The 57,726-nt window shown below is 30.2% G+C and overlaps 2 protein-coding genes across 2 annotated transcripts; one reads left to right on the top strand and one right to left on the bottom strand.

Annotated features, from left to right (window-relative positions):
• Nucleotides 1–14,622: 14,622 nt before the first annotated feature.
• Nucleotides 14,623–16,384, bottom strand: LOC123269219 (segmentation protein even-skipped). The gene is made up of 3 exons (XM_044734819.1): nt 16,205–16,384; nt 15,806–15,990; nt 14,623–15,533 (listed from the first exon to the last, which is right to left on the bottom strand). Exons 1-3 carry the CDS (start codon nt 16,344–16,346, stop codon nt 14,781–14,783), a joined length of 1,080 nt encoding a protein of 359 aa, XP_044590754.1. The 5' UTR covers nt 16,347–16,384; the 3' UTR covers nt 14,623–14,780.
• A 15,195-nt stretch (nt 16,385–31,579) lies between these two features.
• LOC123269732 lies at nt 31,580–32,077 on the top strand. The gene has a single exon (XM_044735568.1). The coding sequence runs from the start codon at nt 31,580–31,582 to the stop codon at nt 32,075–32,077; it is 498 nt and encodes a 165-aa protein (XP_044591503.1).
• Nucleotides 32,078–57,726: the final 25,649 nt, after the last annotated feature.

The following is a 57,726-nucleotide window of genomic DNA, read 5'->3' as shown; positions in this document are numbered from 1 at the left end:
TGCATTCAAGAAATATATAAATTATTCTGATTTTGAAGATAAAATTGCATCTTTGATAAAAAAAAAAAAAAAAATTGCAACACTATTTATTACACTTTTAAGAAACAAAATTTGGCATTGATAATTTTAGTTGTCATAAATTTGTTGTGTAAGTAACTGGTTATAGTTTTTGGGAAAAATTTTAAAACTGTAAAATTTCATTATAGGAAACTGACTTCGTAAATACATATAATGGATTTATAAATCTATTTCAGCGACAAAAGCACACCCATATAATTTTTTCATGGTTCGTTTAAAATAAATAATATTTATGATTATGAATGCATAAAGTGACTTTTTCTACGCAATAAGCACAATTGCATCAGTAATATTTTGTAGCCCCATATAATCAACCTTTAACTAACAGCTAAATATTTCTCTATTCGGCTATTTTTCGTTTAGTTTCTAACGCTACTAAGCTAATTTGCTGTGTTACGGTGCCAAACACAAATATTACCGGTAATTGTGACCTAAGTCTCCCTAAATGCCTTTTTTTCACTCATTTTACCTACTCTATGGTAGATAATAAACCAAAATAAAACCATCAAAAGATTTACAGCGACTAGAACTAGCCAACAGATCTTTTAAAATGCGAACAGGCTCTTGATGACCGTGGTACTGAACGTATTTGACACGACTTAAACGTTCGAGCTCGTTTTTACTCAACCTCTAACCAAAACCATTTTTTTTAACTTTAAGGAACCGGCGGGTAATAAGGCCTAGCTAAGGACTAGATAAGGGAGATTTTGAAAAAGTTTGAAAATATTGCATTTAATTATTGAAATGTATAATTAATCTCTACTTTAATTCACTAACCATAAAATGTAATGAAATAACGGTAATTTTCATCATAAACAAACACAAAATTGAACTTTTTCAAAAACTTTACGAATAGACCATATTTTACTACTGTAGGGTAAATCTGATACCTTTTATCCAATTTTTCAAAAAGCGATCGTAAAATTTTTTCATAGCCATCTGCATTATTTATCTTGGAAAAATAATATCATATACGATCCTATGTATATGTCGTAGTCTTTTCGCAAAATCCGTCATTTCATGAAATACCTAGGCACTTCCAGAACCGTCGGCGTTTAGTGAAAAATATTTAAATTGCATTATCAGCCTAGGTATTTCATGAAATGACCACTTTGTGCCGGCATCCCGTGTTTAAAGCCAAGATACATAATCAGACGCATAGAACAGTTGGGCTTTTCATGTAATACTTATTATACATTTTGGCACGTTGAATAAAGAAAAAAAAATTAATCATTAAGAAAAAGGAAAGAATCAAAGCAAATACAGATTAATTTCTAAAAGAATATAACAAATATTTTGGAAAACGACCGTATACTTCAGTTTACTTAAAAAAGGTAAATATTATACGGTCGTTTGTTAGGTTGTTTTTTATAACATTCATTATATTTTTCTACAAATAAATCTTTAATCGCTTTTATTTCTTCCATTTTTTAATATTATTAATTTTTAACTTCCCGCTAAAAAAATTGAAAATTTTCAAAAATCGGGAAGTTATTGGTTTTACCAATAATATTTACCTTTCTTAAGTAAACTGAAGTATACGGTCGTTTTCCAAAATATTCGTTATATTTTTCTACAAATTAATCTGTATTTGCTTTTATTCTTTCCTTTTTTTTAATGTTATTAATTTTTTTTTCTTCATTTAACGTGCCAAAATGTATAATAAGTATTACATGAAAATCCAAACTGTTCTATACGTCTGATTATGTATCTTGGCTTTAAATACGAGATGCCGGCACAAAGTGGTCATTTCATGAAATACCTAGGCTGATAATGCAATTTAAATATTTTTCACTAAACGCCGACGCTTCTGAAAGTGCCTAGGTATTTCATGGAATGACGGATTTTGCGAAAAGACTACGACATGTATATACTTAAAATGACGCAAAAATTAAATTTTTATTTTCATTTGTGTTTCATGTCAAAAATATGTGAGATTATCATGTTTTAGGAGCGATTTCCAAAAATCAACTGAATTGAAAAATTTGTTTTTACCATTTTTTACGTTAAAAATTTTGCACACTCCAAAATTTTCAATTTAATATTTTAATTTCTAAGTCTCACTTAAAATTTTTCTCAATCAAATTATCGACAATTGAAAAGCCTGGGTGTATTACAATAAAATATAAAAATTAAAAATAGTCCAAATTGAAAAAACATACACAACTATTGGTGTGCATTGGCTAGGATGAAGTTATGTGCTCTTAAACCTTATATAAAATTTACTAAAATGGGTAATTTATGATGAGATGACAAGAGTATCTGCGTAACGTTGAATACACATGTACACAATATTTTTGAACCGTCACGGTGGATGCTGTGCTATGTGTATTACTGTCACAAAAGTGTTTGTGTGTTATGTAGTAGTCGGCGACGGTCGAAAAGATTCGAAAATAGCTTTACAGTAGACAGCGGTATGGATAGATGCGTAGCAAATATTGAGCAAGGTCGAATATCTATGCACATTCAAGTGGTTTACCTCTGTTGGCCAGATTTGTGGTAGACCTCTAACAGTTGTTGTTAAAACACCAAATGTAGTTGTCTTTTTAGATTTTTTTAATCTACTGTGTTTCCGGGTTTTACATAAACGATATTCAAGGACAAGCTGTACAATTTACAAGATTTTACCTTCTGAATATCATAAATACAGTTTTTAACTTCATTAAAGAGCATATATTCTGATTTTACAGGCTTATTGTACTCAACTCTGTTGAATATATATAAATATATATATATATATATATGTAATTTAATTCAGTATATAATTGAAAAAATTTTTAAATCAATGGATACATCAGTAAATTATAAATATTTTTTTTTTCACGACCGTAATATTTTTAATAGTTTGATTTTTTTTTCTTTCGGCCTGCCTAGTGATATGTTATTCAAGTAAATGTGAATAAAAATATTTATATAAAGATCAATTCGTCTCTTCTCATAAGTTTGTGCAATTTGTCCATACTAATACGCTGGAAGTGTTGTAAATACTTGTTCAAATATTATATGAATAATTGTATTGATAATTCATTGAAAGTACAAAATAACTTTGCAAAATCGTTTGGTAGGTAATAAATAATCTTTTCGTGCTTGAAAAATTGCGTTGGATGTTGCAAAGTCCCATAGAAAACGATTGAGTCGATCGGAAGATATCGCAATAAAAAATTTTCAAAAAAGTATATATTTTCTATAACTACTAGATTTTCGAGCTCGAAAAGGTAGAGAATTTGTGTTTTTGAGCAAGAATTCGGAATAGATCATTTTTCGAATGTTCTGGACTTGTATTATACATAGCGGGAAGTTCCAGAAATAGCCTGTAGGGTCAATCGTTTTCCAGATTTTTTTTTTTTTTTTTTTTTTTAAATGAAGAAATATAAAGTTATGATAACAATACCGGCAAAATGGCGTGAGAGTGTTGAAATTGGTGTCAAAATTGATTCTGCAAAAACACCATTGTCATTGAATTACAAAATTAGTTTATCCTTAATAATAAACTTTTTCATCGGCTCATAATATAATCTACATACTACATAATATTTTCTCACAGTTAATAAGTTATGCTCAAATAATTTGAATTGATGGTATTGAATAGAAGTAACAGTCGATTTCATCTATATCTTCTACATAATATTAGTTATGGAGAATAATTTATTTCCAATCATAGATCGAAAATCGAAAACTCCCAAGCAATCAAATCGATGTTATTTTTGTGATATACATAAGTTTATGATGTTTATATGATACAAATAATTCAAGTGATATGATATGCGAGGGGGGTGAAAATATTTATATCGAGTGACGAGAAACTCGGGGCATCACTATAGTCAATAGTAATTCTATTTATATAATAACAGGGTGATTCGATATGGACTTGCGTTTACGAGGGAAATATTGTCCCATAGGAGATCAAACGACCGATTAATTTAACAGGGATGCATGTCTATGAAATTGATTTGAAATACTCACAGGTTTTATTGTCATCGATTCCAATCTACGATTTAATGGCTCCAAATTTTTCTCATCCTAAAATTTTTTCTGTTTTTTATTTATAACTCTCCTTTACAAATTTATAATTTTTACTGTTCTTAAAAATCTGAGTAAATGATTTGCTGCTAGAAGCTAGTGTCATATTTTTTACTCCTTCATATAACTTTACAAATTTATAATTTTTACCGTTACCGTTCTGAAAAAACTGAGTAAATTACTTGCTACTAGAAACGAGTGTCATATTTTTTACTGCTTGATATAACAAAAGGGTTAAAAAATTTTTGTAAAGAATGCGTTTTTTCTGAGAATATTGTATTAGTTTTTTATTTTTTGGAAAACATTTTTAACGCGAGTTTTTCAGGTATAAAATGCTGGTAACTGTTTTTTATCCTTTTGACACACCGAAAAAAAAGTTTAATTCCTATAGGTATACTCTTTTTTAATGAATTGGTATTGCGAATATGATATAAAAAAGTATCACCAAGTTTCTCTTTTACTACATCTGCAATAAAAAAATAAATAAATAATTCGATACATTAAAAAACACAATTATATAAAAATCATTTTCATACCTTCCATACAATTTCCAAATGTTAGGAGATGTCCTTCTTCTCTTAGTAGTAATAAAAGTTCAGCAATTACATTTAATTGAAGACTGTTTAAATTTTTTAAGGCCCACTGTCGAAGTTTTTCTTGAAAACTTTTATTTGAACCATTGGGAGAAAATTATTATAAACTATTATAATTATTTCCAGCTTGCATTTTTTCCGGATCAAAATTTTTGGCGAAAAAACAGCGAAAGGATGCATTTGTAAAATGGCATCTGCACTGATGACCAAAAATGTTGAAAAAAATTACTCTGGTACTGGGAAAAGAATAAAAGGCGTGGGAAAACTTAATTTTAGCGCAACAGAAACATTTGGAAATTGTATGGAAGGTATGAAAATGATTTTTATATAATTGTGTTTTTTAATGTATCGAATTATTTATTTATTTTTTTATTGCAGATGTAGTAAAAGAGAAACTTGGTGACTGTGAAGATTGCAATAATTTTGCCGGAAAAGTTGGCCGGTGGTTGTCAGGGTAAAGAGATCGAGAACAGGGTCGAAAACAAAGATCCTTATCTTTATAATCTATTTAATATAATAATCCTTATCTTTATAATCTATTTAATATAATAATATTACAATAACATTATTATTAAAATAATTAATATTAATATAATTATATTAATATAATTATAATTAATATAAAATTAATATTAAAATTAACATTAAAATTATTAACACATAATAATCCTTATAAAAATAATGAAGCAATAATAATAATAATTTCAAAGTGAAATATAAAGTGTAAGTGATTAATTATAATAATAACTGTTATTACAGCAATCAGCGATTGAAGAACAAACGATTAAAATCATAATTGGCGCAGAACAGCTTGAAATTAGTAGACCGATAGTAGAAAAAATATTTGGCGCATTACTGTTTGCCGTTAATGGGCTGATAATTCAAATTATGTCTGGCCCATTGCTGGTTGCCATCAATGGCCCAATAGTTTAATGCCATTAATGGGCCGTGATTATCATGTTCACTGTAAGCCGTTTATTGGCCATTGAAAATTGCCATTACTGTGCCATTAATCGACATTCTTGACCCAGCAATGGCTCAGTCTAGCTAGGGCCGATTTCCAAACTTTGTATGGGAATAACTCCAAATTTCCTAGTTTTATCAATTCAAACTTGAAGATTCTTCATGAAGCTGAAAAAATTTAAATTAGATTTTCTGTGAAATCTGTCAGAGGTGGTCACATATCAGCTGTCTCAAACATTTGACTAAAAATTTCTGAAATACAGACTGAAAAATTTTTTCTTACTTGTTTTACTCTTATCATTTTACGTCCCCAATACTTCCCTTACTCGTTGATCCTTATTTACCTCAGGCATGTCTAATTATTTTCAGTTGAATTGTCTTCATTATATGTTTTTTACAGGATTAAATGATTCATACATCACAAAATAACTAACAAAAGAATTAGTTTTTTAGTAATTTTGTTTAACGTGAATCATATATCTCAAATTTCTTAAATCTAAATGGCAAATTTGTTGACTTGAGTAAAAAAAAATTTTAATTTATGCTTTACCTGATATTCTCTGTCAAAATAAATATAAAAAACTGAAAAATATAAATATTTAATGAACAAATGAAAAAAATAAAGATCTGAAAAAAATCATCTTTAGATTTTTGAGAAATGAAAACAAAAAACTTCTTTTTTTGTGTTTCTCATCATTTTTGATTTTAATATTCCGGACCAAAATTTTCAAAAAAACAAAAAAATAAGGATATTCAATAAATAAATAAGAAAATAAAAAATCCGAGATAAATCATCTTTAGATTCTTGAAAAATTAAAACATGACATTTTTTTGATTTCGATTTTGATTATTTTTCACTTTGATATCTGGCTCCAAAATATTTAAAAAAATCAAAAATGAAGGATATCTAACGATCCGACTATCAAATTTAAAATAAAAAAAATATCTTTAGATTTTTCAAAGACAATAAGGTGACTTTTTTTTTTTAATAATAATCATTTTACTCGCAGATATACGTCCCAGAATGCCTTAAGCCAAAATTTAAAAAACTAACTAAAATCATCTTTTTAGAATCCAAAAATAAACTAAATTTGAAAATTTCATATTCATAAACCGATAGGATACACGGTGAGAGTTTCCCAAAATTATATGAAAAATATATAAAAATGCATGTGATGAGGTTGGCAATAGCCTAATCGGCTCGGTACCTGCATTTCGAAAGAGTGGGACCAGGGTTCGATTCCGGCGCGCACCAATATTTTTCAATGATTATAAACTAAGAATATGTGCGTTTCATTGCCAGCCTCTGTACCGGTCGGGTTTTCTGTGGTTTTCCCATATAGTTATGGAGGTAAAATGTCATTATAGAAGTACCTCCATACTATTTAAGACCGTAATGCAAATGCAGGTACTGATTATAACGCGTAAGTCGGCCACAGTCGCAGCACATGTGTGTCGGGCATGAAAGAAAAAATCCCGACATGCAGGGGGGTGGGGACGAAAAAGTGGTTGAGAGTTATGATGACGGGGTTGAGAGATTATATTGCGGAGAAAAAAGTGGAGAGACAATAATTCACCCTCCCTTGTAAAACACTCTATAGTGATACAAGTAAAACCATCCTCAATTATAAAAATGCATGTGGGTACTCAAATGAAAGGTCTCGATGAGTATAACATCAGGATGAGGTTATATCTTGAAAAATGTCAATAGTTAAGAAGAAACAAGCACATTTCTTTATTATTGACATTTTCAAAAATATAAGTTTATCCTAAAATTATACTCATCGAGACCTTTCATTAGAGTACCCACATGCATTATTGATATATTTGATATATATGACATATAAGTACATATATCAAGTAGATATATAGGACATATATCAAAAATGCATGTGTATACTCAAATGAAAGATCTCGATGAGCACAACATCAGTAGAGCTCATATTTTAGAAAATGTGAATAATAAAGAAATAATAGAGCAAGTAAACAAAATTCGAACGCTCTAGGGCTAGAGTCGATTTGCTGTCAGATGTTTTTTTGAAAAATAATTTCATTCAAAATTAATATCAACCAATTGGATATAATAATTTATCTTTTTATATTACATCGTTTTAATAATCAGTACATCTTAATCCGAATTTTCCTTATTCTTATATAAAATTGTTTCGAGTAAAAAAAATGGTTATGCGCTCGAGACAGGGAGTCCGAACACACTATTGCATTCAATTATGAATGACAATACTTTGATTAAAATTAAATCGAATGATCAATGGGAAAATTCACCATTAAAAAATAACTTTTAATGGGTAATGAGAATATTTATAATTAGAAAATTAAAATTAATGATTAATGAAAATATTTTTCATTAAAGAATTAAATTTAATGGTCAACGAAAATTATTTCTATTTAAAAACTAGATTTAATCCTTAATAAAAATATTTTTCATTAATAAATTAAATTTAATGACCAATGAAAATGCTAATGCATTAAGAAATTTAATGCATTATTTGCAACTCTGAAATAAAATAATTGACACATTAAAAACTATGTATAAAATATGGGTAGTATGTATTGTTATTAATACGTTTAACAGCGGACTGGCAGTATGTTGGGTAGACAAACGTCACAGGGGTTCTTATCGGTTATTGAAAGATGAGCACACCAAAAAAAGTAACCGTGGGCGGTCTGTTACTGTTGACTGCTGTGTTCCACGCTTTCACTAATATAATCTCTGAATGTCAGGCCATTTAGCTTCAGACTTTTATTATTCTTTCCCTTGTTCCAGTAAGTTTTGACTTTTCAATTAGCCACAGACTCGCCTTCACCTAAATATTGTGCCTCCTGTCATGCTTCGATACTACTAACACTCTCACTACTACTTCTCGCTACACCTTTTAGTATGCATGTATATTTTTATTTATTGTAGCTCTACGTCCACTCTATACTTAAATATTTTACTCTCTACCAACAACCAAATCTAATGCTACATTTTTTATATTCGACCATTTAAACTTCATTTTTTACACTTACTCCTACTTCCGATGTTCAATTTTTTTCCAGGTTTTAGTTTCAAATAAATAAATAAAAATACTAACTTCTTTTTTATTTTGGCTTCGAATGAAGATAAAATCTTGTCGATTATTTTTTTAAGTTTTGTAAATAATACAACGAATCATTTCATGTCATATTTTTTTTTTTTTCAGGTATACTTGCAGTAAAAAATTTTCAGGTAATTTTTTCATTGGTATAAGAAATTGTGTTTCAAGCTCTTATGATTTTATGAAGAAGAAGCATGAATGTGAAGTCCTTGAGCAAACTGTTTTTTAACAAAATTAAATAAATATTTTTTAGTTCCAAACAATTTCATTAATTATATTATATTTTTCTTACTCCAACCTTTACTTTCCCTCCACCCTTTTTGACAAAAAAATATCCGTAGATTAAATTTTCGGCTTACTTGTGTCAAAATAATGATTTATAACAATAATTATGATAATTCTCTTCAACAATTCAGGTATTCAACTCAATTACCTCGTACCAATCTTTAAAAAATTGAAAAATTTTTTTTCCTTTCTTTAACATACATTAGCATATGTAAAAATTAACATGATTTCCATATATTACGCATATAACCCTGGTCAAAATATCTAGCTTCAGTTAATTTTCATCATTGGACTCAAATAAACCTCAAACCCAGCTAAACCGAGTTCAAAAAGAATATCGTTTATAATAATGCTCAAAGAGCTTCAATAAACTCAATCGCGATTCCATGAATCTAAAATAATACTAATCGAGATTTCATTTTATCGAACTCGTAAAATTATTTGTTGACTTTCGAATGATTTTTACATGTTGATGAATGAGCCCATGATTATATAGGTAACCGTCTCTTTTTTTTATGCGAAAATTTCTCGCGACAAATTTGACGTGGGTAATTTTTGCAGATTAATAAAGGCGGGGAGCCGATTATATAAGAATTAGAGGGTGTTTTTCTATGCTCACGTACCCGAATCTATTATTTTTTTTTTCAATACATATAAAATCGATATATTTTTAATATATTTTCTGGCATGCTAACATTCACGATTTTTCCGTGAAGGCTGCAGTAACAGCTTCATCTTAGTTATCAAACTGAAACAAAATGAAAGAACAATTAGACTTTGAATTAACTTAAGAATCCAAAAGATAAAAGAAAAAGTGATTTAAGATTATAAATCGAAATCTCAACGACAATTTCTTACAACTTAAAAACTAATACAAGAGGTTCTCATAAGGGAAAAGCAAAAATGATTTTTGATCCGGATCATTTCCAACTGCTGTAAGCATAGCAGGGTATAACAACTACTCGATACTATACACGAATCGAACATACTGAATAATCCAGATCCAATTGTTTGGTTCGCAAAACAACGAGATATGTTATCTAAATTCTCTAACAGACTTTGGTTGATCGACCTCAAACATCGAACGCTATAAGCACTCTACTGCTTGTCAACTACTACTACCTCTTCCCCTTTTGCCTAAATGAGCCCAAGCTTGGTGTACCAAGCTTCGGTAAACCTTTGGTTATCGTGATTTCGTACTTGTTAGGCAATTCATGGCATGCCGAACTTAGGCAGTGCCAGAATATTACAAGATTACATCCGAATGTGAAATTCTTTTGGCATACTAGTTTTTGGATTTTGTAATTTAAAACAAATAAAATCTGAATTGGGCTAGTCTAAGTTCGGAAAGCCTAAGTAGCCTAAGTTCGGGCTAACCAAGTTCGCCTCGAACTGATTTTTTGAGGCATATCAAGCTAGCAGTGGCAGAGCCCATCTTGGACGGTCATTATTATTGATTTATCGGAATCTAAACAAGCAACAATATTCTAAATAGAGCAACTAATTAGAAACAAATTTAGCACCACAAATAAATTTTGTTGCTTGAATAATAAGTCAATGCCTGATAGACGAGTCCATGCTAGCTTGATAGACCTGATTTTTTGATATGCCTTACTAAAATTCTAGTCGGGTTTTACTGACTTCAAGAAAAAAACAAAACATTATCTATCTTTGACTCGTTGTTCGTTTCATCCAAACATCAGATTCTGATTTTGGGGTAAAAACATTCCATCCGAAGATCTATTAGAAGTGATACTAAGTACTCATCGTCTATCTGACTTGAAAAAAGTTTTCGATTATCTGAAATGGTGTAATAACTATAAAAACATTTATAATTTAAATATCGACCTGACTAGTCACTCCTAATGTTAACTATTACATTATTGCGACCTCTATTTATTTATTTGTTTGGTATAACAAACTCTAAAAACTCTAATTATAACATGGATTGTATCCAATTTAATTAATAAATAGTATATATATTTTTTTTGGAATAAAAATGTAAACTCGAGTTTTAATTCTCGGTTTGATATTTAAACTATGACAAAAGTTTGTGTTTAATTTAATCTTTAATTTCCATTAATGATTTATTTATCTTTTTTTAATGATTTAAATTTAAATCATTACGTACCTGATTGGCACACAAATTTTTTTTCCGAACAAAGACTCACCTGAGTCGAAATATCAGACCCGTTTAAGCTGTAAAAGTTTCCAAATCCTTTGTAGTTCAATTCGCCGCCTTAGAAGACGCCTGTTTTGGCAGTAAAAGTCGGAGTGAACTATGGATACAGTGAAAACAGGTCCACTGAGTTCCGTTTTCAATGTAAATTTTATCCAAAGAATAATAATAATAATGCAGAGTCGAAACATCAGACCCGTTTTAGCTGTAAAAGTCAGGGTGAACTAAGGACATAGTGAAAACAGCTCCACTGAGTTCCGTTTTCAATGTAAATTTTATCCAAAGCATAATAAATTATAATAATAATAATAATAATAATACTAATATCATTATTAGTAGATTTCATAATAATCTAACTATTGCAGTCGTCCTTATAGCGCAACTTTTAAAAAATTCACCCATTTTCTGAATCAGCTTGACAAACTGAGTCAGAAAATATCTTTCATTCAAAAGTTTATATGTCGCGTTCCAGATACCATAAATTCGTATTCCGGCAAAAGGCCCCGGTGAAAAGCTATCGGTGCGTATAAAATATTTTTTTTCGGGAATCGACGAATTTTCGTCTGAAATGTGCAGAAATGTAGAAAAAAAATTTTATACGCCCTTATGACTCCCGGGACCCACCTCGGATGCCATAAGGGCGTATAATAAAAACTTTTTTTTTCGGGAATCAACTCATTTTTACCTGAAACGTTGAGAAATACAAAAAAAATTTTTCTCGAAATTAAAATTTTTTTTGAAAATTTAATTTTTTTTTGTCCAAAAAAAATTTTTAGTTTGGAGAAAAAAATTTTTTTTTGCATTTCTGCACGTTTCATACAAAAATAAAATGATTCCCGAAAAAAATGAACCAATATATTTTTGTATAAAACGTTCAGAAAAGCAAAAAAATATTTTACTTCAAATTAAAAATTTATTTTGGACTTAAAAAAATAATTAATTTTCAAAAAAAAATTTTTATTTTGAGAAAGATTTTTTTTTGTATTTTTTGACGTTTCAGGTAAAGATACCTGATTCCCGAAAGAAAAAATTATTTTTATACGCCTTTATGGCTCCCGGGACCTACCTCGGATGTCATAAGGGCGTATGAAAAAAATTTTTTTTTGGGAAACGACGTATTTTTTCGTGAAAAGTGCAGAAATGGAAAAAAAAATATTTCACCAAAGTAAAAATTTTTTTTGGACAGAAAAAAAAAAATTAAATTTTTATTCTACGCCCTTATGGCATCTGTAACGCGATTGTTAGCGAATGCTAAAAATGAAAATTTATTTTTTAACCGAAAAATTGCATACCTTCAAAATTGATATGGTCTTAAAAAAATTACAATATAATAATTTACAGTTGAATTTTTAATATTCAGAATTTTAAACATTAAAATTTATAATAAAATATTAAAAAGGTACAGAACGATGTACAAATTCTAAAGTATTATAAGAACTTGACTTATGCATTTTTTTAATTAATAAACATTTTTAAAAAATAGTTAATATTTAGCAAAACACAATATTAAATAACATAAGTTAGATAAATAATGAACCGTCACACTTCGTCATTGCATAAATTTAGCTTATAAGAATGATGAGAGGTATGTTAACTCGTCGGTCGTACAGTGTAGGAGTTAGTTATCGGTCTGGCAAGCGCGCGTCTCGGGTTCGAGTCTTGGTTAGAACGAATGCGATTTTCACTTTATTTCTATAAGTAGCGAAAGTTAGGCCTAAATAAAGAGTCAAGCGGTCTAAACATGTGTTAGCTCTACATTAAAAATAATATAAAAAAAAAAACTCGAAAAATTTCTTTTTTTATCATTTTACTAATAACAAAATTATTATTATTATTATTATTAAAAAAACAAAAAAAATTCGGTCTCTAGTTGGGTTCGAACCTGCGTCCCCAGGCACGGTACAACAAAAGTAATTATTATAATTTAAATTGTTATTATTATTCAACGCCTGGTTAGACTGTAATCCTGTAAAAATGGGACAAAACTCCACTATTTACAGTCAAACCAGGCGTCGAGTTTATATAGTATTTAACGGAGCAGTCTTTCCTGACCACTCAATTTTCTAAGAATTGTTGGAAAAAAGTACAGCTTAAACGGGTCTGAATTTTCGACTCGGGCATTTACCTATCCAAAAAATTTATTTAAAGCAAATAAAAGTAACTGGTAAAAATGAAGAGGAAATTACTGTAATCAACACAATAAACCCTCGGTATACAAAGGCGTTTATCCGGAATAATCTTGTTCCGAGGTTTGGAAATACTTCGCCCATATTCTCTCGTGTGCGCGTACACCATTAAACACTAATAGGGTGAATATAATCCAGGGGTTCTCTTCACCCTTCAGCAAGCTGTATATCCTCAGAATGGTCCCCAACTTGGACACGTACATAGAAAAGAAAAAGAAGAAACCATACTGAGGGTTAATTGGTTGGGACAGTTGGCTTATTTGGAAATCTCTCAGTATCATCCCTATTACTCTTCCATTATTTACTATCCATAACATCGGCTGCCATAAATCCCAAACATTTTAAATTACTTAATTCTTACTGTCTGATAACTTATATACAATAACTTACTATGCTGAAATTTGTAAGATTAGGATTTCATTTACAACTTAATTGAAACAACATGATTCATTTTATAGATATATTATTATTTTATTATTTATAATGTCTTAAATTCTCTCATAATTATTTAGTTTATGATTTATAGAACTCTTATAGTTTTGATAATACTCGTTTATTTTTTCGGAGTATTTAATAAATTCAAATTAAGCCTAGTATTTTTAAAACTCTTAAGTTCATCTTATTTACCTAACAATAAATATTTATTTACAAGATTTAACTACTTTTAAATATTTAAATTAATAAAAAATAAATACATAAATTATATTAAATTACACGGATCAAAATTAATTTTACACTGATAAAAAAATTTAAATGATTGAAGAAAATAATTTTCTTTAACAATTTTTTAATCTTGAATGAAGCTAAAAAATTTCTAAGTGAAGCAAAATCTACATAAGCAAAAATTTTTAATTGAATAAGGAGAGTTTATACTTTTTTCTCTCTTGCCTTCTATTGGTTAAACGGAAGTATCTCTGTCATACGAGTACAACAAATGGAATCTTAAAAACCATTTTATACATAAATAAATGAAAATTTTCAAAAAAAGCAAAGTGTTTTTTTTTAAATTATATCTTATACATGAACAAAACATGTTTAAAAATTAACTATCAACCGCTCTTTTTAATATTTCTTCTCTTGAGTCAAATTAATTTTTTTATCAGTATAACTGAAGTAAAAATATTTTTCAATTAAAAAATATTTATACCCAAAATTTTTCTTCTATAAAAAAAGTTTTTAAACAAAAAAAAATTTTTAAACCCTAAAAATTTGATTCAAATTCATTTTTTCCGTATATAAGAAAATTAAAAAAATCATATTCGCTGAATTACGTTAAGCTAAAATAGCTTTCTAAGTATTTACACATGAGATATTTACAATATTTACATTATTTACAACATTTACATAATATCTTTTAAATAAATCTCTAAAACTATTCTCACGCTTTTTCCGAAACATCAGTTTTGTATGGCTGAAACAGTTTAGGTTGTTCGAGTTTAGTAGAAGTGGGACTCGGGGAAATATTATGAGATCCAAGAAATACGTTTTTGTTTTCGAAAGCACTTTGTATCGATTGAATTTGAGACGGAAAAGCATTCAAAGTTAAACCACCGGACAATTTTAACGGGGGTGATTCATCACGTCCATTAGAATTGTTATTAATATTAATGTTAGTACTTCCATGATGATGATGAACAGATCCAGCGCAATCGCAGTCGCTTGAAGTATCAGAATTAGCAGGACTAAGCTCCGCAATGTGCGCAGGCCTGTACCCTGGAGGCGTGGGTATCTGGTGCTGAGTCGTGGGCGTACCAAAGTTGGGAGAACCAACACCAGGAACTCCAACAATTCCAGGTAGATGCAGGGGAGAGAGTCCATGTGGCTGGAGAAGATGAGGTTGGGCTGGGTACCCAGGTGACTGAGGATGCGGTCGAAGTCCGTTTGCACCAGGAGGGCTACTAACGGCATAAGGGTTATATCTAGCAGCACTAGCGTAAGCTGCGTAAGCACTAACTGGATAAGCTCCAGGAAATCCTCCAGGAAGGTGATAAGGTGGTTGCGGAGGTTGTGGAATCGCATTAACTGCTGCGAATATTGATGCAGCAAAATTCGGGTCGGTGTACATAGCGTAAGGCCAAGCTAGAGCTAATCTTTGGCGTTTATCCTTCATTCGACGGTTTTGAAACCAGACCTAGAATTTAAAAAAGTATTATTAGTATGATATAGGTGTTTGTGTTGTTCATGCCGAAAGACATCGCTAATTCATTTAATTGACACCTTCTGAGGTGATGAGAGGAAGTTTGTTTGCTTTTAGTGATTGTGCCAGCCGACATTTACATACCGGCTCTGTTATAATCACCGATCAAACAAACCTGCTACTGGCTTGTGTGTTCAAACATTTATTCGTATATGGGTAGATACACATCAATAGTTAGAATTAGTTAGATTAAATATGATAGATACCTTTATGGTTCCTTCTGGTAAATTCAATTGTGTGGCAAGTTCGCATCTACGTGGCCTGCTGACGTAATTTTCCCTAAGGAATTCCTTTTCTAGACGAGAAAGCTGTTCTCGGGTGAATGCTGTTCGATAGCGGCGCATATTTGGGTCCATGTTTCCTATCGCTGACTGTTGTTTTGATGGAGAATCTGCCGGAAAGAAGAAAAGACATGGATGAAAAAACTGATACTTGTAAAGACCAAGCGAGTCGGAGTCAAAAGATGACCACATGGAGACAACAAACGATTTCCGAATGTAATGGCACAAGGACGAAAGACTTTGATTGTGCCGACAATTGGTTGAAGATCAAAATCGGAATTTTAAAGGTAAAGAGAGAGAGCTGAATTTTCAAAATCAACAAACCTTTCTCCGGTGATTTTTGCTCAGAAGTCATCGGACTGTGTGGTGGAGATAGTTGGTATTGCGGAGGAACTAAATCCACGACGATTGTATCATCGTTCTTATAGTGATCGTGTTCGTCGAAAGTTCGTTGATAACTTTGCATAATTAATTCACTGTTATTTTTGTTTAACTGAACAAGCACTTGCACTTAAAAACACAGATGCACTGATAATTACACTGTACGTCTGACGAGCAATGAAGCAGAATGATGACTGAGGTCTGGGGTCTGACTAGACACCCTTGGAACTGAGGCTTGGGGCAGTTGAGGGGAATTTTATAGTTAAGAATTCGGAGTAGGGAGACAGTGGTTGGTTGAAAGCTATTGGTCCAGTACCGAGAGTACTCGAAAATCATTGGTGGATTTTCGACACTCCCACTTGCTTGGTTGTACTTGTATGTATAGGAAGTGGAAAATAAGCTGTTTTTTTGTGCTGTTGCTGATACTAAATGGGTTATTGGATTGAAAGGCCAGACTGCTTAGTCGTGATTATTCGGAGGTGTAAATTTTTTGGAGGTAATTTAGGTAAGAGAAAATTTGATAATTGAGATATTCTGCTGCGGAAGTTGGTTTTTTATGTTTGCAGATACTTACATGACACAATAAGCTTTTAGGAAAATCCAACGATTATCAGGAACGTTTTTTTCAAAACGGCTTTTGTAAAAATATAGCAGTGGAATTTTGAAAAAAATAATCGACATTCGAAAAATCATCAAATTTTTTGGATTTCCTGTTTGAAATATCGATATGAATTTTAACACTGTAGAAATAAGCATTTCAGACCTTCTTATTCTGAGAACTTTATATTTTGTAACTTTTTATCAATTTTATTCTTAATTATAAAAATTATTTTCGTTTATTTTTCTTCTTTATAGTTATTAAAATATTTTTTGTAAATAAAATTGCTTCTAATAATCGCGTATCTTGAATAGAAAACGCATTTTGATTTATTCTTAAGGATCCGACGGTAAAGACTAGTGGGCATTCTAAATGCTGTTAAATTTAATATAAAATTGTGATTTTCAAAAAAATAATTTTAAAGAAAATTAAAATAAAAAAATCCTCTTTTACATTTTAAATTTCATATATATATATAACAAATAACTAGGGCTATACATTTAAACCGGTTAAAAAAGTTAACCAGGTTAACTAATTAGCTAACCACCAGCTTAGCCGGTTAACTTAAATTAGCTAAGCTAATTAGCTAATTTTTTAACCGGTTAACCTAAATTAGCTAAGCTAATAAGTTAATCAGCTAATTTTTTAACCGGCTAAAAAGTTAAATTAATTTTCAAAATAGATACATGTATATATAATTACAATTGTGACGCAATGGTAAAATTCAATTCTGAGTTCAATAAAATTAAATGATGCTCATTTTTAGATCAATTTTTTACGTAATGTCTAATATAAACAATTTGAATTAATATTAAATTAACAGGCCTGATTGTCTATCAACAACTTTTAATCAGTTTCTTCTATAATTTCTCGATTTTGATACAAGAATATCAACAAATTAGCGTTTACAGGTAATAAACAACTTCTTTTCGTGGAAATAACATTTCCTGCTGTTGAAAACACTCGCTCGGACGGTGTACTTGAGGATGGGACGCCCAAATATCTTCTTGCATTAGTAGCTAAGATTGGATATTTATGCCGCTTCGAATTCCACCACAGCAGAGGATTATCTTCTTTTGGGATAATTAATTCTCTGTCATACTTGTCAATTTCTTTCTCAATAGTAGTCTTATTTTCAAAACTTAGTGCTCGCTCAAGGTCCCCTGATAAACCTCGTTCAGGATCGAAGAGGTACTCCAGATCTTTTTCCCTTTGATCTTTGGCCGAAGTTTGAAACTCATGATGAGTATTCTCAATTGATATTACTTCTAACAGTGCATCTTTAACTTTTTGTCGATACGATTGAGATTCATCACTCAAATCTTTATATCTGAAATATAAAGTATAATTGACTATAGTTAATTAATATAGTGAAAACATTATAAAATGAAAATTTGTTGAAACAAGAGCGATTTTGCATGCACCCAAGTGTATAAGACTTCTCATTGATTTCGAATTAAATGTGAATGTAATAAATACCGAGGATCTAAGTAGCATGCGAGCCCACACAAAGCAACACTTGTAGTTTTTAAGAACCTAGTTCTTGACTCTTCTTCCAATATATCCTTCAATAAGTGAATTTCTCCGCTGTCGCCATCTTTGGATTGTAAAAATTTTTTTTAAATTGAATGAACGGTTGGTCGCACCATCGCAATTGTTGATTGTGAATCCGAGGACATTATTCTAGTAGCAACATCAAAACGTTCTAAGATCTTTTTAACATCAATTATGTAATCCCAATCATCATTGCTCAGCAGCAATTTTTCCATTGATTCTGGGGTTGTCACTTCTTTATCTAACAAAACACATATTATTGCTTCCCATTGTTCAATAACACGTTCGATCATTGCTAAAGCAGAATTCCAGCGAGTAGGACAGTGACTTATTAATCGATGATTTGGCAATCGGTATTTTTTTTGAGCTGAAGTTAGAGCTGTACTCGCTTTATTTGTGCTTGAAATGCCCTACTACAGCAGAAACTTTGCGTAAGCATTCTGATAAAACGTCATTTTTTAAAACCCGCTCAACAACTCATTGTAAGGAATGACAGAAACAGCGAACGCTCACATCTATTTCACTGTCATTGCTCCAATAATCTCGGATGGCAGCAACCATGTACGGTGTATTATCGTGGACAACAGCTATAACTTTTTCATATAGATTCCAACTTGATAGTCCTTCTTTTTAATGATTGTACGTATTTCTCGCTGTGTGACTTTCGGACATCTCTAATGTATCCAGTGTAAATGAACGGAGGTTCCATTGGTCATCAATGCCGTGTGCAGTGATTGTGACAAATGAATGATTGGCACGTGAAGACCAACCATCGGTTGTAATCGAAATATGTGGAAAATTATTCAAATTCAAAATCAATTTGTTCCAAACAACGTCATAAATGCCCTGCAGACGATTTCTAATAACTGATCCGCTTGGTTTAGTATACTCAGGACAAACAGTCCTTAGAAACTGCTCGATTCCGGGTCCTTCGGCAAACGATAATGGAAGCATATCCATAGCGATCATTTTAACCAAAGAAATAGTTATAGCTTCAGACTTTGGATTCTTAAAAAAAAAAAAAAAAAAAAAAAAAAACAAACTAAAAAAATATCATCAATGGACTTGATATAATTTATAAATACATGAATAAAAATCGTAAACTGACAAAATACATGGAATTTTGGCAATTAACTTAATTTTTCAACAAAATTACTTACGTTGCGAGCATAATATTTTCTAATAGGTAATTTGCAACGTTTCTCATCATAGTCATCATTATTTTCAGTGCTTGGGCCTGGTTTAGGATCTAGATTATTCGTAGTTAGTCTTCTTTGTTTATTTGTAGTAGAACTCAATTCAATTTCATCTTCAGATCTATTACATTCATAAATTTTAGTTTAATTATTGATAACAGTGGTAAATGAAAATAAAAATACTTATTTTTTTTATAAAATTAAAAGCATTCAATTTATAACATAAAAAAAAATGAGAATTTACGTACTGAGACTCGGAATCACATTCATTAAATGAAGTAGCAGCTTGGAGTTTGTCAGTATGCTTATTTTGTATGTGGTATCGCAATGGTGAAGTAGTTTTTTAACATTATATTGAACTTTACAATATTTACACTTTGCATATCCACTTGTAAGTCGAATAAAATGTTTCATAACGACGACATAATAAATAACAATTTGACTCCGTATTTTTTATGTTAAAGTGTGTTTATCAACAAGTAGTTAGTGTTTACAAACAGAAACAGATTATCGTAAACAATGGATTAATATCCTTACCACCTATCGGCCAAACACTGACCTAAATATTTTCAAAATTTTCTATTGTACACACATCAACTTTTGGTGCAAAATTTAAAAAAGGCCTTAAATAAAATCTTACTATAGCAATCAAGTTCGTTGAGAAAGTTATTGATCGAAAAATTAATTTAACTTTTTAGCCGGTTAAAAAATTAGCTTATTAGCTTAGCTAATTTAAGTTAAGGGGGTATTCTAGTGTAGAGACATGAATTTTAGGTAATTTTTAAAGTGTCGTAAAAAAAAAGCAATCAATATTTTTACCATCCATTTTTTTATCAGTTATTTATTAATGTTTCAAGAGTACAGAAAAAAATAAAAAAAAAAAAAAGTCAAAAATTTAAAAAACTGGCAGCCGATGAAGTGGGGGGGCGTCAAAAAATTGGCAGATGAGTTTTGACATGATTTCAACCCTCCTAGTCATCTGAAATGAAAAAATAAAAAATATTATTAATCTGCAATGATGTCGCAAGAATCAGAACTAGCGATGAGTGAAAAAAAAATTTTTTGACAAAATGGCGACTGTTTGAAAAAAAGAGGATTTTTTTTACCATTTTTTTGAGTTTCTCGAATTTTTTAAAAATAGTCAAAATTGAAATTTGGGGATGAGGCTAGTTCCAATTCTTGAGAGGTCTATAAAGAAGATTCTCTGAAAATTTCAAGTGAATCGATCCAGTAGAACTCGAGAAATCGTGACAAATATATTGAAAAAGTCTGTTCTGAGAAAAACGCATTTAAAGTTTCGCGTAAAGTTTTTCGCTGTCAAAGTCATGAAATGATATATTATACTTACTTTTATTCAATCTGCCATTCTTGCTTCATACATCAGACCTTCTTCTACTTCAAAAAAACTATTTTCTGCGTTTCTCTCTTCCAATCGAGCATGAATATGTTTCGGCGCGAAAATCCAAATCAACGAGTTTAGAGACTCATTATTGTTTTGAGTTTCAGAACCTAAACATCGAGTTAATAATTCCTCTAATGATAAACTGTCATAAATTGGTTTTATAATTTCTAAAACTTTATCACACAGGGGAACATTATCATGCTGAAACTCTTCTAAGGTATCCTTCAGGTAGACGGAGAATCCCTAATGTCTTTTGTTCGACTAGACCCAACCGAACCAGTTTGGAGGCCGGGTCAGTAAAATGTCTATAGCTTCGAAAATAATTTAAATTTTCAAAAATCCTCTCGTAGACATATTCTTAAATAGTTAAACTTTGAAAATATAAAAAAAAAAAAAATCGATTTTTTTGAAATTCTACACTAGAATACCCCCTTAACCGGTTAAAAAATTAGCTAATTAGCTTAGCTAATTTAAGTTAACCGACTAAGCTGATGGTTAGCTAATTAGTTAACCTGGTTAACTTTTTTAACCGGTTTAAATGTATAGCCCTACAAATAACATATATTTATCAAATTATTTATCACAAATTGATTTTCTCATTTAGATGATTTGTAATTCTCATGACAAGTTGGAATAAACGGACAAATGATTTTAATAAGTATTAAACCATGCTAATTACCTTATAAGTTTATTACTAATATCTTTATAAGTAATTACTGTTATGCTTTTGAAGTATGAAAATTAAATTAGAAGATATAATCTTTTAAATTTCCTTTCTTCGGGTAGTTATTAAATTTTAGATAATTATGTTTAGAATTCAAGACAAAGGATGGATGAATATACTTCATTCGACTAATAAGTACAATGGAAGAAAATTTATTTTTTCAAGTGAGTGTGTCTGCTTTGTATCGAAAATATCAAAAATATTTTTATTATAACTAACCTGTCTCTCATAATAAATATAGAAACGAATCATAAAAAATTATTATTCGTTAAAATTGATCGAAATAAAGAATTAATATTCAAATTTTAATGCTCAAAATTTTTTTCTGTGTAGGAAATATTCAAATTGACCAGACCGAAAACGGCTGATAATAGTATTGCGTATTTTCATTTATTCAAATTTTTTTTCTCATAAAAATGTAAGCCGAGAATTATAGTCCCTGTAGTAAAAATGTATATTTTTTTTTTTTGGTAAAAGAATTTTGCTCTATTTTAGATATTTTTATGAGCGTCTATAAAACAGTAACTGCTAAAAATGTGTGTTTAAATATGATAACAAAGCTTCAAGGGCGAGGTTAAAAAATGTGATCCATTTTAGGTTTGCGGGCATTTTTACTGGGTTCGGGAGGCCAATAAAAATCGATAACTTAATATTTAGTTTTAAGAGTGAATTATGACGCTTTTTTTCTTCTCAATACCGTTGCTCCAATTTGGTTTGACTTCTTTAGTTGGGCTGTATTTTTTGTTTGAATATCTGTGGCAGGTCATTTTTTTTTACCTTTGAACCTTAAAATTTACCTAAAACATTTTTTTTTTTTTTTTTTTTTTTTTCATTTGCATAGTATAAAAGTAATTATAAGTATATATCCGTGAAGATGCTAACAAATTTTTTGTTTGCTTGTACATGTTTTTTTTTTTTTAAATTGGAGTCACAGATTACATTTTTTGTCCCCAAAATACATCTCAATTGCAGAACTGAAAATATTAAAATCTGTTTATTTTAGTCTTGTTGTATATGATTAATTAAAAAAAAACTGAGCAAAATTTGAGAAAAATTTTTTTCTTTGTCATTTTTGCGTTAAGTATTGAACTATTAAATTTTTTCGAGTTTAAAAATCTAATTTTTGAAAAAAATATAAAATAAATTACTGAATATAAATCATTTAAAATACCACATAATATTTAGAAAGAAAATGCTTCTGAAAAAAAAAAAATAATAATTTTGAAATTCAATGGTCATTTTTGAGATTAAAATAATAATACTGACGAATGGATTTTTTTTACATTCATCATTTGAGAAATGTGGATCCATTAAAAATTGAGATAATTTAAAGTTTAAATTCTAACAAAAAAAAAAATATTTTATTACTCAAAAAAAAAAAAAATACTTATGAGAATTACTGCGGCTCACAATTTTTAAACATAATTTGTTAAGAATCTTATTTCTGTATCCGTGCTCTCTAAACATGAATTAGTGAAAATTCACTTATTTAAGTGAATTTTCACTAATTTATGTTTAGAGAGTGGGTTAAAAACAATGAAGATAATATTGACAATACTCATGAAAATATTTAATTTATTGAAAAATTATTCACATCCAATATTTTAAAAATCGTTTGCATTGAAACATTGTGGTCTTCCGTATGGTGATTTTGCCAAGATTAAACAAGGACCGAAACAGCAATCATCTTCGACTTCATTGCACTAAAAATAAACGTAGTACAAATAAATTCGATATTAATAGTATAGAAATGTTTAAATTATGAATAATTTTCTTACAAAACCAAAAAGTTTACACTTTGATACAACAGATAAATCCGGAAGATTTTTATAATTACTTTCACTCGAATGAATGACATGATTTGTTGTAAATGTTATTTCATATATTATGATTAGAAAAAGTATTTGAAAAATTTTCTGCATATTTTCCTCAAAAAAATATTGCACAATTTTTCTAAATTAAATCCGATTGGAATTCCAATTGTTTTGGTCGATGTAAGTTAACCAATATTATAGTTACTTTATACTGAGTAATAGCTTCATTCACTGTTGAAACACCGCACAGAATATTAGTTATTTCTAGCTTGTTCTTTATCAATATCGATTAGTTTCAATAATAGTATTTATGACATTGCTACCAAAGAATTGTGAGTGACTTATTTTACTCACTTATTATGAGTGGATACACTTATTTTAGATAAATATATATTGGATAAATAAAATCTGAAATGAATTGAAGTTATTTCTTTACCCGTGAAAAAGTTTTGTGATAGGGCCTGATATAGTCATATATGTCCTGAAACAGCCTGATATAAAAATTGCTGAGATGAAAACACATAGCGTTATAAGGCATTTCACGCCTAATCGATCACTTTTGATCTGACTCCTTTCGATTTGGCTGAAGTTTTATAATTTTTTCTTACTAAATGAAAGACATTTTTCAGAATTTTCTTACGCAACCAAAAAAAAGTTATGATTTTGTAAAAAAAAGGGCATTTATTTTATTTTTGAAATAGCTCACTTCATTTTTGAAATCGAAAATACTTCACTCTGAATTAATTGGAGGATTTGCAGAAAATCTCAAAGTTTGATATAATAGAAAAAAAAATCAAAAATGGTAATCATCGAAATATTTTCGATTTCGTCAAAAATTTGAAAAAATCCATGAGTGCATTGAAAAACATAAATTTGAAGATAAATAGAAAAGAATTAATGATTAAACCACATCTGCTTAACCAGATCAAAAAATTAATTACGTTCATAAAATGATATGAGTTTGAAAATGTCTCAAATACATTTTTCTTCATCTTTCGAAAAGACATTTACGATGTAAAAAGATTATCATTACTAAATTTATTTTTAGACTAAAGGATTAAAAAAATTTACTTTTCACAAAATATAAGTCCACAATAAAGTGGTATAAATAATCCTTTAAAAAAAAATTAACATTTTACGATAGATTTTAGAAATTTTCGAATTTTCTGAAACCAAGACATTGAGAAAATAGAAAATAGAAGCATGGTATTGAACTGTAAGGATTACCAGATGGGAAAGGATTGAAAAAAAAATACCGCATATAAGAGCAATAAAATAAAAAAAAAAGTACAAAGGTGCGTACAGTGCTGTAATCTGTCACTAGTATATTTTCTATTTAAAAGTATTATGAAAAAGGGGAAAGTTTTATAACTTTGCTCAGAGGCCTAAGTATCCCTTTTTAAGTTGGGTTCCGGTTAAGAGATAGATTTTCCAGCAAGGGTTACTCGGCTTAAACACCAATAAAAGTACCCTTTTTTTTTTGCAACTGGGTATCTAATGAAAAAAACCTATACCTAAATCCAAAAATATACAAAAATATTTTATAACCATAATCTTTGTTAATAACTAAACTTAGATCTTACTTAAAGGCTTATTTAGTTTTTACAAATCGACAATATACATGCATTTTTGTGTTGAGATAGGTCTTTCATAAAGCATTTAGTTGGTTGTATTTTACGTGTAGTATAGGTGCAAGCCTGATAATATTTCCAAGGCCATTAGATGCCTAATCCTGTAATCTACAACCTAAAGAGAAGTTATACTTTCATACTCGATAATGTATACAGCAGATTCACCCGGATTATTTAGTAGCTTATTAATAGCAGAGCCCATACTCGAAAATCTTAAGTATTTCTTAATTATATGCATTCTACTACAAGAAAAAGACAATTGGTTTATAAACGTAATAACGGTCGGTAATCTTCTTTGATATTTTCCTTTCTTTTTCATTGTCTCTATAAGAGTGTTTACAGGTAAGATAATCATCTGTGTGTAGACGGAACAGACTTGGAAGACATAAAAATTTCGGAAAATTATTATTGAGTATTTTAATGATCACTGATCACCGAATAAATTTTGATTTATATTGTCTCGGATATTATTTGATAATATGAACCTTAGTTTTATAGAATAACTTTTTCAAATTTGTTAATTTAAAAAAGTTTTTAGTATAAAATATCAACGAATTGTGGTACTGCAGAAGAAGACATTTTATATAAACTTTATTATCTTATTTAAAAAATCGCAAAAATAAAATTTAAATATTACTATGCAAGAAAATTAAAATATCAACGTGATATAAAATTTTCATAGAAATAATCTTTTATGTTTTTAATAAATCAACAAGTGTTAATAACACTTGATTTCATAATTATAGAAAAAAAAATTTACGTTTAAAAAAATCATTTGCTTCACTGCTTTATGTTTAATGAAATTTCATAAAAAAGTTAGATAAAAATTGAATCCTGCAAATGATTTTTAAATTTCCGAGGGTAAAAATCAATTCTACAAAAGATATGGATGTTATTAAACAAATCAACTGATTTTGAAGCATTGACGGCATTTGAAGCAGCTTTTCATTAACAGTTGATTAGATTTTAGTAATGATCGGTATCACACATTAAAAGTTATTTCAAACCGAATATTTTTGAAAATTTTATTTTTGAGATTTTTTTTTAATTTATTAGATGAAATTGTTTAAAATTTTCAAAAAAACTTTAATTCCGAAAAAGCACTGAAAATTTTTAAAAACTTTAAATTTTCATAGAGGAAATTTGGCAAAATATTATTCTGTTAAAAAGATCTAATTATGAAAATTTTAAGCAAAAATGAAGCTTTTTTAATGAATTTACTCAAAAACAGTAAATGAAGCTACCTATACACTGTAAATCCAAGTGTTTTAAAAGTGACTACAAATGGGCATTTAACATAGGAAATTAAAATACGTGGAGGTGTTTTAAAAGTGACTACAATGCTTCAAGATAGGAACAAAACACTTTATGTGTGTTTTGTTAAAACACTTGAATTTACAGTGTACAAGTAAGCTTTTTAACTTCTGCAAGTGTGCGGAATAACATTTTTCTTTGCATCGAGTCGAAGCTCTGCTGAAATATCTCACTCGCCCTTTATAACAGCGGATCGTACTCTCTTAAATCGAAATAGTGACTATAGTGACTATTCACTATTTTTACAGTGCAGAGTAGATCACTAATTTAAATAGTGGTATACTTTTCACTACTTAATAGTGAATAGTCACTATTAATAAACTTTTAAATACTAAACTTTTTTAAATTAACAAATTTGAGTACCCGAGTCAAAAAACAAATCCTAGTTTTAACCTCAAAAGCCTCAATTCTTTTGATGTTTTATTTGCCGCACAAAAAGTAACTATTTTGATACTCAAAAACCTCATTGAAGTTTTTGAGGTCTTAATGTGAACCACCCGTTGATTTAGAATCCTCACTACAACCTCAAAAGTCTCATTCAGTGAATATATTCTCTATATTTTAAAAGTTGTATTTTGGACTTAGAAAATTTTTGCTTCACAGAAAAAAAGGTAGTTATTTACAAGTGGGGTCTACTCTATTTTTGGCCATATCTAGGTGAAAAATTAACATTTTTTAATTTTTTTTTATTCTGCTTGTTTTTACGGCGCATTTATGATAAAAAATATCGTGAAAGAAAAAAATAAAGATTTCGATAGCTTTTTAGCCTTCAAAAGTTGGAAAAAATTTTGGCTAAAATGTTTTTGGATAAAATTTCTATTTTATCTTTTTTTAATGTTTTTGATATATTTTTTTTTTTTTTAAAAGTAATTAATTACCGAAAAAAATTTAAGTTATATTTAAAAGTTAAATATATAACATGAGAAATGTCATATTTTTTTAGGTATGAATTATAGACAACAATATTTTTAATAAATTAACATTTATTATTATTTATAAAACAAATGCACAAATTGAAAACTTTTTTAATCATTCATTTTCTTTTGAATTGATTGGTATTCCGACGTAAATAGTATCTGCAATCAACATTTCTATACATACTGTTACTAGAGAAGCTACTGGTATTAATATAAAGTTTTCTTGTTTGGAACAGCTATACAAGTGGAAAATATCATGAGCTATGTTATCATTATCTAGAGCCTTATAGATCCTTTCACTTGAAAATACTTGGATAACAGCATAATGAATTGCTCGACATTGGCATATATTGTCACATTGACATTTAAAAATTTTTAAAAAACAATGCACAGATCCAAAATGGTAATTTCTTTCATGCTTACATAAGACACATGAAAATTGCGTTTGTAATGCACGAGTATATTGCTGAGAAATATACAGCTTGCCATTTTTTAGTAGTCTCAAATAATATTGAACTGCTTTTATCGGTAACAAATGATCAGTTGCTTGGCGTATAACATCCGGAAAGATATCATTACGAAAATTTTTGTAGGTACCTGCGCTATAACAACTATTAGCTAATTGTTCACAAATTTTCACTCCATATTTTCGAGTCAAACAAAAAGTGCGAATATACACAATCATCTAGATAGTATTCACTACTATCGGGTTGATAGTCAAAAATTAGTTTAGTTTCATAGTCAAAAATTATAACTTTAAAAAAATGATACCTCAATTATAATCAATTTTTAGTCATTAAAAAAAATAAATAGAACAACAAAAAGAAGCAGTGTTATTTATCTATCAACATCCTCCCATAAATGTCAAGAATGAATGGACGCTATTTGTCAAGTTAAATAAATGCTAAACATTGTTATATGTACGTAGATAGATGCTACACATGTATAAACTCCACTTAATTCGAATTGATTGTAGGGACGAGGGCAAATAATTGGACATGCACCGGCAGATGTGGTCGACGATCATGTCACTGATTAAGCGGGTTGATTAACCGTCTAATTAACTTACAGGTATATCTATACCCATCAACATAGCTATTAAAACAAAGCTCTCGCTTACGCTCTACTCTGTTTATGTAAAATCAATACCGTATTGACAATGACTATTTTATAACCTTCGCAAAATTATCACTAACGAAAAAAAGTTTTATTTACTTTTGAAAAATGCCATTTTCTTCACGCTTTAGATTCCTTTAAAAATAGGTTAAAATGTGTCATGATTTATTATTACCTAATAAATTTTTTTGCATCGTCACATTTAGTATTGTCACTTTAAACTTTTGTTCGTTAAAATGCATTTATACCTCAAATAGTGAATTATAAGAATTAATATAGAAACAATAGAAACAATATAATCAAGTATAAATTAGTTCAATTTGTAGTTCAGTGAACTAATTTTGAATTTGAGCTTTAAAATTAATGAACACATTGACTTTCTTTAATTCTGTATAACAATGAAAGTTATATTTCATCAATAGCAATGAATTCAGGTATACTTATGAAGTGACGACGATAATTCAAGCATACAGAAGAAATGAAAATTCCCTGTTTAAAATTTGAAGGAAAACGAATATACCTATAAGTAATGATTTACAATCCAATCATTAACGTCATTACAAACAATAGGAAAATAATTTTTTTCAAATAAATATCTGTTTGCATATAATTAAGTGTACGAGAAAAGAGAAAGAAAATTTTATAATCAAAAAGAGAAAAAAAATTGTGAGCCGTCACGGGACGCCTGGCAGATGTGAAATTATTTTGTACAAGTAATAGGCACAAAAATACAGATTATGACAGGAACTAAATATGGCATGATTTCTCAAAATCTATCAGTCTGAATCGGTCCAAATTGTATTCAAAATTCGCTATCAGACATATTTGTTCGTTAAAAAAATTATTTCTTACGTAAAACACAGGTTACTTTCACTTATGTAATGTAGTAAATCCACTCTTATAATTTAGATGAAAAATATGAAAATATATCATGTAATTTCTAAGTTAAACAAAATAGATGGAGTAGATAAGAACGTGGCTAAGTTCGGAAAAAAGTTGGACAAGTTTGATGAAACTATGAAGTCAGTCAATGACAAGGTTGACAAACTGATTTATAACTATGATATGTTGCAGAAAAATGTCAAGGATTTGGAGACTAGGGTTTCTAAAATTGAGGAAGCTCAACCTGATGGTGGTAATAATCTTTTGGAAGAAGCTAGAGCTATTGCGAAAAATATTGCTGATGGTGATTTGGAGGCTAGAATGCTGCAGATGGAATCACGTTCACTTGCGGATGAGTTAACGATTACTGGTCTTCCTGAATTAGATGGAGAAAAGCTTCCCGACGTCGTTGTACAATTAACGCAGGCTTTGAAAGTACCAGTTACCGAAAATGAGATTGTCAGCGCGGAACGTTTGGGTAGGAAGAGTAACAGAAGCCATCGCAGTGTTTGCGTCAAGTTCAATAGCTTGAAGTATGTTGATGAATGCATTAAAAGTATTAAAAAAAAACAAAGTAAAAATTAGTACTTTGATGCCTGGCGTTCAGGTTCAGGATGCGGATGTTACTATATATCTTCATCGTAGGCATCCGTCATCTCTGTATAAGCTCCGGCTCGAGGTTCGTAAAAAGTATCTGACAATTCATCCTAAAAACATTTGGATTTCGAATACTTCAGTAAATGTCAGGTATGCAAATGATGAACCACCTGTTAAGTTGAGACACATGGTGGGAATAGGCCCACTGCGGGATTTAATCCAATAACAAATCATTGCTCCCTCACCATCTTCTATGTCCATCGTCTCATCGCAGAGTCCTTCGACTCGATTAAGTAATTTAAAAGTTTGTCATGTAAACGCTCAATTGCTCAGAAATGAGTGTCACTTTGAAATTTTTAAAGAATATTTTAGAGATCATAATTATGATATAATTGCTGTTTCAGAAACGTGGTTGAAGCGGTTAATACCTGATAACATGGTGTCTCTCCCACATCACACTCTTTATCGCCATGATCGCCATCTTCATAGTGGAGGTGGGGTAGCTCTTTATGTGCGAAATAATATTAAAGCTAAATATGTTGCATCTTCAGTAAACTCAGAAGACAAACATCCGGAGTACTTATTCGTTGAAATATTAAGTTCATCAAAGCAAAAGATACTAGTTGGTGTGGTCTATAAACCACCCAACATAGGACATTTAGATGATTTAGAGGAGAAGATGGAAAAAATAATGGTGCCATTTAATAACATTATTATTGTTGGAGATTTAAATTCAGACTTAAGTAAAAAGAATTTTTATGGTGATCAACTGCGGAAGTTTTGTAATTGTTTAGACTTGCATATTGTTGAGTATGCTTCTACTCATCACTTACAAAACTCGGATTCTTGGATTGATGTTTGCATTGTGGATGATCTGTCCAAGGTGTTGGTGTCCGAACAATCTTCAGAGCCATTTATTTCTGATCATGACTTAATTTCTGTGACTTATAATTACAAAGTTGAATTACAACAGCTGAACAGCTTTACATTCAGAAATTGGAATGCTATTGATGATGATAAGCTGCGAGAATTGTGTGAAGATATTGATTATGAAGCTCTGAAGGAGCTGGGCTCAGTTGATGAAATGAACACTTGTTTACATGCACACCTTGAACGTATTATAAATGCTATTGTGCCTGAGAAATTGGTTGTTCCGCGTCGACCACTGGCTCCATGGTTCACTGATGATATTAAAAGTCTCCAATTTCAGAGAAATAAGCTTTATCGTATCTACAGAAGGACGAGTTATGCTTATAAAGAGTACTCTAACGTCAGTCGATTGGTTAAAAAACGTATTACTGAATCAAAGAAAAAATACTTTGACAATCAATTAATTAATGCAAAAAACTCGAGGGAACTTTGGAATGATCTAAGAAGATTAGGCATTGTTAAATAGAAGAAATCACAAACTATTATAAAAGTTGACTTGAATGAATTAAATGAATTCTTTGCACGTGCGTCGGGTAATGTCATCGATTCAGATGTTGACACGTCAGACATATTGTTGGTTGATAATAATGGCGATGAATTCACTTTCACAGAATTGAATACAGTAACAGTTAGAAAATCAATTATGAGATTGACGTCAAATTCATGTGGCTCGGATGGCTTTTCTATCAAGTCATATAAATGTGTGCTGCCTTTTTTTCAACAAGCAATTACAGACCTCTTCAACGTGTCATTAACTACAGGAGTTTTTCCGGAGAATTGGAAGCTATCACATGTCATTCCTATTCCAAAAAAGGCTTATCCAGTAAACTGTGAAGATTATAGGCCTATATCGCTGTTGCCAAACTTGTCAAAAGCCTTGGAACGGTGTGCTCATGACCAAATTGTTAAATATATCAATGACATTAATTACTTCGATGAATACCAGACAGCATTTCATGGAGGTTTGGGTACGCAGACTGCCATTGTAAAGTTCTGTGACGATATAAGACAAGCGGTGAATGAGTCAAAGGTTTCAATTGCGATCTCGTTTGACCTTAGCAAGGCCTTTGATTCTGTTAATCACAAAAGATTATTATGTAAATTGTCATCTATGAACATGTCGAATTCAGCCGTTGATTGAATTGGATCTTATTTAGCAAACAGAAAGCAGTCCGTACGCTCTACCGAAGGTAACTCGTCGTGGAAAGAAATTGTAAGTGGTGTACCTCAGGGAAGTGTGCTTGGTCCGTTATTATTCTCACTATACATCACAGATCTAGCTAAACGTTTAGATTGCCAATACTTATTCTATGCTGATGACTTACTGATATACCTTTCTTGCCATCTTTCTCAAATCAGTGTTTGTGTGAATAAACTTAACGGTGAAATAATAAAAATCACAGATTGGTGCAGAACTAATCATCTAAAAATGAATCCTTTAAAGACGAAAGCAATTATTTGTGGAAGTAGAGCAAAAATTAGTAGTGATGAGTGCAAACTAGCCGACACAATCTTTGTGGAGGGGTGTGCTATTCCTTACAGTAGCACTGTAAAATACCTTGGGGTGATTATAGATAGTACTCTCTCATGGGAGAATCAAGTAACAAATTTGTGCAATCGTGCTATGAGTATTCTAGCACAGCTAAAAATAAACAATGAAATATTTAGTGAAAGTTTACGTATTAAGTTAGTATCTACTTTAATAATTCCTCTCTTTGATTATTGTTGTGCGGCGTATACGAATATGTCAATCAAATTATTATTAAAGATGCAGCGTAAATTGAATTCATGTATTAGATTTATCTATAAAGTACCAAAATATGAACATGTTACTCCATATTTCAAAAAGTTAGGTTGGCTAAAGCTTGCAGCGAGAAGAGATTATTTCATTGCTTGTCTGTTTTATAAGGAAATTCGACTAAATTATCGGCAGCTATCCGGCTCAAAACTAGACTTTTTGCCTGTAGCACTGCGTAGAGGTGATGTCCGACAAGACTATCTTCGTATACCGCAGGCTAATTGTGTCATGTATGATAATTCATTCTTAATTCATGGCATACGTATCTGGAATGCACTGCCAGCTGAGACTGTGGCTGTAGATAATTTGGTTGAATTTAAAAATTCTTGCTTCAATCACTTTTTTGAACATGACAATTAACAATTGCAATCTTTATTTTTGATCTTATTTAAATATTTTTTCTTGTAGAATTATTATGACTTTAAATTAAGTTATTTGTTTGTATTAAATGATCTATTTGGATTTTATTAAATTTTAAATTAAATCTAATTGTAAATCTTTAATTAGTTAAGGGAGTATTCTACTGTAGAGGCATGAATTTCGCCCGGTTTTAGAAGCGCTGTACGAAGGAAACAAAAAATATTTTTATAATCAATTTTTTTATCATTTGTTTATTGATGTTTTGTTATTACATCAAAAAATTATTAAAAAAAAAAAATTAAAATTGACAAAGTTATGAGCAGTCAAAATGGAGGGTCAAAAAAAAAGAGGGTGTCCTGGCGTGCATTATTCCAACCCTCCTGGTGATCTGAAACATAAAAAACAGACGGATTCTTAATTATTATAGATGCCGCTATCGTATAACCTTTGGATAAGTTAAAAAAAATATTTTTTTTAAAATGGCGGCAGTTTGAAAAAAAAATTTTTTTTTTTCATATTTTTTTAACAATTCCGAATTTTTTAAAAATACTGAATGAGAAGTTATAGTTTTGGGCAGGGTTCACGAGATGAAGCGACGTATAAAGAACATCCTGAACCCATGCGTTTTTGAACATGCCCAACACACTCCTTTTTTTCTACTGCCGGGTTATCATTGTAGGGGTTAATATCAAGAATGCCCTTGAAAGTTTTTGAGTCACCATCTCCGATACATCGGATATATTTGGCATTATGCTTGTTTCCGACCTCCTAAACATTTCAAGTTAACATTTGTTAACTTGTAGCGGTCGGACCGGAACCGATGCCACGTCACTAAAACGGCTATAACTCATGAAATAATAAGAATTTTGAAAAATCCTCTTAATGACATATTTTTGAATACCTAAACTTTGAAAATATGAAAAAAAAAATTTTTCGATTTTTTCAAAATTCTACAGTAGAATACTCCCTTAAGTAATCTTGTAACCTATGTAAACCAATGTAATTTAAATATTCATGGCTTTGAGGGAGCTTAGGTTCCAGAGCCAAATAAAATTTTTATCTATTTAAGCAAATTAGACATTAAGGTACACTCAACCAAATGATTGACTTTGACAATAGAACATTAGAACAATAGAACATTATGGCTGAACCGTCTTAAATTATTGGAAAAATGAAAAACTACATTTAAGCACAAATTTTGAAAAAAGTCCCATCATAGCTACCCTTCAGACAAAGTCCATGGATATAAATCACTGATAATTTACGATAAGGTGTATTGTGTAAAAACCTTTGTGTTTGCAGGAACAACGAGGTTTTGTGCGTAAGTTTCACAAATTTTGTAGAGATGAATATTTGCAATGTAATATATTGTATTGTTGTATATTATGTGTTAAATTTTACAGAAACTGATGTATTATATGTGCTGTTGGGAGTGTTGTATATACAATGCTTGTTTAATTGTTACTTTTGCTTGTTTTTGAAAATGGTCATGGAGGGCTTGTTAAATTATAATTATGGAGTCAATGATTTTACTGTGGGAAGTTATACCTGCATAGAATATTAATATTTGTTTTTTATTATTGTTTATAGCATCCCTGTTAAAAAAACTCAATAAAGATAAAAACAATAAGATCCCATCAAAAGCGACAAAAGCCACTTAGAAACCAATAAAATTTATGGGTTTTGTCACTTTGTCTAAATGGCTTTTGTCGCTTTTGATGGGATCTTATTGGAAATTTTAAACAGGGATGATGTATATTTTTTACATAGTTAAAAATTTTAGTGCGCTTACTATTAAGAATGTTTACATATTTGAATATTGTTTGGAAGACTACTGAAGAATTACACGGAGAGAAATGGATGGCGTTTAACACAATGTTAGTATGGTCTCCAGACCGATACTAAAATAGTATGTGTAATATTGCAATTCAGTATTGTAACGAGTCCCATAAGTATGGCGTTATTTACTATGTAGTATAGTAATGGTGCTATTGTATTTTTTACACGTATGCATGGCAGGCTTGGCATTCCAATTCAGTTAAATTCGAAGGACATAAATCTGAAATGATAATGACCGTTGCTATCAATTATGTTTTTATATTTTATAACAATGACATTTACCTGGGAACAATGTTTTTAAATGAGCAATCGTAGATACAGATCTTCGCTCAATTAAGCATTGAGGATTTAAAAATGATAAATTTTTTAGTCGTTGTCGTTGTAAGTCTTTAAACGGGAACCGATCTCTTATTTACTTAACACTCATCGTATAAAAAGCGACACATTTTTGGATGAAATTTTTTACTTCTTCCTCCATGTCATGAACAAATTCTTCTTGAGATAATAACGCTAAAATATCACCTCCTAGGTATACTTGGTCAGCAGGTAAATGATGAACTTTCGAATCATAATTTACATTCAAAATTTCAAGTTCCAAGCTTTCTGTATGATTTATACTGACTTCTTTTTCTGTAGCAGACAACTCCATACATTCTGGTTTAATAAAACATTCCAAAATTGTTTTGTAGGTTGCGAAAACTTTTTCATACAAAATAAATAATTTTGGACTTTCGGACTGCATTTCCTTATTAAGATCGTGAAAATAAAGTAATGCAAATTTCAGAAATTGTAAGTACAGTATAGTTGAAGGGGCCATACATTTTTCTAAAATCGAGTTAGCAGCAAGTAATCTATCAACCAGAACAGTACTTTGAAAATATAAAGTCAATGCAGGTAATTGATCTATGAGCCTCTCCACAACAGGAAGTAAAAAAAGCCATCTTGTCTGTGAAGGATGTAATAGTTTATTCGGTTTGATATTCAAGTATTTCTGGAAATCTTGATAGTCGTTAAGTCGTTTAGGGGTATTTTTTAGATAGCTGTATACATCTCTTACAAAATCTACTCCTCGTGGCAGTTGTTTACATGCATAAGAAGCACACAGGTGAAAAGAATGACAAATACACTTCATTATAAATAAATTAGGTATATCCTTGGCAAACAACGCAGCTAAAGAAAGATATTCTCCAGACATGTTATTCGCCCCATCACACGCAAAACCAATCATATTTTGCTTGTAAGGAATGTTTTCTTTTTCAAAAAATTCTTTGCAAGTGTGATGTAAAACAACAGCAGTACAGTCTGATACTGGTAATAAGCATAAAAAATGATCTTCAATCTTAAAATTGATCACAGTTCGTACAACAAGAGCCATGTGTTTAGTAGTTGATCGGTCTGTACTCTCATCAGCTATTAAAGAAAACTTTTCATTCCGCAATTGATTCAAAAGTTTTTCATAAGAGACTTTCCCCGTAAAATTTGTCACAATAGCATGTGCTTTGGTTCTTCCAAATTTTATTTGGTTACCTAATTCCGAATCTGGACATACTGACTGAATAAGATTCTTTAAATCACCTGCAAAATTATAAATTATCCACGATATTACAAATGCAAAGTAATAACAAATAATCAAACATTAAAACAAATAAACGAAAAAGTTGTGTTTGTTTACTTTAATATCTAATTACCTATGACTCATGTATATCAACATTAAAATGTTATTTCAAAAATTAACTAATATTAGTCAGATTCAAAGTCATTAAATTCAATAAAATAGAATAAATATTAAAAAATGTAAAAGTACCAGAAATGTTGAATGACAGGTTATTTTTCGCTAAAAAACATGCCATCTGAATTTCTGCAGATTTAATCTTATCTTCAAATGACTTAGATGACTATTTAAATTTCGAAGTGATAGATGGTTGAAAAATAGTAGCTAGAAAAGAAAATATAGTATCCAAATAGAACAGGTTGAAAGTAAAGATACAAACAAAGAGATTATTTTAATGATCCAATAAACCTGACAAGAAAATCAGTATAAACAAACCTTTAACACTATTTATATGTTTTGCACTTCTTGCATGTTTATTAATAATATATTTTCTTCCACTACACTTTAAATCACAATTACATGCTGTGCATTGAAAGAATTGGTTTCCTTTAGTACTAGGTTTAATCCAACCTGCATATTCTGGTTCTTTTTCCCAGAATTTGAATATTTTTGATCATAATGAATTTTCCTCAATTTTCGTGGAGGAGAATTTTCTTCGTTTTCACTTTCATTACTAATCATTTTATTTTTTAATGTTTAGATAGACCAATAGTACTAAAATACTTTATTTAATAACATTCAACGCTGCGCTTTACATATCAAAATACATAGTAAGTTCATGAGAGTCATTAAATATCTAATGCTCAAGCTTGTCTCAAGTTAAAATTATGAATATTTATCCCAGCCACATCCCGAGGCAAAAATTTGAAGACTGGAATGAAACTGCCAAAACTATCGATTACTATTTTTGCAGTTTTAAAATTAGTATAGAAAACTGTATTTGAAGATAAAACTGAGTTGAACCTTCTAGTTCAGAATATTCGACGATTCAGGAGCATCAGGTTGAACTTAAGGTTCATTTTGATGATAAAAAAAAAGTCATTCAGTTTTAAAACAGGTTGATAATTTAGGCAGTCGGAGAACGATTTTCGTTAATAATAATTTGGTGTAGTTGATTGTGTTCGCGGTTGTGATATCAATGAGATGTATTCTATTGATGTCGTAGTTTTAATTAATGAATTTAGAAAATTGAATAGCGACTTCTATAATAAATTAAATATAATAAATTTTCTAAAAATATTATATATCTGCTTACATTTTTTTTATTAATTTTTTTTTTTTTTTTTTAATGAATTGAAATCACAACGATAATCAATGAACTTAATTGTGAACTGTACGTATGAACATTCCATTTATAGACAATTAATTAATAAAGCTGAAAAATCAAATAGAAGAAATTTATTCTGGACGGGACTCGATCGTGGAACCTCAGGATTCGAAGTCTGGAACGTTAACCACAAGGCTGCTCTCAGATTTAAAAAACTTCCATTATTCTTCACTTTTAAGACTCAAAGATATCTGACTTAGAAAATCAAGTTCTCCAGTTCAAAAACAGAATATTCAATTTGATAGGATAAAAGAAATGAGCTTGATTTCAACTTTATCAGACTGACTCGAACAAATAATTTGGTCAGCATCAATTCAGGTTCATATTTTATTGTACAGAAGGTCGTTCAGTGTCAAAAAAGCTCAAAAAGTTGATGCTGGTTTGAAACTGGAAAGCCTAAATAATACTCTGGTTCCATTCAGTTTCAAATCAGTTTGAACCTTAATGCTTATATCAGGCTGAACAGTTTGATTTCAGTTTCAATTCAGCTTAGTCAGTTTCATATTAAGGGGGTATTCTGGTCTAGAAATTTGAAAAAATCGATTTTTTTTTTGCATATTTTCAAAGTTTAGACCCTTAAAAATATGTCCTTAAATGGATTTTTTAAAATTCGAATTATTTTCGAAGATACAGTCGATTTTGTGACGCAGCATCTAAGCCGGCCGATCGTCGCGAATTACACAATAAACAGTGGCAGTTCCTGGAAGACTTGAGCACTCGTTCTTTCCAAGAACTCTTTTGTTTTCGACATAAGCCTTCATATATATTCAATATATATTTTTATACTTCTATATATACCTTTATACATACTTAATATACTAGGAATATACATACTAAATATACCAGGAACTGTTCAATGCGAAAGTTATAATGTTGATATTGTTTATCATTTATTATTCTGTTCAGTTTAGTTTCAATCTTGAAGCGAAGTAGACAAGTGCTCTGTGGATAGTTTTGTGAAATAATAAATTTTGTTTTTTTTTTATTTGCTTAAAAATGGATAGAAAAAGTGCGCGGGGGAGCAGTAGTCGTCCAGATAGGCACAAGAAGAAACGATTTTCATCAAATCAATTTACCGCTGAAAAAGATTGTAGTTATACGAGTGCTTCCGCAGCAAAGTTAAAAAAGTTTGGAGATGAGGAAATAGTTATTAACAAAAATTTTGGGTACTGTCTTCTGGAATTTTTCTCAGTTTTTCAAACTCTCTCAACTTTAATTGTGTGTGCTACCTGCAAAGAAGAAATTAAATTTTCTCAAACGGCACCACGCGGTTTAGGATTTAAAATTACATTACAATTCATTAATATGGACTTTTGCTCCCAAGCATATTCACGCTGGATCTCAAACAATTCAAATTGCGAATTATTTAGCTGTTGCCATTTTTAATGAAGGTTATTTACCCATCTTAAAAATGATGGAACTTATGGGCATCACCGTTGGTACTGAAGCTCATTCATTTGCTATCAGACGTAACGAAGTTCGGATTGAGCGCTCTGAGCTACGAGCTACTGCTGCTTCCAAAGAAGGCAGAACAGCTCGATTAGCTGAAAGAACTTCACAAAACATCGAATATGAAGTTGAGGAAGGCCCAATGTATGGATCTGGAATCGCCGATTAATCCAAAGTGAGTATTGAATGTTATTATACGAGTTATTCTACTATAATTGTTTCTCAAACTTTAAACGCGTTTTTCTCAAAACTACTTTTTTTGAAGTGGTTGACATGATATCTCAAGTTCTACCAGACCGATTCTTTTGAAATTTGGTGGGAATCTTCTTTATATATCTCTTTATCGCGTCTGCCTTGGATTTTAAAAAATTTCAATTTGGAGTATTTTTAAAAAATTCGAAAAGGTCAAAAGGGGGTAAAAATTGATATTTCATGTCGACGCCATTTTGTGAATTTTTTTTTTTTTTCTTGACTAAGGTCAACGCGATAGCGACATCTTTACAGATTGAGAATTTTTCAAATTTTTTTGTTTCAGACTATACAAGGGCTGGAATCATGTCAACCAGGGTGCACCGTTTTTTTTGTAGCCCCCACTTCATCGACCTGTAATTTGTCCAATTTATCATTTTTTTTTTTTTTCAATTTTTTTTTTATATTCTTGAAACGTTAATAAACATCATATAAAAAAACCGATAGTAAAAATGTTCTTAATTTTTTTTTTATGTTAGTTTGAAAAATGCCTAAAATTTAGGCTTCTAGACCAGAATACCCCCTTAAGTTCAATTCAGCTTGAACAGTTTAACCTAAGCTTGAAATCAGTCTCAACAGCTTCAATTCAAGCTTCAAATTCTTGCCTCGGGGTATATGAATCTAAACGCTGCCTTAAACTTGTGCTTAAGGTGCACTTACACTCAGCGGGTTGCCACTCAATGTTAATAGATAGGACCCTTATTCGACATACTTATACCACAACATTACCAACTGCATTGAGTAGAAAATAGTAAAATATTCAATCTAGGGACATGATCCTCTAAAAGCGCGACCTACCGGCAAAAATAACTTACAAATAATCTCACCAGAGTTTATAAGTAAAATAAACACACAATTCTTCGTATATGCCTTATTGGTAGGTAGGATAAGTTTTGAACTCGTACACAAAATATTTAGGTTCAAATCATGCCGACAGCTAAATTTTTTTTTTTTTTTTTTCTGAACAATGAAAGTAATTATTATTTATATTAATAAACATAAAAAAAGAGGAAATAATTTATCACCAACAAATGCGCATAATAATAGATTAGCAATATCTAAAATTTTTTTTAATAACTCATTTAAAAGATCGTTTAGTCATTTATAAAATCGACTAGAATGTTTATTTTCGTATCTCTAATAGTTTAAAAGTTATTTTAGTTTTTTAGTAGTCAAACGAAGAAGCCGCTGCAACTTTTGTAGCACGTGTTTTTTAAAAGTACAATAAAAAATTGAAAAAAAATTTTTTCTATACTTTGTTATATATGGTTATTTTTGTTAATTTTAGAAGTTTTAAAAAAAATATATAAAAATGTTAAAAATTTGTTTATAACAAATCCGTAAGTTAATAAACAATAGAATTGTTAATAAAAAAAATTTTTTTTGTTACTTTATAGAGGACTGTCAATTATGATTTTTAGAAAAAAAATAATATCTTAACTAAATATTTAAACAATAGAAATATAAAAAAACGATTATAAACAATTACAAATTGTTATTAAGGAAAAATTTTTTTTTAAAAATCATAATATTTGTAATATAATAGAGTTGTGAAAAAAAATGGTTTTTTTGCTCGACGGGCAGAAAGCGTCGACTTTCGGCCCGCTGCGCTAAGCGAAGTTGCCGCTTCCTGCCTTCGTAGAGCAAAAAAATAGTTTAATTTAGCGCAGCGAGCGGGAAATTGACGCTTTCCTTCCGGAGGGGAGAAAAATAAATTTTTCCCGCCCTTTTTTGATAAATTTTTTATAAACAAATTGATTATTTTAATATTTAATAGTATATTACTGTTCAGTGAACAGGCCCAGCCGCGATAAAGTCGCCCCCGGAGGACTCCCAATTTCACGAGCCGCACCTTTTTACCGCTAGTTCCCGCAAAAACTAACCGCCTATGAAAGCTTAGCTTGACTGATCACGCCATGTCTCGGTGGTGTGATTGGCTGATCGCTCCGCTGACATGCGCAATCAGCCTTCTTCCCCAAGTCGACGAGGAAGAAGACGCATTATTATTATTATCTTTCGCTTCCACGCTTTCGCTGCATCAAGTCGCCATTAGTATTTCTTTACTTTCGCTTTTTGTTAATAAACCGCATTTCGCTTATTTAATAACCTAATTTGCTTAAATTAATTGTTATTAATCCGCTTTAGTTTGTTACAGATAAATTGTGTTATTTGTGCAATTAATTTTCCGCTTTTCCAGTGCCGGCAGTGTGTTCAATCACGTGTCAACCGGCTTTGCTTTATTATTCACGCAGTGCTTTATTTATCCGCTTTTATTTAAACAATCCGCAAATTAACATATTAAATATAACTTGTATTTAGTGTAAATAAATTTATAGTGTTAATTTTTAATAATATTTCCGCGTTTTAATTGAGATATCCAGACCAAAACCTGATCCTCCGCTTTCTCGCATTTTCAGCATTTTACAATTACACTCCACGGCGAGTAAATACCCGAGAAAAAATATTTATAATATAAATTGGTTATATATGAAAAATGGCCAAATATAATCATATCTAATCATATATAATTATGTATAATTATATATAACAATATTTAATTATATATTTATTACATCTAATTAATTATTGGGTTAATTTTATGGATATAGTATTTAATATGGTCCTACGCAATTCTCTGTAACCAATTAAAATGCAAAAAAAAATCTAGCTATAATTTTACGGTTATAACACCAGCGGTCACCTATCCAACTATTAACCCTGCTCAATGCTAATTAACTTTAGTGATCTCCGTGCGTCTTGAAGTTTCTGTCTGCTGTGCTGCTGTCTTAGATGATAATGATTCTATGATCTACATAATGTATCATATAGGTTTATCATAAATATAATATAAAAATTGATTTTATAATATATTTGGGTAGTCATAATTCATAATTTATTTATTTTACCGAATCTCATTATAATATAACACTTATTTAAATAATAAAATAAATAATGATTTTACTATTAGGTAGTAGCAGAGCAGACCAAAACATCTCATAGGAAATGTAACAAATTTTGTATTTCAGAATTATTTAAACGTAATTATAAACATCATTTTACACTTTTTGTGATTACCAAAAAAAAATTTTTTTTCAAAGAAAAAATTTTTATATATGTTAATTATATATAAGCATATATAATCATATATACTTATATACATTTATATATGGGACTATATGTAATCTTAGATGGCTGTATATTGCTCCATATATAGTCATATATAATTATATATGATTATATATAACCTTATATACAATTCCATTTATAATCATGTATGATTGTATATAATTATATATACTTATATATAATTGTATATGGAACTATATATAATCCTGCATGGCTGTATATTGCTCCATATATAGTCATATATAATCTTATATACAATTCCATATATAATCATGTATGATTATATATAATTGTATATAATTATATATGTGATTCTATATATAATCATATATAGTCATATATGATTATATACGATTATATATGATTATATAGAAACATTTTTTCTCGGGTAAGAAAGCCTCAGATCACATGTTTGTTGACCTCGGCTTCGCTTCGGCCAACAATTACACGTAATCTGAGACATTTCTTATTTTCCTGCCCTAGGTAAGAAATATACTATTGCAAATCAATTAATATCTTGTATTAATAAAAAAACGATAATATGATGATTAAGAAAAAAAAAATTTTTTTAACAACATTACTTGGATTTTTTAGTTTTTGTTCAAGTAAAAAAATTATTATAAACAAAGTATAAATATTTTTTTAACTTTTATGGCGCGATCTTGTTAAGTATGTATGTAAGAAAGGCTCTACGAAGCGAAAATTTTTTACGACAATTATTCAAACATTTTTTTTGACTTACAATTAAGACGGAAGTTCGAGAAAATTTTGTTAGTTAACAATTGTTTAACTTGTTGAAAAATTAACTTTAAGTAAAATTTCCAACAAGAATAATTACACCGGCACACAAAAAAAAAAGTTGCTAGTACTTTTGACAGAATCCATGTATCTTTATGTATTTCGACCCGCTGAATCCGAATTTAAGGTCAGTTTGACCCGTACATCGTCAAATTTTCGAGAAAACTTTGATAAACCGCAAAAAATGACGAAAATCGGCAGTTTAGGCGATTTAAAATTATTTAAAAATTTTTTTTGACCTAAACTAAGCATGATTTTTATGTACTTCGACTCGCTTAATACACTGAGAAAACAATTCATTTAAATGAAATGAGGTTCGTTAACTATAAATAAATCTCTTATTTACATATCATCAGAAATATTTATTTGATACAAATAAATTTATTTATTTGAGACAAAGTTATAGTATATTTGAATGAAATCCAGATTTGTTTATAGTTAACAAATATTTCTTTGGTGCTAACAATCGTATATTTCAACCAAATCAGATTTGTTAACTATAAATAAATGGTATGTTTGTATCTGAAAAACACTCTTGTTAATCTTCCCAAAGGTACTAATGTGTGGTGCAAATTAAAACATATTGGCCTAATTAAAAAACCTTCGTCTTCCCCCTTAAATTATTTCGATGCGTCGGATCTGAATTTCCACTTTGCAAATATAGTGAGATGCCATCCTGCCTGTGACTTAGAAGTTTTTGAATCACTAGTCTCTACTCATAGAAGTCAAGTTACTTGTTCCTTCTCGTGGTCAAAAATTGACATAGTTGACGTTACAAAAGCAATCCACTTAACTCTTAGTAAATCCAAGGGCAAGAGTCCAGATAGCCTGGATCTTCGCTGGCTAAAAAACTGTATCTCTCAAATCACTATATTTCTGACAGCTTTATTTAATAGGTCACTTGAAACTGGTATTTTTCCGGACTCTTGGAAAATGATCTATATAATTCCTTTAAACAAAGTTTCTCCACCTCGGTCACTCTCTGACACGCGTCCTATAGCAAATACATCACACTTAAGTAAGGTATTTGAACGACTTATAGCTAACCAACTAATGAACTATTTGGAAAACAATGAATTACTTGATATTTACCAGTCGAGCTTCAGAAAACACCATGGTACACAACCTGCTCTATTAAAATTAATAGATGATATCAGAAAGGCTATGGATAACAATAAATTGACCATTTTGGTACTATTTGATTTAACAAAAGCGTTCGATTATGTCGATCACAAGATTATTATAAAAACTATAATTGAATTAGGCTTCTCTATTGAGACTATTCGCTGGTTCTTTTCTTATCTTACAAATAGAAGTCAATCAGTATTAGATGAGCAGGGGATACCAGTGGAATTCTTGGAAACTTCATCTGGTGTTCCTCAAGGTTCAGTCCTCGGACCTATACTATTCTTATTATTAATAAGTTATTAATTATGAATCTAGCCATGAAACGGCTGAAGTACAGCCGATATGGCCTATTTGCTGATGATACATTTATCTATTTAGATTTTTACTCTTATCAATCCCATGAAGCAGTTGAATTGATAAATATTGATACTCAAGCATTTGTAAACTAGGCTAGGGAAAATGGTTTAGAAGTTAATCTTATGAAGACTAAAGCAATGTTATTGGGGTCAAAAAATAGGGTAAGATCATTACAACGTGAAGGTCTACCTCCTGTTATTATTGATGGGGTACCATTACCTTACACTGATTCGGCGAAATGTCTAGGACATCATTTATCAAGTGATTTGTCATGGAATGTTCATATATCGAAAACAGTTAGTAAAATAAATTCAACTCTGTATAGCCTAAAATTGCGGAAAAATATTTACACAACTAATATCAAAAAGCTTTTAGTCTCAGCAACTATCCTCCCCTTAATTGATTACTGTTCCATCGTTCTTACAAATTCGTCTTATGATAATGATCGTAAACTTCAACGCTCATTGAATTCAGCTATTCGTTTCATATATGGTTTGAAGCGTGACGATCACGTAACTCCTTTCAGACGTGAACTTAGCTGGCTATCAATAAAAAGTCGTCGTATGTATTTTTTAGCGTGTTATTTTTATAAGTTATTAGATGTGGGTAAACCGTGTTACTTACGTGATCTTTTTATAGAAGATTCTATGGTTAGACGATCTGAAAGATTAGCGACGAAAAAGAACTCTTGTTTTAAACTTCCAAATTTTTCTACAACGTATTACGAAAAGTCATTTGTAGTAACTGTAATACGTTTGTGGGAGGAATTGCCAGCTGAGATTATAAAATCAATGAGTTTAGAGATCTTTAAGAATAAAATTTTTGATTACTTGTTTAACTTAGATGTTTGAAGTGCACTCTAAATTACCGTATAGTAGAGCTATTAATTTACATTAATTGTACAGGGCATACCTTTTGTTTCTTCCTTCTATTATTCTATCTTTTCATTTTGTTACTACTGTAAACTGTCCAGGTTTTAATTTTTTACCTAATTAATTGTTTTATCTCTGATTCATAAGTCAGTGATGTATTATTGTTAATTCTTAATCTACCTTGTAAATGTGCTATTACATTATTAAGTCAATTAATTATGTATAAACATAAATATGTATTTTATTATGTATAAATTTCCATTCGGCCATTAGGCCTTGGCATAAATAAAATTAATCTAATCTAACCTAATCTAATATTTTATTTTTATTTAAAAATTGATTTTTATCATAACGGACTTGATTTATTTTGATTTTTAGTAGTTTTTTGCCATTTATTTTGATTTTTAGAGATGTCTGAGCCATATAAATTCGAGATTTATATTCGGCGGATCGAAATACATGAGAATATACATTGATCTAATTTTATAAAATTTTTTTTTAACACAATATCTGGAATTTTTTGCTTTTTTTTTGCTATTTTTTGCTTTTGTTGCAATTTTTCAGGGTTTTTTTGGAATTTACTTAAACTTTTAGTGGCTTATGGCCTAAATAAACTTCAGATAAGTATTAAGCGGATCGAAATTTAGGTCAAAAATTTAAGTCAAAGTTTAAGTCAAGAAAAGTTTTTAAATCATTTTATATCGCCTGAACTGCCGATTTTCGTCATTATTTTCGGTTTTTCAAAGTTTTCTCGAAAATTTGACGGTGTACGGGTCAAACTGACCTCAAATTCGGATTCAGCGGGTCGAAATACATAAAGATATATGGGTCCCGTCAACAGTACTGACAACTTTTTTTTTTTCGTGTGCCGGTGTTATTTATAGTGTTCAGAACACAACATAATTTTTTCAAATTAAAAAAAAAATATTCAATACCTTAAATAAATTAATTAATGTGCCGTACTCGATTTTGACGCCGCGCGCGCAACCTAAAAATGTCGCGCGCAAACCTATTTTCAGCGTTAAATTAAAATTATAAATAATGGAGATAGAGTTCCGGAAGTAAAGAGTTTTTTATTGGAAATTTCCTCCTTTTTTAGAATCTTTTTTGAAATTCTTTAAATATTAATAGTTTATGAAATATTGGCAAAAAACAAAATGCCATTTTTTTGCATCTTTAATTGTTTATAACTTTTGCAATTTTTTCATATGCTAATACACGCTTTTGGCACATTTTTCTAGGCGTCATCCCGGATCCATTGAGCTATCGCACATAATTTTAAGAGCAGTATCTCTATTTTAGACCATTTTCAACTAGTCGACTAGACTATCCTAATATTTCCTAATATAAAATTGAGATGAAATGTATGTGGCATCAAACTATTCGTAACGTAATTGGTCGAATATATCATAAGCATGAAAATATATGCAAATGCTATAGTCAGGCGCGCGCTTGCGCGCGCAAATTCAAATTCTAGTTAGTAAAAATTCACTAGTGTTATTATTTCGAGTAGTGGTGCCACCATTGCCACTCAATATTGCTTTTTATTTTTATGCTTTTTGTTGTGGTATGCGTTTGGTATAAGTTGTCAATTAAGAAAGTGGAGGGGGTAAAGAGTGACAAGCCGCTGCTTACACTTAAGCCCGAACTATGAATACAGCTCTTAAAGTTAGTCATTAGTCGAAACTCGCAATAAATAAGCCGAGGTTTCTTATTGGCTGATGTATATCGATATATTTAAACTGTCAAGAACGCAAAAGCGCGCTGTTTTTAACTTATTGTGTGCATAAAAGAAAATTAAACAATATAAAAATAAAAAAATTAAATTAAAAATTTTTATAAACAAAAAGTTGGTAGATTTTCTTTATAAGGTAGTAGATTTGAGAAAAATCGTAAAAGTTGGTAGATCTACCTAAAAGTTGGTAGAGTTGGGAGCACTGCTTGGCAAGACAGTATGGTCCTGAGACCCATACTATATTGCTGACAACACAATGGTACTAGCGGCTCTCGCTATAATTTTTGGCCTCTTAAGCAATTAAACTATTGTGTTACCACCAAAACTACACTGATAAAAGGATTTGCTTTTATTTAATAAGCTTTATTAACTGTTAATGAATGATTTCTTAACATCATAGGTTTTAATAAATATTTATTAAAAGTTAATAAATTATTTATTAAATACGATTTATTAAATGTTATTAAATATTTGTTAAACAGTTAACGAATATTTATTAACAGTTAATAAATATTTGTTAACTGTTAACAAATATTTATTTAAAATAAAAAGCAAAAACAGCAATTTTCTTTTGACACTTTTTATAATTCTATAGCTGAAATACAAGATAATAATTCAATTCACTAAATAAAATAACGTTTTCAATATTTAAAAATATAAAAGATAATTATGAGTTGAGATAGAATTTGATATTTTATAATAAACGTTAATATAATGTAGTATAATTAATGCAAATAATTTATAAAGATGATTTTTGTTTATAAGCAACCTTCATTTCATATGACATTGCAAGCGAAACAAATTTACTCAAAAAAATATTTATTAACTATTAATAAATACTTATTAATTATTAATAAATGTACTTTCCTCCCAAACAAATATTTATTGAATGTTAAAAAATATTTATTAAAATTTAATAAATTAAATAATTGTCTTCAAATAAATTAAATTATTAATAGTTAATAAATCCTTCTATCAGTGTATATAAGGTAAAAGACCCAGTTATTGATTTGTAATTTTTTAATTGATTGTTGTTGTTATTTTTCTTCACTAAAACCAATTCATATCAGAGTAAAAATAAAAAAAAAAAACAATGTCATGAAATAATTAATATAATTTTTCATTTATATAATATAGTTCGGACATAACCTACGTCTATAATTAAATAAACATTGTTGTTACTCCAGTGGTGTTGTAGCTAATATCACAGTATTGGCTAGGTCTACCTGCCAAAAGGATTGTACATACGGCAAGCCAGTATGGGCCTGACGGCCATACTAGCATTACGGCATCCGCGATAACTATCGCCAATGTTACCATTCCCGCAATGGTCAAATCATCTATGTGTACAATTTAATAATGGACAAAAATCTTCGATACCATACTGTATGGCGTTCTCGCCCATACTAGTATAGTGGTATCTACCATCCATTTCTCTCCGTGATAGACATTAGAACAAAATTTTTCTATTTAAATTTGCACATAAAAATATTAAAATTGTTAAGAAGACGTAGAAAATATAAATAATTGTTGGTTCAATTGCAAAATTTTTTAATTTGTGCTCCCATGATTTTCATTTATTTTCGCCTTAGTACTTTTTCTTTTGTATCAGTTTTTAATTTGCCCATAATTTTAATTTTAATTTCGACTTTTTTTACTTAATTAATTAATTTATTTAAATTTTAAGAACTGAAGCTTGTATATTTTAAGCATACAGCTCCCACTTTTTTTTAACTTCCCGCTAAGAAAATTGAAAATTTTCAAAAGTCAGGAAAAACATTTATTTCTTGCGGGCAAACTGAGGTACCCCCTAAAATACTAAAAAAAAAAACTTTTTCCGCGAAATTAGAATAAGCTTTGACTAACTCGATTCACCAACCTAAAAACTATACAAAAAAGTAACGTCGCACCCAGAGTAAGAAGGCAAACAGTAAATACTAAGCATTTGCATTCTTTACTAAAACTGAGTGTAGAAAATAAATCATGTAGAAGCGGAAATCGTAACAGGAAGAAATCCTCGAAAAGAAATGTTCACTTTCAAGTACCGTGTCCTCTGGTCTAGTATTTTTTTCTTTTTTTTCCTTTCCTCACTTTTCTCTCATAGCTTATTTGAAAATGAATAAATAAGATTCAAGAAAAAGTAAAAAAAAAATGAGAGAAAACTTATTAAAATATTCATTCAGTAATCGAGTACTTATAAAACGGGTGTTAAGAACGGAAATGAATAAAGATAAAGATAAAGTGCAAAAAAAATAAAGGTTATGACTCCCAAATGGAACAAATTAAAAAAAGATGATGGCACATGTTCGAACTACTTGAGATTTTCGTTGCACTCTCACGTTTTTATTCAGTTTTATATGTTCACTCTTTTGACATTAAAATGTTAATAAGATTTACATTATATTTAACTCCTAAAAGCGTAATACATACATAACAACTGTGAAGTTGTTAGTATAGAGAAAAAAGAGATCGAAATCTTTTTTGGTACATAATAAGTATGCACTGATTCTCTAATACCGTTTACTTAAGAAATATGGTTGGTTTTGGTTATAAGCACAAAATATGATGAAATGAAATGTGTCCGACCCTCAAAGATACGTTCAAGGCAAATGCTCTAATGTTTTTATGCTTATATTGCATCCGTCCCATCTTCTGATGAGATCTTTCCGACGTTAAATACAATGCCAGACCCATAATAACCATAAATAGCTTAGTGGTACTGAAGAACTTATGACCGAAGCTTACTGAATTTTTTTCCGCTCACAAAATAATCAAAAAGAATATTACATATTTAATTTGATCAGCAAACTTGTCGTTTTTGAAAAGAAAATGAATTATGGATTTACCATTTAATGACATTTAGGGAGTTAATGTTTGTTATAAGTATAAAACCCCGACAGAAAAAATACACGATACAAATAGTATATTACACACCTGTGGCAAGAAAATGAGAAATGTCTCAGAACACATATATGTTGCCCGAGGCGAAGCCGAGGTCGACATATATGTGGTCTGAGATATTTATTATTTTCCTGCCATAGGTTTGTATACTATTTTTCTGCCCTCCAGGCGGAAAGTGGCAACTTTCGGCCCGCTGCGCTAAACGAAATTGCCGCTTTCCGCCTCTGTCGGACAGAAAAATAGTATACAAACCTATGGCAGGAAAATACAAAATATCTCAGGACCACATATGTCGACCTCGGCTTCGCCTCGGGCAACATATATGTGTTCTGAGACATTTCTCATTTTCTTGCCACAGGTGTGTAATATACTATTTCTGTCCGACAGAGGCGGAAAGCGGCAATTTCGTTTAGCGCAGCGGGCCGAAAGTTGCCACTTTCCGCCTGGAGGGCAGAAAAAGTATTTTTACTGTTGGGATAGAATAGTGTATTACCGATTGAGCTTGACAATATGCTCAAATGTCTTTTTTTTTAATTGATTGCCGTAAGTTTACATTATCTTAGTCTTTATTATTCAATCTCTGATTGGTTGTGTAAATTAATCGTGGGATTTTCAAAAGTCAAGCAACGAATGATTCAAGTAAACAAATAAAAGTATGCATTTCGCTAGTGAAAATGGTTTTTCTGCCCTCCAGGCGGAAAGTGGCAACTTTCGGCCCGCTGCGCTAAACGAAATTGCCGCTTTCCGCCTCTGTCGGACAGAAAAATAGTATACAAACCTATGGCAGGAAAATAATAAATATCTCAGATCACATATATGTCGACCTCGGCTTCGCCTCGGGCAACATATATGTGTTCTGAGACATTTCTCATTTTCTTGCCACAGGTGTGTAATATACTATTTTAATATTATAAAATTAAAATTTTTATATACTGGAAAAAAAGTATAATGCAAACTCTATACAGCGAAATTGGAGGGACCGTAAGTTTTATTACTCAATAAAGAGCTTTCATTACAAGGAAGAGTAGAAAAAAATAATATACTACACGGAAAGATTAGAACCCGACTGGTTCGTGTTTTGCACCAGAGTCAGTCGTTTTTTTGCATTTAAATATTCTCTTTATTGATATTTCAATTGTTTACAATGGTTTACAATGTTAAGGTTTATATATTGTTCATATAAGTATTCCCATTACCAAGTGTAACTTATACTATAAATTAATGGATTTTAAGTGTTAGTTTAGGTATTAGCATTTTTAAAGGTTTATGTATTTGATTTTGAGTAAAAAATTTAAAAAAATCTCATGAGATATTAGTATGATCTTAGATCTAGACTTAGGAGCTAACTTATGCTAGATTACAAAAATATACAACATTTACAATTTATACAGGTAATAAATAATATATTTGTTTATTTAGGTAGTAAAATGCTGTGTGGTAATTTGTATTTAATTTTAAAGGGAGCTGTGTCCGCAGTATACGTGCCTATATTATTTAGTATTTCGTGTTGTTTAACTCTGGTGTTATAAAATTTAAATGCTCTATTATAAATTTCGTCATAGATGTCAGTGATGTTAAACTTGGTTCTAATTTGTTTGTTTGATGTTCTTAGATCTCCATTGTAAATCTGTCTAAGTGTTTTGTTTTGTATTCTTTGAATTTTAGATATATTGATTTTGGTGGTTTTGCTCCAAATAGGGCTTGCATATAATAATATGGGTTTAATCATGGCTTTGTATAGTAGTACTTTATTCTTAGTTGATAATTTGCTATTTTTAATAAGAGGGTATAATAAGTTTTTGATTTGGTTTGCTTTTGAACAGGTTTTTTAGATATGTTGATTATGTGATAGTTTTTAATCTAGTGTCATTCCTAAGCATTTTACTTCTTTGCTTGGTTTGATCGCAGTGTTATTTATATTAATTTCTAGATTATTTTCGTTTCTTTTAATTATTTTGTTTCTGTGTGTGAATATTATAAGTTCTGTTTTAGTTTCATAAATTTTGATTTTCCATTTATTGAAAAATTTAATAAAATTGTTTAATATATTTTGGACTTTGTCTAGAGCATATTTTTTGTTACTTGAACCTTTGTAAATGGCTGTGTCATCTGCAAAAAGGGCTGTGTTTGTCATGTCGTCTTTTGGTATGCACGGAAAAAAATTTATTGTTGCTGCAACAGGAAGCAGTCATGTTGCAGCAACAGGAAAAAATCCTGTTGCAGCGACAGGATTTTCCTGCAGCTGCAACATGAGGCAGCCATGTTGAAACAACAGGAATAAATCGTTGTTGTAGCAACAGGATTACTACTGTTGTTGCGACTTTATAGTAAAATATAGTTGGGTCAATCCATGTCAATTCGACCAATAGTTGGAATCGACCCCTTTCGATTTGGATAAATTTTGGTCAGAAGTTTTCTTTTATCATACAACGAACTTCTGTCAAAGGAAAAAAAAATAAAAAAATTTTTTTCAAAAGATATGCAAATTCAAAATTTCGCGATTTTTCCAGTTTTTCAATTTTGTTTTTGTTATATCTCGAACGCTATTTTAGATACAGGAATGGCCTTTCGTTTGTTTGAAAGGGGACACGGGGCTATTGGAAAAAAAATATTTTGAAAAATGCCAAATTTGTTAAATTTTGAATTTTTGAAAATAGTCAAAAATGACTATCTATATTAAAATTTTGGCTCAAATTTTTTTTGTATAATTCCTTGTACTGATCTTAAAAGATCCTGAAATTTTTAGAACTGTGTTTTTTTTTAAATATGAATTTTTCAATTTCAAAAAAAAATTTTCTTTTCTTTTTCGCAACTTCTAAATAATGTAAAGTTATGCAGATACATAGTATTGTAATTTTGAGCATTTATAACGGTGTTTTGCCTGACCTGGGGATTTACCAAGCCAGGCTCACCGTTTATATTGAAAATTTTGGTTTCCTTTAAAAAACTATTATTAACTTAAAAAGGGCGCCAGGAGAATGATCTCCAATTAATTACTACTTCGACTTCGGCTAGCTCTTACCTCTTCCTCAGGGCGGCGGGCCATGCTGAAATACTCGTCGTTAAAAAATAGAACCGCAAAATAAATGAAATTATTAAAATTACTCGAAATAAATTCAGAAGAATTAAATAAAAAAAATTACAATTTATTTAACAAAATATACGTCGGCGGTCGATATTAATTTTTAACAAAAAAAAATTAAAACGTCGTTACTTCAATTTCATTTCTCACACTCGCATTCATGCATCGGCAATCACACTATGTAATAACAGCATTACAAAAAAAATAATCGTAAAGCGTTGAATCCTCGCGTATTATTTTGTCAATCAAAATATTTTACAAAATTACAACGTGGACTCGAAACGCTGGATTCAACACTGAACAAGAACGTCGGCTTACCAAGAAATGGAGCGTCGTCCTCATCTTAGCAGCTCGGGAGAGCTTCATGCGGTCGACTCGATAAATAAATTATTTAAAAAAAAATAAATACTTCAATACAATTTATCAATTAATTTCAAGTGAACAAAATCGCGACAATACTTCGAAATTAACTTTAGGTTGCGGAACGCGCAAAAGCGCGTCCGTATCCGTCGACAGTCCAGCCTCGAATCTCCTTCTTCACGGAGAAGTACCAGCTTCTTCCTTCGTTGAAGTTGGCGGCGCTAATCTTCATTTCCATTGGAATTGATCCCCGTCGATAGTTGATCTAGGTCCGTATAATAGTCAACGGACCTCCATGACAGTCTTTAATCACCTCTGCTCCTGCAGTACTGACTAACCAACTGTCATCGATGGTGATCGTCGTATTGGAACATGCGGCAATGCAGCGTCGATTGTCCTCAGACCTCTCGGGTGTTTACGCCGCTCGGTGCCTCGCTCGCTTCGGTACTGCTTATTATCGTTGTAGCTCTATCCTTATCGCTCCAATGCATAGCCTCGTACTCGCTGTGACTCGCTCTGTCTTCGTTACTTGTCCAGCGTTACGTATTTATACAAAATAATTCATAAAAATTAGTAACATTTTCATTCATTCACACATAACATTCACGACGTTGGATTCGAGCCTGGAAGGCTATAATACCCCAAGTATTGGGCGTCGAATAAAAATCTACCACGTTACACATTAAAAAGTTAAATGCACGACGTGGAAATATTAAATAATAAATTAATTTCAACTTTTTTTTCTATTTTTGAACGTCATCTTAAAGTCAGGCTTAACACATGATATAATTTCTTATTTTTTTAACGCATGATATATTTTGTCCGTTTTTTCACTTCAATAACAGTTTTTAACGTCAAATAACTCAAACAGATGTTAATTTTCAATAACAATCAGAAATAATGTGGTGAGAATATCAATTTTTTTTCGTTCTTTTGAGTACTTGTTTACTTACAAATTTCTGCATATTAATGTTGCTCAATCTCAAATTACAAATCATTTCCATGTTAATAAGACGATAAGTGGCGTCGACAACTTTAAATGAAGTAAAGTGAAAAAAAAATCACAGTTCTAAAAATTTTAGGATCTTTTAAGATCAGTACAAGGTATTATACAAAAAAAAATTGAGCTAAAATTTTAATATAGATCGTCGTTTTTGACGATTTTCAAAAATTCAAAATTTATACCATTTTTCAAAATATTATTTTTTCAATAGCCCCAAATGTCCCCTTTCAAACAAACGAAAGGCCATTCCTGCATCTATAATAGCGTTCGAGATATAACAAAAACAAAATTGAAAAACTGGAAAAATCGCGAAATTTTGAATTTGCATATCTTTTGAAAAAAATTTTTTTATTTTTTTTCCTTTGGCAAAAGTTCGTTGTATGATAAAAGAAAACTTCTGACCAAAATTTATCCAAATAGAAAGGGGTCGATTTCAACTATTGGTCGATTTGACATGGATTGACCCAAATATATTTTGTTTCCTGTTGTTGCAACATGGCTGCTTCCTGTTGCAGCTGCAGGAAAATCCTGTTGCTGCAACAGGATTTTCTCCTGTTGCTGCAACATGACTACCTCCTGTTGCAGCAACAATACATTTTTTTCCGTGTGTCATTAATGTAATAGCTAAATAGGATGGGTCCAAGGATTGAACCTTGTGGTACCCCAGCTGCGATATGCTGTTTATCGGATATGGCATCATTAATTTTTACAGTAAAATATCTATTTCTTAGATAATGGAGTATGATTTTAATTATGTAGAGTGGAATGCTTAATGTTTGTAATTTATAGATTAAGCCTTGATGCCTAACGGTATCAAAGGCTTTTTCTATGTCTAATAGCACCATTACTGTGGAGTGTTTGATGTTAAAGCTGTTACTGATATAATTCGTTATTCTGGCTAGTTCGGCTGCCCAATTTCAAAACACAGTAACTAACATTTAGAAATTTTAAAAAATTTTTCTTATTAAAAAAAAGTTTGCCTGCCAAATTGATGAAAAATTTGATTTATAAATAGAAAATACTTGAATATAAATATTTTTAAGAAAAAATACTTGAAATTAAGGTCTAAAAGTTATAAAAAATGCAGCAATATTAAAAAAAATTAGGTATAAAAATTTCGCAGTTACTGTGTTTAAAAATTGGGCAGCAACTGTTGCTGTACTGTACATTTTCTCTCTTGGAATCCGAATTGTTCATCTATTAAGGTAGTAAGCTGATAGAACGGTAGTTTTGTGGGAATTGCTTTTCTTTTCCTGGCTTAGGGAAAGCTAGTATTTGTGCTTCTTTCCATGATTGAGGAAAGTATGATATTTTAAAGCACTGGTTGAAAATGTACGTAAGTTGTACTATTGCTTTTTTAGGCAGATTTTTTAATATATTTTGGATTTCATCATCAGGGCCTGGTGCTTTGGATGATTTGGTTTTTTTGATAGCTGTTATGATTGCTGTAGGTGAGGTTTGTTTAATTAAATTAATATCTATATGTTCATATCTAATTTTGTTATATTCTTTGTTGATAGTTTTTTCAGTTTCTTCGTCTCCTTAATTTTCTGTCAGATGATGGACTTTTTCAAAAGTGTCTGCTAGTACGTTTGACTTGTCTGAGTCAGAGAATGCAAGTCCGTTTGGTCCATGTAATGTTGGTATATTTATGTCATTTTTCTTAACAAAGGATTTGGCTGTTTTTCAAATTGAATTGTCGCGAATTTTTAGGTTTTCGAGTTTTTTGTCCCAGTTTTTATTGATGTGTTTGTTAATTTTGTATTTTACTAAATTATTAAGTCTGTTTTTTTCTATTTTAAAAATTTCTTGTCGCGTTTTTTGATATTTTCTTCTGAGTGCATTTCTATTTTTAATTAATTGTAGTATGTGATCCGGAAGTTGAGAAATATTTGGTTCTATTTTTGTTTTAGGTATTGCAGTATTTTTAGCTTTATTAGAGCTAAGCAACGTTCTGAGTTGCTAGATTTATCTTTTAATATGTTATCTAATTCTCCAATAGTTTTTAATAAAAGTTTAATATTATATTTTTCATCAAAATTTCTTAATTCTGTAATGAGATCATTAAAATTATTTAAATTCTCTTTGACGTTTTCGTATTTTAAACTATTGCTATAACTTACATTGTTGTTAAATTAGTCTGCTGAAGATTGGTGTTGATTGAAGTTCTATGATGTTGCTTCCTTGGTAAGTGTCCCACACTGAAAAAATATATATGCGCATATATGCTGACAAAAATACATATACGTCGCACATATAAAATATATACGCCACATACTTTTTTTTTGCCCCCGTATATGTGGCACATATTTTTTTCAGTACGGGTGTGGGAAGTTACTATTGTTGATTTCTGGTGCTTCTGGTAACTTTATTGGATTATTTTTGAGTTTCCTTACTTCGATGTCGTTTAGGTGTTTAAGATATGTTCGGCATTTTGAATAGTTGGCTGAATGGTCTTCCTCGCAGATGGCACATTTTGGTTTATCGCTTGGATTTTTTTGGTAGTCCTTTGTTAGGTGATCTTTTCCGCATTTGACGCATCTTGGCTTGTGATGACAATTTGATGTTCCATGGCCACATCTTTGGCATTTATAACATTGAGTTACTTTTTTTGGGTTTTTGTATTTTTCCCATTTTGCTTTTAGACCGCAAACAAATCTAATTTTGAAAATAGTATTAGAATCTGTTTCTGGAGATACTGCTAGATAGTATGTAGCGAATTTTTCTTCATTGTTGTTGATGCTGTATTTTTGAAGTCGCTTCATTTGTTTCTTGGATTGATTCCTTGTGTTAT

The sequence above is a fragment of the Cotesia glomerata genome, linkage group LG7, assembly GCF_020080835.1.
Source record: "Cotesia glomerata isolate CgM1 linkage group LG7, MPM_Cglom_v2.3, whole genome shotgun sequence".
NCBI classification, from domain to species: domain Eukaryota; kingdom Metazoa; phylum Arthropoda; class Insecta; order Hymenoptera; family Braconidae; genus Cotesia; species Cotesia glomerata.
The sequence above is the reverse complement of the archived record's forward strand: the minus strand, read 5'-3'. Positions and strand labels throughout refer to the sequence as shown.

Bases quoted from the DNA above. Each gene is read 5' to 3' on its own strand.
- LOC123269219 (XM_044734819.1), bottom strand. From the start codon at position 16,346: ATGCAAAGTTATCAACGAACTTTCGACGAACACGATCACTATAAGAAC. The intron at 15,991-16,204 runs GTTTGTTGATTT...TCTTTCCGGCAG, and splicing joins GCAAAAATCACCGGAGAAAG to ATTCTCCATCAAAACAACAG. The intron at 15,534-15,805 runs GTATCTATCATA...TTTAAATTCTAG, and splicing joins TACCAGAAGGAACCATAAAG to GTCTGGTTTCAAAACCGTCG.
- LOC123269732 (XM_044735568.1), top strand. From the start codon at position 31,580: ATGAGATTGACGTCAAATTCATGTGGCTCGGATGGCTTTTCTATCAAG.